The sequence below is a fragment of the Hippopotamus amphibius genome, chromosome X, assembly GCF_030028045.1.
Source record: "Hippopotamus amphibius kiboko isolate mHipAmp2 chromosome X, mHipAmp2.hap2, whole genome shotgun sequence".
Classification (NCBI taxonomy): Eukaryota; Metazoa; Chordata; class Mammalia; order Artiodactyla; family Hippopotamidae; genus Hippopotamus; species Hippopotamus amphibius.
Window position 1 is genome coordinate 28,035,795 of NC_080203.1, and position 72,089 is coordinate 28,107,883.

General features: G+C 37.9%; 1 protein-coding gene and 2 pseudogenes across 6 annotated transcripts; 2 read left to right on the forward strand and 1 right to left on the reverse strand.

Moving 5' to 3' along the window:
• Nucleotides 1-13,224: 13,224 nt before the first annotated feature.
• XIAP (X-linked inhibitor of apoptosis) lies at nucleotides 13,225-49,328 on the reverse strand. 6 transcript variants are annotated; one of them, XM_057717352.1, is made up of 9 exons: nucleotides 49,186-49,328; nucleotides 48,796-48,922; nucleotides 46,845-46,891; nucleotides 29,234-29,317; nucleotides 27,218-27,317; nucleotides 25,612-25,690; nucleotides 24,882-24,924; nucleotides 20,760-20,960; nucleotides 13,225-14,489 (listed from the first exon to the last, which is right to left on the reverse strand). In XM_057717352.1, the coding sequence occupies exons 3-9, from the start codon at nucleotides 46,855-46,857 to the stop codon at nucleotides 14,296-14,298; spliced, it is 714 nt and encodes a 237-aa protein (XP_057573335.1). In that variant the 5' UTR covers nucleotides 46,858-46,891; nucleotides 48,796-48,922; nucleotides 49,186-49,328; the 3' UTR covers nucleotides 13,225-14,295. The 6 variants fall into 6 exon arrangements, with proteins under 6 accessions (XP_057573335.1, XP_057573329.1, XP_057573330.1 ...); XM_057717346.1 differs by having other exon boundaries at nucleotides 28,409-29,317; XM_057717351.1 differs by lacking the exon at nucleotides 13,225-14,489 and adding an exon at nucleotides 19,881-20,311 and having other exon boundaries at nucleotides 28,409-29,317.
• On the forward strand, nucleotides 16,771-16,905 carry LOC130841282 (small EDRK-rich factor 2-like; annotated as a pseudogene).
• On the forward strand, nucleotides 32,274-37,128 carry LOC130842179 (partitioning defective 6 homolog beta-like; annotated as a pseudogene).
• Nucleotides 49,329-72,089: the final 22,761 nt, after the last annotated feature.

Here is a 72,089-nt window from a genome sequence, read left to right on the forward strand (position 1 = left end):
GTTGTTCTAGGTTTCCCCTTACTACCCAGATAGACTCTGTCACAACATCTTGTTCCCATCTCCCCTCTTGTTTTCTGCTTGGCCAATCCCAGCCTCTTTCCTCCCCCTACTCAACAACTGGACATTTGGATTTCAGCATCTCTTTTCTTCTCCTGCTGTGGAGTCATCTAAAGAATTTCACCTGCTGGATGTTTCCAACAGGGGGAGAGGGAAGGAGGGAAAGAAGAAGAATAAGAACAGCAAAGAAGAAATTATCAAGTATTAAGCAAAGCAAAGAGGGACTGCCTGTTTGGTTTCAGTGAAGCCTTTGAGCTGATCTTTTACAGTCTTTTGGGACTGGCGTCAGAGAGGAGATAAGCGAACCAACTGAAGTGGAAAGATTGAGAATAAAGGTAGACAGTGATCTGGAAAACTAAACTCCCCCAAAGAAAAGACTTTAACAATCCTAAAGCCAAAGAATTAGTTGTCCTTACTGCTACTGTGGGTTGCATTCTAAATATTTTAAAGGCAACTGGTATCAGTGGCTAAAAAATGTAGTAGCAACTTGAGAACAAGGAAAACCTACCTGAACTGGGTCATTTTTAATAACTATGAAAGAGTGAGTAGGGGAAGCCAGTCTGAGAGACTCACTGCAGTGTGTAATTATGCACTTTGAAAGCAGTTCATCCATGGATCTCAAAGCACATTACCAACTTTATTTTTTATAACATCTCTGTGAGACCATTATTTCCTACAGACAGATGAAGAAACCGAGATAGGAAGAGTACCAGCCCCTTTCAATCACACCATGAATCACCTGCTGAGTTGCTTGCGTTCCTAACTTGTCGTTTGAATTAATTGACCATTTCCAAATGAGGGAATGCTTGAGCGGGGCTTTGAGGGAATTTTGGCTTCTAATTTTTGTTTGGAAGCAAGGGAGGCTGAATTCCTTTTAAGATGAAATGCTGCTCAAAGAGGCATTATTTAATGGAATGTATATGGAAATATATTAAAATATTATTCAAGACACATGCCAGAACACACACAGAAGCCTATAGCATAACAGCCCAAGTGGGTCCTTTTGTCCTCCATTAACCTTGCATAGAAAACCAAACCAAACCAAACAACAACAACAACAAATATATCACATACAGTCATAGAGTTTTAGTATCTGAACAGCCTTCAACGGTCTCAGATCCTGTAGCTTTGGTTGCACCACTTTGATGAAACCTGCTCCAATTATTGGGCCACACCCTCATTTGTCCCTCTTTGTTCCTGTAATAATGTTAGTCTATACCACACAATCCAGCTCTGTATCACACTGTATTTACACTCTTTTATTCCTTTGATTTGTTTTGAGTTAAAAAACACCATGGTTACCAATGGTCTCTGCCTTACGTTTGGAATGGGGGAATACCTTGTGAATGACGAATGTAAATCTCTTTCTGCTACCGAGACTATAAATTCCAGGAGGACCCAGCCTGGGTCTTATTTTCTTCTATGACTATCTCCCAGAATTTCTGTGTACACTGCAAGCCATTAATACACACTGTTGGTACGATTACATAGGATTGAGACATTGGTGGCGGTCAACGATGAAGTGAAACAAGGTTTCATTAAACGTATTAAACAAGGTGGCTTAATTTGAATATATATTTCAAATAAAAAGAAACTTGCGTGAGCCTTGTATATACCATCCAGCCCCAGCAAAGGCTCAGAAAAGGTGAAGGTTGCCTGGTGAATGAATAGCCTGTCCCTTATCTCCTGCTTCAGAAAATAACTTACAAAACCTGCTTTAGAAAATAACTTAATTGTTTCCTGTGCAGAAATTCAAAACCCACCATACCATCTTGAATTTCTCTAATCTGTAGGGGGAAAGAGAAACCAGACTTATCCTAAATGTGTACCTACTGCACACAAAATGGCCTTAAGGATTCCCAGCAAATGCCTTCAGACTTCTCACTCAAAACCTCCATTTTTAGTCTTCAGACACATCAGACTTTCTTGATTCTGAGCTCTGCACATGCTTCTCTCCTAGGCAGAAATCCCTTCCACCACCTCCTTGACTACTGCAAGGGCCTCCTCCTCCAGAAAACTGTCCCCAACACCCTTACCAAAGTTTGAATTAGATACAGTTCCTATTGCCCTTCAGTGATAGAATGGACACTCTAGCACCTAGCACAGAGCCTGGCACATAGTTGGTGTTTAACGGTGCAGTAAAAAAAAATGAAATTTGTGGAAAGTCAGTATTGATTCCAAATTGTATTATATTTGTCAATGCACAACTTTTAGATGAGGAGGCTTTCCCACTCCGCTCATTTACTAATTTATTTATTCATTCTTTCACTTATACATCTATGTATTGAAAAAATTAACTCTGCTTATTAATGGACTAGATGGCATGCTAGTCATTGGGAACATAGTGATTATGAAGACATGGTTCCTGACCTCCGAAGACATGGTTCCTGACCTCCAAGTTTTGCCTTGGCAACATAGTGAAAAGTTCTCTTCCTCATTTCCAAATTCTTACGATCAGAAACGTAGTTATCAATTTTGTTTTTAGAATTACTTTAATTTTTCAATTCTAGTTGAGTAGACATGCTAAGGACCACATATGCCTTTCTATTACTTCTACTTGGCTTTGTGGTTTGGTATCATATGGCCAGCCAGGTCTTGCTGTACAAAAAAATAGTCTGGATTTGGACATATACACTCAAAGTTCAGACGGTGAGGCAGCCAATTTAGCTAATTCATGCCAAAAATTAGCCAGAAACATTTTCACTGCCTATAAGAACAGCTCGACTGGTGATTCACCATATGATTTAGGTGAGTCACGTAACCTCTATGTCTGGGGTTCTTCAGCTGTAAATTATAGAGATGCTATGACTGTAATGAATAAGAGACACAATGGCATAGTGCAAGAGTACCAGACCGATTATTTTATCCCCCCTGAATTTACCTGTTTTATATAGTCTTATTTTCACATGCTAGAAAACAAAGCTGACCTGACTGCCCAAGTAAATCTATTTAAGGGCCACTTGAATGGCAGGCTATATGAACACAGTTTCCACAACTGTACACAGCAACAATTTCTCCAATTATCTCTGCGCCATTACCCATGCACTTCTGATTTAAACACAGGAGTAACCATGTAGAGGGTGGAAGGCAAAGAGAAAATGTATGTAAAGGATTCTGAGAGCCATGGAAATGGCCAAGAAACTGTATAAACGAATTTCATCACTATACATCCTTGATTAATCAGATACTGGTCCACAACTGTTTCATTTTGTGTGAAACTAACACATAATTAGTCCAGTAAACTCTAATTAGAGGCATGATTCCTTGGGTTTATATAGTTTATATTTTTTGAAGCTTTTTCATGTACATTTACTCATATGGTCCTTGCAACAATCCTCTGAGGTAGGTGGAGCAGGGAGTCTTATCCCCATGCATTAATATTGTTGTTACATTTCATTACATATAAATGACCATATATTGATTTATAACTCATACCAAACATAGGTCTTTTTACTGAATTCTTATAGCTCATACAAGAATATAATGTATCTCAAATATTTACAGTAGAAAATAAGAAGGGCATAAGTACAGTACAGTACATCCTTTTTAGTAGTCAAATAAACAAAGATCTAATTGAAAGAAAAACAAGTTTTTTCAGGTTATTCTCTTAATGATTAACACAGGCCTTTGTTAAATTTCTGCTAGGAAATTCCTGCACAATGTTTATTTAATGAAAAATAAAATAATTTTTAGCAAGTTTTTCTCCACTTCAGATTAATTTAATAGGGGAAATTTGGGGTCTTTGTTTTCAACTTAAGTTCCTCTGAAACATCAGTAATTGTTCATGAAAATACTCGTGTTCTTTTTTCCTTCCTCAATCCAATTGTCAGTAATCTGGCAGAAGGAGAGCCTAATCACTGCCAAACAAAATTGCAATATTTAATGAGAAAATACATTTTTGATGCTTTAGCCAAAAATGCAAAGCCCCTTATTTAAGCTAATGGAATTAAAAAGAAATCCCTAGTACCTAGTAACGGAATTAAGTTAAAGAAACACAACACACAGACCTAAAAACAACTCGAAATAAAATTTTTTGTAACAAATGGACATTTATAATTTTGTATGTAAAAAATATTTTTGGAACATAAAATTCTTTGAAACAAGAGTTAGATTTTGAAGCAAGATCATTGCTTAAACACTATTACCTCAATTAATTATACCCTAGTCTTTTTTTTGAAAATTTAAATTCTTCTGGAAAAATAAAAGGGGGAAATAAAGTTTGGTTTTTCTTGGGTTCTTGTTCCTTATTTGTTTTGAACCAGTATTCTTCTAGTATTTATTTATAAGCCTAAAGTTAACAAGCATAGACCGTGCAAAAGATTTCTTATGCTGTAGTCATTAGTTATGGTGCATATAGGGTCTTGGAAATATCAAATTAAACAGAATAAGATTGGGAAAAAAAACTCTGAACAAATCAAATCTATATAAAGCCAACTGGCTAGGTTATAGAAGTATTTGTTATAAGCAAATTAGTAGTTTGCAGGAGAAGAAAACTAAGTCTGACTTTAATCTAGTCTTTACCTACCTTAAGATTTTTATTTTGGGGCTTCCTAAGTGGCACAGTGGTTAAGAATCTGCCTGCCAATGCGGGGGACACGGGTTCGATCCCGGCTCCAGGAAGATCCCACATGCCGCGAAGCGACTAAGCCCGTGCGCCACAACTATTGAGCCTGTGCTTTAGAGCCCGTGAGCCACAACTATTGAGCCCACGTGCCACAACTACTGAAGCCCACGCTCTTAGAGCCTGTGCTCCGCAGCAAGAGAAGCCACGGCAATGAGGAGCCCGTGCACCACAACGAACAGTAGCCCCCCCCCCACTCGCTGCAACTAGAGAAAGCCTGTGTGCAGCAACAAAGACCCAACACAGCCAATAAATAAATAAATTTATTTTTAAAAAAAGATTTTTATTTTGGTTACAGTTAGAGACCAATATTGACCTTAGTGTGGATTTATGCAACTCTGAAGACCTTTAGAGACCTAAGACCGCTACAAAAATTTTCTTTTGTGCCACAGTTACTTTAAAAATTTCGGACCTAAAAAAAGAATTCGGAACTGCTAGTTATGAATTAGAGAGGCTGACCACTTCCAACTCTAATTCTATCATTTGTAGATTAACTGTTCACATTTCCCTGAAGCTTTTGCTTTCTAGAAGTGCAGGTCTGTTCTGTACAATTTCAACTGATTGCTGTCACACTAGTGCTTATAAGTGACACTTTAAATACTTAACACTTTCACTGTTTGATTGGAGAATAGTTTAATGGCAATGAGCAATGTGAGGCTATTCTAAACTTGGCAGTGTAAGGGCTGAAGAATGATTTTCATTATCAAATTCAAAGACTACTGTATCCAAGGAAATTTTGTGGAAAAGTGGAATCAGAAGGGATTTTCAGGATGTTGCATTTTAAGCCTTTGCATCTTGGTAGCAGGAGAAAATACAGGACTGGATCAGCAATGAGTTATAAGAAGACGAAAGGTAAGGATGACAATCATCTGCAGAGAACTACATCAATTTTTTTTTCTTCTATTAGTTTTCTCTTTTTTTCTTTAAGAACTTTTATTGAGACACAATTGACATAATAAACTGCATATATTTAAAGTGTACAATTTGATATATTTTTTCTTATTAGTAATGTGTATATGGCAATCCCAGTCTCCCAATTCATCCCACTCCAACCTGCCCCCACCACTTTCCCTACTTGGTGTCCATATGTTTGTTCTCTACATCTGTGTCTCTATTTCTGCCTTACAAACCAGTTGATTTGTACCATTTTTCTATTTTCCACATATATGTGTTAATATACGATATTTGTTTTACTCTTTCTGACTCAATTCACTCTGTATGACAGTCTCTAGGTCCATCCATGTCTCTACAAATGTCCCAATTCCGTTCCTTTTTACAGCTGAGTAATATTCCATTGTATATATGTACCACATCTCTTTTATTCTAAGAACTTTTATTGAGATACAGTTAACAGACAATAAACTGCATATATTTAATTTTTTTAAGAATTTTTATTGAGATACAGTTAACATACAATAAACTGCATATATTTAGAGTGTACAATTTGATATCCCAATCTCCCAATTCATTCCCCCCCAATCCTCCCCGCTTTCCCCACTTGGTGTCCATGTGTTTGTTCTCTACATCTGTGTCTCTATTTCTGCCTTGCAAACCAGTTGATTTGTACCATTTTTCTGTAGTCCACATATATGTGTTAATATACCATATTTGTTTTTCTCTTTCTGACTCACTTGACTCTGTATGACAGTCTCCAGGTCCGTCCATGTCTCTACAAATGTCCCAGTTTCATTGCTTTTTACAGCTGAGTAATATTCCATTGTATATATGGACCACATCTTCTTTATCCATTCTTCTGTTGATGGACATTTAGGTTGCTTCCATGTCCTGGCTACTGTAAATAGTGCTGCAATGAACACTGGAGTGCATGTGTCTTTTTGAATTATGGTTTTCTCTGGGTATATGCCCAGCAGTGGGATTGCTGGGTCATATGGTAACTCTATTTTTAGTTTTGCAAGGAACCTTCATACTGTTCTCCATAGTGGCTGTATCAATTTACATTCCCACCAACAGTGCAAGAGGGTTCCCTTTTCTCCACACCCTCTCCAGCATTTACTGTTTGTAGATTTTCTGATGATGCCCATTCTAACTGGTGTGAGGTGATACCTCCTTGTAGTTTTGATTTGCATTTCTTTAATAATTAGTGATGTTGAGCAGCTTTTCATGTGCCTCTTGGCCATCCGTATGTCTTCTTTGGAGAAAAGCCTATTTAGGTCTTCTGCCCATTTTTTTTTATTTTTTGGGGGTACACCAAGTTTAATCATCTGTTTTTATACACATATCCCCATATTCCCTCCCTCCCTCGACTCCCCCCCCACCCTCCCCGTCCCAGCAACTTCCCACTGGCTATTTTACAGTTGGTAGTATATATATGTCTATGCTACTCTCTCACTTCATCTCAGCTTCCCCTTCACCCCCCGCCCTGCCCATTTTTTGCTTGGGTTGCTTGTTTTTTTGATATTGAGCTGAATGAACTGTTTATATATTTTGGAGATTAGTCCTTTGTCTGTTGATTCGTTTGCAAATATTTTCTCCCATTCTGAGGGTTGTCTTTTCCCGTCTTGCTTATAGTTTCCTTTGCTGTGCAGAAGCTTTGAAGTTTCATTAGGTCCCACTTATTTATTTTTGTTTTTATTTCCATTACTCTAGGGGGTGGATCAAAAAAGATTTTGCTGTTATTTACGTCAAAGAGTGTTCCTCCTATGTTTTCCTCTAGGAGTTTTATAGTGACTGGCCTCACATTTAGGTCTTTAATCCATTTGGAGTTTATTTTTGTGTATGGTGTTTAAACTGCATATATTTAGAGTGTACAATTTGGTATCCCAATCTCCCAATTCATTCCCCCCAACCCTCCCCGCTTTCCCCACTTGGTGTCCATATGTTTGTTCTCTACATCTGTGTCTCTATTTCTGCCTTGCAAACCGGTTGATTTGTACCATTTTTCCATAGTCTGCATATATGTATTAATATATGATATTTGTTTTTCTCTTTCTGACTCACTTGACTCTGTATGACAGTCTCCAGGTCCATCCATGTCTCTACAAATGTCCCAGTTTCATTGCTTTTTACAGCTGAGTAATATTCCATTGTATATATGTACCACATCTTCTTTATCTGTTCATCTGTTGATGGACATTTAGGTTGCTTCCATGTCCTGGCTATTGTGAATATTGGAGAGCTACATCAGTTTGATTTACAGGTTTCACCCATTTAGTTATTTCTGGATTCGGATCCCATATCATATTCCAGTGGTTTTCAAACTTTAGCCTGTTTAGCACAATGACCTAGAGGGTTTGTTAAAATACCACTTGCTGGGTTACACCCCAGAGTTTCTGATCCACTAGGTTTAGGCTGGGGCCCAATAATTTGTATTTCTAACAAGTTCCCAGGTGATGCACATGCTGCTTGTCCCCAGACTACACTTTGAGAACCACTAGGTATCCATACACCATGCAGTTAGCCTACCTTTATTTTTTTTAATCTAAAAAATTTAGAATAGAAGTATAGTGGATTTACAATATTTTATTAGTTTCAGGTGTACAACACTGTGATTCAATATTTACTTATAGATTATACTCCACTTACAGTTAGTACAAAACAATGGGTATATCTCCCTCTGCTGTATACTATATCCTTGTTGCTTATTTATTTTATACATAGTAGTTTGTATCTCTTAACCCCATATCCGTATCTTGCCCCTCATCCCCTCCCTCACCCCTAATTTGTTCTCTATATCTGTGAGTCTGTTTTGTTATACATTAGTTTATTTTAAGATTCCACAAACAAGTGATATCATACAGTATTTGTCCTTCTCTTATTTCACTAAGTATAATACTCTCTAGGTCCATCCATGTTGTTGAAAATTAGCCTACCAACTTTTAATAGGCACCACGTTTATTCTACACTCTATAAGCAAACTACAAATGAAATAGTGAGAACATCATTCTAAAAATTTTTTTTCCTGTTCGTTTGGTCACACCACGTGGCTTGCAGGATCTTAGTTCCCTGACCAGGGATTGAACCCAGGCCTCGGCAGTGAAAGTGCCCAACCATTGAAGAGTCCCAACCACTGGAGCGCCAGGGAACTCCCTAGAAGTATTCTTCAAATGATAATATCAGTTTTGAGGGAGTTTATTTACCTTAATCTTTAAATAGAGTAAAAGGGGTAATAAAGTTGACTTTCTTTTTTTCTTTTCTTTTTTTTTTTTACAAGTGGCCCTTATGCCAGCGCCGGGCGTTGTGGTGCTGAAGGCTGCGGCCGGCGAGCAGGGGAGCCCAGCTGCCTCCCAGAGGGGACAACACGCGGTCGGAGGCACCCGCGCACGCCTCACAGCGCTCCCAGGGTGCGCTATCACGGAGTTAGCCACCTGGACCGAAGCCGCGCGGCGCATCGATTTTAATTCTTATTTAGATGTCCATTAAAATTTAGCAGTAATAGTGGCGAGTTAAAAGTTCACAACTTAAAAAATGTTCTAATCTGGTACAGGTACATAACAAGGTAATTACAGAAGAAATAACAATGTCTAGTATTTACTCTGGAATATATCAGCAATAATAAAATAAAATTTAAAAATTAAATAAATATATAAAGGGAGGGAGAGCCCTAGATGAAACAAGACTGGGAAAATATTGATATTTGTTGAAGCTGAATGATTACCATGGGGTTCATTATATTTCTGCTTCTACCTTTATGTAAGTTTGAAAATTTCTGTAAGAGAAAGCTTTGAAAATTCACATCTTCATCAATATTCACTGAAAGTGTAGTTGACATGTAAGAAATGTGGACTGCATTTAAAACAAAGTCTTATGGTATATCTCAGATAACAGTGATAACATAGTCAAGGATTCGATAATCAGTCACTACAGGGACTAAGCCTGAACAACAACTTTCAATTTAGGCACCTCCCTTGTGGGCAGGAAGGAGTAGGGGAAATAGCCCCCTTCTAAATTTCTCTCTCCCTTTAAGGATCCTTTATTCCCCCACTTTTTATCCCACCAGATTTGCCTGTAGCTTCTGAAACTCTGGGGAGCTGCCTCCACAGACTCACAAAAGTCCTTCTCTGTTGCCTGCCTCAAAGGGGCAGTGGCTTTTTAGGTCTCTTGCTTATTCAAGCCTTGTTATGGTGACTATACTATCTCTTGAGTCAATCAGGCCAATCTTTGTGGGGGGGGGTGTTCATATTTTTACACGTTAAAAACTAACTTTTCATGCACTTATAGAATTGTATAAATTAATGTGAAAGCAGATGTCTTTTTTTTTTTTTCAATATGACATGACTTGATGTGTACCTTAATGCCTGGCCCAATGGCATAGGATATATTTAGGAGGTTACATTTTAGTATTTTTAAGAGGGCTATTTTACTTTTTTCTGAGGAAATGAAACAAAGATAAATAAGATATCATTTTAAAGAATAGTGTTTTATTGAATAAGTTTTATTCACAGAAAAATAAGCTTTAATCTATGATGACTGCCAGATTATACAGTAGAAAGCAATTTTCTTAGTTTTCCATATTGATGGAAAGGTTTCTACTAAATGAAAACAGCCATAAAATTATATTCACAAGTATAGTACTCTATCGCACACATTTCATATGATTATTCACAACAGGAATACAATGACGTAAGAATCAGTCATTCTGTCAGGTTAGATAAACTATAACAGTAATGGGAAAAAAAGCAAACAAAAATTACATTAGAGCCTTTGTTACATCAAATAAAAAATGCAAATTTGTTGCTAAGTACAGACAGAATGACAAAACATATAGTAGTTTTAAATGTTATATTAATGATACACAAGAATGTAGTAAATGCCAAAAGATCCATATGCATTTCTTCAAATTTTAGACTTCAAAATAGAATCTTACCACCCAAACATTAACGTAGTATTGTACAATTTGAAGCTATATGTATTTAAGATTGTCCTACTGTATTAGTTATAAAGTGTCATTTAATATGTAGTGAAGGTTATGGTATAGAAGAAAAAATAGTCGAAAAAATACACATTTGAGACCTCCCTAGAGAGGTAGCTTGAAGTTTTTCACCATCAAACTCTGTCCCACTCTGGGCTATGACTAATTAGCTATACAGCTTTGAACAAATCATTTCACCATTGAGCCTCAGTTGCCTCATCTGTAAAACAAGGGGGATGAATTAGATACTCTCTAAGGTCACTTCTAGCTCTGACACCCAATAATTCTATTATGATGCAAATGAAATTCACATTGTGCTAAGTGTGTAAGAGTCAAACTGAAACTGATTATGAAAGTGGGAATAAGCCAATTGTTTCTATTACGGAAGCTCAACTAAATTTGGTAAGAATATTTTTTCAAGTTTTTAAAACAGGAATTTAAATATTTTAAAGAACTTGACCTGTTTATTGTAATGTGCATCCTAACTATGACAAACAACAAAAAAAGATGAGTAAGAGTCACTGAAAGAGTTATCTCTTTCAAATTTCCAGAGTCAAGGCAAATCTATGGAAGGTAAAAGAGTGTTAGGAAGGGAATTAACATTTATAACAGGTATTTTACACATATGGTCTCTTTGAACTCTTATAACTTTGTAAGACAGGTACTATCCTCATTTCACAGATGAAGAAATGGTTACCTCTTTTTTATTTTTTAAAGCAGATTTGGCTAAAAATAACCATATTTGTCAAATATTCCCTTCTGTTTTCTTATTTCTCTAATGGAAATGATACACAATCTACCCTATTTCTCCCACCCCTCCACCCTTTTTCCCCATATTCAACAACTGGGTAATCAGGAAATAAAACAATCATTTTGGTCTAAAGGGTACAATACATGGAACTAATGCTGTGGTGGTAGTCTCCATTCAGAGTTCAAAATACCAATCTTATCCACTAAAATGAAAATAGGAAAAAAACCCAACATTTAAATAAGAACAAAAGATCATAACATACAGTGCCAAATCGCATCATATACATTCACTACACCCATCCTACTGCATCTTAGCCCCTAACCAAAGGGAAAAAAGAATAAAAACCAACAAAAAATCTAGCAGGAAAGGCAATACAAAGCCATTAATTAATAAACTGGAATTTACTTTATAAACACTAAACCGATTTCTGAAAAATTAAGACAAGGCTTTTGATCATCACACCAGATTATTATGAATAAAGATAATTATTTATTACAAAACAACTTGACTCTTCACATGACTAAAATGTAGTAAAATAGGTGGTGCTTTTGAAATCTTAGAGTGAACTTCATACAAAAAAGGAACGTCTACATGTAGATACTGAGAACTATCTTGGGAACGGGAAGGCAGAGATTTGGATCTGGTTATATTTTTGACCTTGCAAGTGATCATTCTTTGCACAATTAGATTGGAAGGATCCAGCGCTTTTTATAGTGCAAACACAGACAAACATTGGTAAGTCTTTAAAATTTTGATTAGAAGTTGGAGTGCTGAGTGACTTAAGAACCTGAAGCAACAGCATTTCTAAACAATTCTTAAAATAAACTTGTTAGCCACATCAGCTTCATGCATTAAATTTCACAACTCATGGGGAGAAAAAAGGTCTTGCTTAACTCTAAACATACAAGTTTTAAGGAACTGAGGCTTCCAGAACTAGAAAGGCCTTATGTTAAAACAATTCAATCCTTGGCCAACAACTGGATTGAACTAACTACCTGACTTGGAGCTGACGTGTCCTGGAAAACACATTTTTAAAACTTTAACACTTTTCTCCCCTTGTAATTTAAGCTTAAATTTAAAGCTTAGACAATACATGTAAAATTTAACTTAATGAATATATAACTAAACCTAAGTAGAAGAAAGTGCAAAGGTAAAAAAACTGAGGATTTACACAGTATAACAAAAACAGGGCAGTCATTATTTGATTTTAAAAATTCTCATTTAAATTTGCAGTGCTTTAAATGAATATCAAAGTAGTAATCAACAGAGGTCAAGAGAACATAATACTCTCTCTCTTAGAAAATACAACAAAAATATAACTATTAACAGTTTCACTCTCAAACTTTACAGTAAAATGCCTCACTCACCTCTACAACAGGTTGTTGTGAGAATCCTGGCCTGGGTGCTCTATGAAGCATTCTTAAACTTTCATTTTTTTTTAATCTATATTGATTCTTATTCAAGTTTTATCTGCCTTTAATATTCAAGCAACTATTCTTCTTTTCTTGTCAATATTTTATAATTTCCAAGAGGTTTTTAAGGATCTTGAGAGAACATTTATTTCAGAAGTATCTACTACTATTACTAGACAAGAAAACAAAAAACTTAGGTAAAGACTTGACATTTTGTCCTATATACATCTTAATCATCCTAAAGGTAAAAACTCACGTGAAACTTTAAGATACAAGATGATATGAGAATCTCAACATGGAAAGCTGTCACTATAACTACGAGCAGTGTACAAACATGCTTCTACTTTTACCTACATAAGCTGACAGATGTTTAAAATACTGGGTTAACAAAGACCTTTTAGTAAAGTGACTTAGGCAGGCTTAAACTAGCAAGGATTAAGGATGAATCCTTACTAATTAATTGGAAGATCTGAGACATATTTTATATTTCATTTTACAAAATCAGGAATATTTATTTTGAAACAAGAGAAGACATGGTCTACCTGTCAAAAAACTACCACTCAGAAATATTTTTCATCCACAAAGCAGGAAAAACATATAAACATTTAAATTTCACATTGGCACCAAAAAGGTTAACTGCCCTGCCTTCTTGGATTAGAAAAACTAAAGCTGAGCAATAAGTAGTTTTGCAGGCTTTTGAACATGCCTAAGCCTTTAAATCAGTAAAATATTTTCTAAAAATTCTGATTACAAAAGTAATACATACTTATAAAAAATTCAAACAGAACAAAATGAAAAAAGTAGAACGTGAAAGGCCCCTCCCTGTAAAGCCCCTCTGGGACCCATCCCCCCCCCCCCACCCTCCTCAAAAGAAACCACATTTAACAGTTTGGTGCCTATCTTTCCAAATCTTCTGTTCTATATGTATATAAAACACACACATCTTCATTTGGCTCATTCTATACATAGTGTTTTGCCACTTGAATTTTACACTGAATATACCTTTGACATCTTTCCATGTCAGTACATGTAGGCTAGATGGTATTCAATCATTAAATACTCTTTTAACAATGGCAAAATCATTTAAAAAATCATCCATCCAAGTACATGTGTATAATTTTAAAAGAAAATGGACAAAATCCTAAAACACAAAGACAAACATCTAAAAATAATCTCTATCTTTCCACCAGTGTGGAACAGTTCATTCCTTTTTCACACAAAACAAATTATGTGATTGGGGAGATTAATCTCTACGTTTACAGAGAATGGTCCATTTGTTAAGCCTATCTAAAGAGAATAAAAAATTCAGTCGATTAGTTCACTTACATTTAGAAATCTAAGTCAGTGTACTACAAATACACACTGTGATCAGTTAAATAACAGTGAAAAAATATGACAGAATAGCTAAAATCCTGAAAAATACAGAATTTCAAATTTTAGACTGTCAACTATAACATCATAGTTTACATTTTTTTCTCTACTTGGTAGCAAATGCTAATGGAATTCAATGCTGATTTCTTAAAGTTGGTTCACATCACACATTCAATCAGGGTAATAAGAACATAACACGCCTACTGTAGTTAGATTAAGACATAAAAATTTTTTGCTTGAAAGTAATGACTGTGTAGCACATGGGACATTTGTCAACTGCTTCAGCACACTGTTTACAAGTGACCAGATGTCCACAAGGAATAAAAACTACAGCAATATTTCTATCCATACAGATTTTGCAAAGCTTTTCCTCTTGCAGGAGCCTTAGCTGCTCTTCAGTACTAATCTCTGTACAAAGAGAAAAAAAAAATGTGTTAATTTTAGACTTTCTTAGTTATTTAAATTCAGTGAAATAATGTGAACCCCTACTACGTGCGAGACACTAATCAAATGCTGGGAAATAGGATGACTCACATACGGCATCTGCTAGTGGGAGAGAAAGACGTGAGCTGAGGCTATGGAGGTAAGTACAAAGTACAAAGCGATAAGTGCTATAATAAAGTTACATACAAAGTGCTCTGGGACAAGATGACAGAACAAGTTCTTCTGTTCAGACTAGCTGGGGAAGGCTTCATGGGTTGGTGGCTGTTGGGCAGGGGGAGGGGGAAAATGGAAGAGTGACATTTAAAAATAGGAATTTGCTAAGCAGAGAAGCAAGGCTTAGGTAAAAGAAGTAGCATATAGAAAGGGCATGGCTTATTCCAGAAATGGAGAGATGGATTTGAGGGCCACTTCTAAAGCGGGACAAGTAGGATTTGGTGATTGGATGTGAGGGATGAGGAAGGAGGAGGAAATAAAGTTGATTTCAAGATTTCTAGCATGGCTGACAAGGGGATGGTGATGCCAACAGGAAATATAAAAGAAGGTACAGGTTTGGGATTTTCAAGATATTTCTGAGGTGTTTGCAGGGCATCCATATAAAAATGTCCAATAGGCAACTGGAGAGTCAAATCTTGAGGTCAGAAGTTGTCAGGGATAAAGATAGAGATTTGGGTGTCATCAATATACAGGTGGCACTGAAGTTCTTGCTTAATTCAGCCTTTGTCAAACTAAGTTTTGTGAAATGTTAACAAATATGCCACAAAAATGTGTTTCACGGTCAAATACAACTATATGGACAACAACATCAAAAACAGCAGCAATTAACAGTAATATAGCACTTCTACTATGTGCTAGGCACTATTCCAAATGTATTACATATTTGAACAATCTTTGTAATCACTGTACAGCAGTGGTTTCCAAATTTAGCCTCACATGAGAATCACTTGGGGCATTTTTTAAACAATAGATTCCTGGGCCCCATTCACTGAATCTAAAATTTCTGGGGTTGAGCACACTGGCATTTGGGAACCATGACTATCAAGTTCAGGGCAGTATAATAAAGCACATATGCCCTCAAAGAAATTAAAAATGCATTTCCCTATTTAACTACAGAGCTCCTTTTTCATGGCATCTCTTTTAACATTCTGGGGAACACTACTTTGAAAACAAGTTTGGGAAACAGTGGTCTAATTTTATTCAACAAATACTTACTGAACACTTAGCTAGGTTCTAGGTATTAGAGATAGAACAATTAACAAATATATAGACCCTGGGCTCCCAATCATTCATAAAGTAAGGAAAACAAGTAGACAGGAAATTATAATACAGTGTGATGATAAAAAATAATTATAATGGGTTACGAAGAACACAGGAAGGGTGTGTGTCCCTGCACACACACATAAAGGGAAGGCCTCCCAGAAAATATTATACCTAAACTGGGTCCTAAAGGATGAGTAGGAGTAAACTAGGAGGGGGAGACAGCCTTGGCAGACAGGAGCAGTGGGAGAAGAGGGTTCTGGGCAGAGGAAATGACATAAGCAGGCTCCAAGGGGAGAGACAGAACCAGGCCTGCAGGTGCACAGTAAGGCTTGGGAAGAGAATTTGAGGGGGAAATAGCATGAAATGAGGTTATAGAAGGATAGCAGGAGCCTGACCATGAAGGATTTGGCAACCCATGTAAAGGAGTCTGGACTTGACACCAAGGGCCCTGGGAGCCAGTGAAGGGTTTTAACCTGGAAAAAGATATCAGAATTGTTTCAGAAAGGTTTTCTTGGATTCTTTAATTCTATTTTTTCTTAAGAGGCAACCTCATGGGCATAATCAAAACTCAAACACAAACATAGAGATAAGAAGATAAAGTGCCTGCCCTCAAGAAGCTTGTCTAATGGGTAGGAGAGAAAAGAAAACAGTTTCAAAACAATGTTACAAATGCTTTAACAGCAAAGAAGAGTAGAGAAGAGGGAGCTGCAAACTCTGCTATTGGGGAGAACTTCAAAGAAGTGACCTCCGAGCTGAGGCTTGAAGGACGAGTTCAAGAAATGGATTTATGGAACTAGGGGTGGAGCGGGGAGTGAGATGAGGTATACAAACAGGAAAAAGGCATTCGGGGCATACGAAACAACAGAAGTAAAGGGATAGCATTGTATATTGATTTATATTATATGGAAACACCTGACCAAAAAAGTCAGAATAAAGGTTATATTCATGCCATCACTAACACTGTGGCAAGCTAGCCTGCCAGAGGAATATGCAAAAGCAGAATGACTTGGTTAAGGGAAAGCACTGAGATAACAGGCTTTCTGCTGCCGTCCACAAGCAGAGGGACTTGGAGATCATGCAGCAGAAGCAGAAAAAGGCAAACGAAAAGGAGGAACCCAAGTAACTTCATGTTCAATCCTCTTGTGCTTCGCCTGTGTGCCTGGAGCCAGTCCCACCACGCTAGAGTTTCCTCCTGTAGTGCTCACAGGTCCCAGCACCGATGGCATTCCCTTTGCCCTGAGTCTACAGCAGGTCTCTTTTGTGCTTCTTTCCCCTCATGTAGTCTCTCTCCGCCTGGGCCAGTCCTGGGAGTGAGGGGACTACCCCTTCCCAATGTTTTTTAAAAGTAGCTTTTTAATTCCAAGGAAAATCAAAAAGAGGAAAACAATTAAGTAATTTGCACATTACTTTTGGGTGTGTTGCCACAATGAATAGAAAAGGACACTGGATCAGATACCTACAGTAGTCATATTTACAGAGACAGGAAGCAGAATGGTGGTTGCCAGAGGAGGGGGAAATTGGAGTTGTTTAATAGGTAAAGAGTTTCAGTTTTGTAGATGAAAAGAATTCTGGAGATTGACTGCACAACAATGTGAATGTACTTAAAACTATGGAAGTGTACACTTAAAAATGGTTCAGAAGGGGGCTTCCCTGGTGGTGCAGTGGTTAAGAATCCATCTGCTAATGCAGAGGACATGGGTTCAATCCCTGCTCTGGAAAGATCCCACATGCCACGGAGCAACTAAGCCTGTGTGCCACAACTACTGAGCCTGTGCTCTAGAGCCCGCAAGCCACAACTATTGAGCCCGCATGCCACAACTATTGAAGCTCGCATGCCTAGAGCCCGTGCTCCACAATGAAGAGTAGCCCCTGCTCACTACAACTAAAGAAAGCCTGTGTACAGCAACAAAGACCCAACGCAGCCAAAAAAAAAAAGAAAAAAAAAAGTTCAGAAGATAAATCTTATGTGTATTTACAATTTTTTTTTTTTGGGGCCGTGCCATGTGGCTTGCTGGATCTTAGTTCCCCAACTAGGGATTGAACCCAGGCCCTTGGCAGTGAAAGCGTGGAGTCATAACTACTGGACCACCAGGGAATTCCCCACAGTGTTTTTAAAAATTAAAAAAAAAAAAAAAGGAACATTGGACCAGAAGTCAGGAAACCTGAATTTTACTCCCAACTATCTGAGTGATCTTAAGTAACAGCACATCTGCACTTCAGTTTTCTCTGAAGTGATGAAAATTATTACATGATCTTTAAGCTTCCTTTCATTCTGATTATTTGTGATTCCATGTTACAGACCATGATGGATGAAATGTCATGCCTACCAAACACGGATACCATTAGCTCCACTTTTCCTACCTTATTTCACACTTGCATATAGACACTTACTTGAGATGGTGATGGTCTGCGCATTTTTTCCAGACTAATAGTTTACCTCTGGAAATTACTTTGCTCTAGCCTTTAGAGTAACTATTGGGTTCTAACATCCTTTCCTGAGGCACCTTTCCCCTTCTACTTCCTACAAGGTCCCCTTCTAGGTCCGGCGGTTCCTGGCACATAGCAATAAAAGCATTAGCTAGATAATTTTTGATGTTATTTGCTAATATTTTTACTACATTATTTTAAACCACTTCTAGAATAAACTGATGTTATTAATGTTCCCATCAGAGCAGATCCATGTGGAAAGACAGACTAAGATATGTGCATGGGTTATTTGATTTTTGCATCATATTCTGTAATATACACATAAGAATTAAAGTAAGTGCCTTAACATACATGAAGTATGTGGTTTTTAAAAAGAAAGAAAAAAAGATACTAATTTGGTACTATCTTTAGAAGACTGGGGTATTCTCTGTCAGAGACAATGGGATAAAAGCTAGAATCGAATCTAGGATTTCTCAATGAATAACAACAACATTGTACTTTTTTTCTAATAACTTCCATCTGCTTTACTTCAATTAGGCCCATCCTCTATTTTGCATAGAATTAAGAGATTATTAGTGTCAGTCTTTCCTCATCAGCTTTTGGGAAGACAGACAGCAGTCCTCGCATGAGAGGATAGTCTATATCAATTACTTGCCTCTCAATTTTGTGAGATTAAGGAGAGGTCAACTGATGAATTCTAACCTGTGCCCCTGAGAGCTGGCATCTGCTTAGGCCCTCCTTCCCACACCACCCTGGCTTGTAGTCTCAGTAATAAGAACCCCCTACCAACTCCTGTTGGATAGAGAACAGACATGCCCCAATGCACTCTGTCCCTTGTTCTCTTCCTACTGCAACCCACTAAATTTTTCTGTTGTAAACACCTTCAGGTATAAAAACTAACACCTTATTGTCAAACTTAGTTAAGCTTGAGTTGTGGTTAAGGTGCAGGTGAAAATGACACAATCACTTGTATCACAAAGTAAATGGTTTGTTTCACCATCACCAAGACACGTGGAGCTATTATAGGTTTTAAATAAACGCATCTTTAAGGAAAAGATGCTTTCTGCTGAATCATTTACATCAACTAATGTAATTTAAAATATCATTAATGTTATACTGTTTTATGACTTATGTAATTATCTGAATAATGCTTCAAAAGCATCTGAAATAACTTAAAGATCAAAAGGGTCTTTAATGTAAAAAAAAAAAAAAAAGTGAACTTTTAGGTTCATTACCGCTTGGAGAACTCTCATCTTTTGATACAGGTGGTCAAAAGCTTAGAGAACGATTATAATAAAGTACCCCAAAATGTATTCAGTTTGAAACCTTTTCTTTAACCTCCAATGTTGCTGGCAAACTCTAGAGTAGCTATCATCCTTAAAGAAGGAACTTGTATTTTTTATCTCTTTTTCCCTAAAAGGAGGTTATATACTTCTCTTCTACATTATGTAATACACTTTCTATACATGATTCACAGTAGTAAGATGCCATTAATTCAAGCTTTATTTAGTAATATGACCCCTTCATATATTTACATCATATGAAAAGTTGCAGAACACTCGAAATCCAGTTTCAACTTACAAAACTTAGAGTGTACACACAATGATAAAAGTTAGTCTTTGTTCTTTATCTAAAATAGAGCATAAACTCACGCTTTTAAAATGAATGGATCAGTGAATCTTACTTGGATCCTGAGTAGAACAAATGAATCGTAAAAACATTTTAAGACAATGAGGAAAATTGAAACCAACTGAATTTCAGATGATATTATGGAATTACTATTAATTTTTGTTAAGTGTGATAACAGTACGTTATGAGCCACATGTCTGTCTCTCCAAAATTCATATGTTGAAGCCCTAACCTACTATGTGATGGTACTTAGAGGTGAGGCCTTTGGGAGGTAATTAGGTTTAGACGAGGTCATGAGGATGGGACTCCATGATGAGATCAATGTCCTTATAAGGAGAGGAATAGAAAGCAGAGTGCTCTCTCTCTTGGCCATGTGAGGACATAGAGACGGCAGCCATCTGCAAGCCTGGAAGAATCTTCACCAGAAACCAAATCTGCCTGCACCTTGGTTTTGTACTTCCCAGCCTCCAGAACTATGAGAAACAAATGTCTGTTGTTTAAGCCACCCAGTTTATGGTATTGTTATAACAGTCTGAGCAGATTAACACACAGTATTAAGGTCATGTTAAAAAAAATCCCTATCTGTTAGATATTTACTGAAGTATTTATAGGCAAATGATATATAGGATGTCTGGGATTTACTCTGAAATACTACAGCAAAAAAAAAAAGTTGGGGGAAGAAATGAAACAAGACTGGAAAAGTGCTGATAATTACTGAAGCGGGTTGATGGGTATGTGAGGGTTCATTATACTGTCCTCTCCACTTTTGAGTATGTCTGACATTTTTCACAATAAAAAGTTTTAAAAACCATTTATCCTAAGGGGACTATGAGAGGAGGGAAATGAATGGGCCACAATAAGATACTATCCATAATGAAGGGATGTTAGGTGTGTCTTGCTTTGTAAAACAGGCATGCATACCTTTCTGTAATGAAGTCTGACTTGATTCATCTTGTGTATTGTCTTTCTGAGCACTCACTAGGTCTGCAACCAGAACCTCAAGTGATTTATAGTTGCTCCCAGATGTCTGAATTTTTTCCTTCACCGTTTTCTTAATGTCCTTGAAACTGAATCCCATTCGTATAGCTTCCTGTACCATAGGATTTTGGAATATGGTATCATCTGAAATGAAAATTGGTGAGGAAAAAGATCATGGAGTTTAATTATTTTCATTAACACAACTCAACAAAAAAGTATAGTTAAAAAGAAAATTTTAAGCAACAAGCAAAAAATCAAAACCAGGGACTTTGCTTGCTGGTCCAGTGGCTAAGACTCTGCGCTCCCAATGCAGGGGGCCTGGGTTCGATCCCTGGTGAGGGGAGTTCACATGCCACAACTAAAGATTCCATGTGCCGCAACTTAAAAAAAAAACAGGATCCCACATACCGCAACGGAAGATTCTGCATGCCGCAACCAAGACCCAAATAAATAAACAAACAACAACAAAAAATCAAAACCAAACCACCACATCAAAGCTGCTTTGGGAAGAGGATTTACAAATACTTCGGCATTGAAGACTCACTTTCAGAATCTTAGAAGAGTTGAAAATGCTATGGTTATATATTTTGTAGCATTATGAATTGAGATTAGGTGCTTTAAAGACTATGATGAATAGTACAAGATAAGGTAAAGCAGGTAAGAAAAGGGTTAAGTGTTTCAAAAATCTAAAAACTGTGGATGTCTTTACTGAATCACCAGCAATTATTTTGAAAAAATCATAGGAAACAGAGGAAGTCCCAGTCTGTGACCTTGAATGTATCAGTTTCCTATCTTTCAGACTTAGTTTCTGTAGCTGAGTGGGGTGGACTAGATAAGGCAAGAAAGCAAATAGCAACTCACTTTAATGACATTCAAAATAGGAATACAGACCGTGCAGTGACGTGCTAAAAGGAGAGTTCTATCCTCTGACTCATCAATTCCACTCTTGGATATTTTTTTTTTCTTTTTTTCTTTTCCACGCTGTGCAGTTTTGCAGGATCTTAGTTCTCCAACCAGGGACTGAACCTGGGCCCCAGGCAGTGAAAGTACCGAGTCCCAACCAATGGATCGCCAGGGACTTCCTCACTCTTAGGTATTAAAAATGAGTACATATGGGACTTCCCTGGTGGCGCAGTGGTTAAGAATCCGCCTGCCAATGTATGGGACACGAGTTCGATCCCTGGGCTGGGAAGATCCCACGTGCCATGGAGCAACTAAGCCCGTGTGCCACAACTACTGAGCCTGAGTGCTGCAACTACTGAAGCCCATGTGCCTAGAGCCCATGCTCTGCAATAAAAGAAGCCACTGCAATAAGAAGCCCCCGCACTGCAATGAAGAGTAGCCCCCACTCCCCACAATTACAGAAAGCCCGTGCGCAGCAATGAAGACCCAATGCAGCCAGTAAATTAAAAAATAAAATAAAATAAATTAATTAAAAAAAAGATCCAACGGGATAAAAAAGAAAAAAAGAAAGAAAAAAAAATGAGTACATATATCCACCAAAGACATACACAAGAATATTCACAGCAGTGTTATTTATAACAGCCCCAAACTGGAAACAACTCAAATGTCCATCAACAGGTGAATGGATAAGTAAATTCTGGTATATTCAAATACTGCACAGCAAGAAAGAAGCATGAACTACTGCCACAGACAGCATGGATCAATCACATAGATATGATAAGCAAAACATCATCACAATGATGAACCAGAGACAAAAGAGTAAATACTGTATAATTACATTTTTAAGGTGTTCAAATTTAATCTATGGTAAAAGAAGTCAGAATATAACTTGGGGGTGGATACTGATTGGGAAGGGGCCTGAAGGAGCTTTCCAGGGTAGTGGAAATGTTCTACATCTTGATCTGGGTGATGGTTAGATGGACCCCTACCTCATACCATATACAAAAATTAACTCAAAATGGATCAAAGACCTGAATGTAAGAGCTAAAACCATAAAACTCTTAGAAGAAAACACAGATGACCTTGATTAGGCAATGATTTCTTAGATATGACACCAAAAGTATAAACAACAAAAAACATATTGGACTTCATCAATTTTAAAAAGTAATATGCTTCAAAGGACAAAAAGAAAGTGAAAAGACAACCTGCAGAATGGGAGAAAATATCTGCAAATCATATACTTGACAAGGGACTTATATGTATAAAGAACCAAAATATATAAACAACTATTACAACTCTATATTAAAAAAAAAGTAACCTAACTAAAAAAAGGACAAAGGAGATGAACAGACACTTCTCCAAAGAAGACATACAAATGGCCCATAAGCACATGAAAAAATGGCCAACATCATTAGCTATCAGGGAAATGGAAATCAAAACCACAATGAGATACAGCTTCACACCTACTAGGATAGATGTAATAAGGAGACAGACAACAAGTGTTAACAAGGATGTGGGAAAACAAACTGAAACCCTCATACACTGCTGGTGGGAATGTAAAATGTTGCAGCCACTTTAAAAAGTTTAAACAGAGTTACCACATGACCCAGCAATCCTATCCCTAAATATATACTCAGGAGAATTAAAAACATGTGCCTACATAAAAACTTGAAAACAAATGTTCATAGCAGCATCAGCATCATAATAGCCAAATGTCCAATGACTGATGAAAACAAAATGTGGTATTATCCATACAAAGGAATATTTTTCCACCACAAAACATAATGAAGTATTCAAAAATGATAAGGGTTGAACTTATATGAGTGGATGAACCTTGAGGCCATATATTATGATTCCATTTATATGATATGTCCAGAATAGGTAAATCCATAGAAACAGAAGTAGACTAGTGGTTGTTCAGGCTTGGGGGTTGAGTGGCTGCAATGGTGAATGACTGCTAATGGGTATGGGGTTTCTTTCTGGGGTTTTGATAATGTTTTGTAATTAAATAGTAGTGATGGTTGTACAACCATATGAATATATCAAAAACCACTAAAGTGTATACTTTATAAGGGTGAAATTTTTGGTATATGAATTATATCTTCATTTAAAAACACTAATCCTAAACTAAAGCAAGAGTCTCACTAGTCATAAAAGGACCAGTATGCAGTGTAAGGATGATTATTATCAAGAAATGTTACAGAATCTTTGTTTCTGGATAATTTCAAAAACACAGGCTGGAATAAATGATTTCTTAAACTGTATCATTTATGTACATTACAAAACCCTTATCAAATAATATCAAAGTGGCTCTCCTTCTCTAGCATATGTATGAATATACGTAGCATTCTCTTGCCTTCTAATCCTTAAGATACTAAATAGATGATGTTATGAGTATAGGGAGTGGGGAATCACCAGACATATTCTAAATTAAACTTTACTATTCTTGAAACATGATGCCTAGGTTGAGAATGAGATCTGTAGTGTGATGTGGGATTCAGAAGACCTTATTTACAGTCCTAGTTACACTAATGCTTTGTAATGTAACCATGGTCATGTCACTTAACCTCTTTGTTTCTTCATCTGAAAAGTGGGATAACAATATCTTCTTTGTCTAACATAATATCTTTTTCTGCGCACTTTAGTTTTTAAAGATGTCTATGATGAGTAAATAATCTTTGTGATAAAAATCCTCTACCTCTCTAAAAGGTAACAGGAGGTTAACAAACCAAACCATACCCTTTTGTGAAGAAGCTGGGGAAGGCAAAAAGATGGCATGGAGTAAGGAAGCAGGTAGGTTAGGGCTGATCGTGGTGGTGGCATATTAGTAAAGCACTGGATTCACGATCCTGGCTAACTAAAGAAGCCCCATGGACAAAAATAACTTAACCCTTCTTTTTGTGATTTTAACAGAAATGACAATGGACAGCCTACCGCTGTTCCTCTCGAACTTGGAAAAACTGTCCAAGCTCTGAAAAAATGTTCCCGATACATAAATATCCAACTTAAATTTATAGGCACTTCATTAATTCTTAAATCTACAGCAATCTCATCCCAAAGAAATATACCTTGAAAGAATCAGTTTACCTTTCCACCTTATAAACAACAACTGTAATAAACTGGCAATGAAATTAAAATATTTATTTTAGTAAGTATATTTACCAATTCTTTTAGCTAATGATGGTGTTTTTTCAGCAGTTCTTGCCTAAAACAGAAATATGAATTATAAGTTAGAATTCTTTTTGGTAGAAGACAATTACCTCAATTTGAAAAGTTATGTTAATCACGAATTTATAAATGAGCTTTATTCCAATTCAACATATGAATATTCACAAGAGGTACAGCGTGATGAAGCTAGAAGTTAAAAGATCACCTAACCTGATCCATTCACTTTACAGACAAGAAGCTGAGGCTCAGGGAGATTAAACAATGTGACTGAGGCAATACAGTTCATGGCAGGGCCACAATGGCAACTCTTGTGTCTCATTCTAGTCCAGGGCTCTTTCCACAAAGTACTGATGCCTTGGACATCCCAGGCCACACTATCAATTTAGATACATTTTTGAGATTTTAAATATTGCCTGTGAAAAGTTAAAAACTGTTTATGAGTACGAAACACATTATACAAGTCTAATTTCAGAAGACTAATGGATTTGTGTTTTAGTTCTTCAAGCCCATTTTTGCCTACAGTGATACTTAAATCAGTTCATCTTGATCCCCTTTTCACAAATTTGCTTCAGCTTAAGAACATAAGCACTCTTCAAGATCTCCCATTTAAGCTAACCATACATTATTAATTTAAAATACTATACTGTGAATTTTGCACCAAGAAATCATTGCAAAACAAATTCTGTAATATTGGGAAATATATATTCTACAATATGTGACTTACCAGAGATTCTTCAATTGAATGGGTTAAATGAATATTGTTTATATATTCTTGTCCCTTCTCTTCTAATAAATATTTACACCTAAACAAATAAAAGAAGGTTAAACTTTAGTAGCTCATAAATTAGTAAAGTGTAAGTAAAGACATAACCTCCATCATCTTAATTCCATTAACTTCCTTTTTGATATTTCTAAGGAGCCGCAAAATAAAATGTTACTCAATTCCCTATTCAACTATCATCTTAAGGTTAAAAAAAATGTTCCCTTTGTTATCCTAATATGCTAATGTTAGTAGAGCAAAAATATCAACTTGAGAACTTTCAGCTTTTAAACAAGTTATTAAATTAGCACCTTGACATTTAAAAACAAGTTTTAAATAGTTAATGAGTTTTATTTAGAGATTAACCTATTGTACATTTTAAAGGAATTCTTTAGACTTTCAGCCTTTCCTTTTAAGGCTGTTTAAGGTTAAGATTTATTTTCAAATGATCATTCTGAAGTTTTAAGTTGTACTATTTTGTAGGCCAAAAATTCACATCACTGTATTCTGTACATTCTATGTACTTTTTAAAAATAATTAATTAATTATTTTATTTATTGGCTGAGTTGGGTCTTTGTTGCTGCTTTCTCTAGTTGTGGTGAGCGGGGACTACTCTTCATTGCAGTGCGCGGGCTTCTCAGTGGTTTCTCTTTTTCCAGGGCACGGGCTCTAGGTGCACAGGCTTCAGTAGTTGTGGCACTTGGGCTCAGTAGTTGTGGCACTTGGGCTCAGTAGTTGTGGCTCATGGGCTCTAGAGTGCAGGCTCAGTAGCTGTGGCGCAGGGGCTTAGTTGCTCCGCGGCATGTGGGTTCTTCCCGGACCAGGGACTGAACCCGTGTCCCCTGTATTGGCAGGCGGATTCTTAACCACTGTGCCACCAGGGAAGCCCCTGTATGTACTTTATTTTAAAGAGGCAAGATGGCAAAGAGACATTTAGAATATGTCACCATTCTAAGATGCCACTGACTGTAAGCAGCGTGATTATATTATGTACTACCACTGCCAATCAAATTATGACCCACCACCAGATGTGTCCTGATTTCAGAGATCTGAAGATGTGAACAACTGTGTGTCTTAGAATCAGTGAGATTCAGTAACATTTGCTAGGGGGTGTGATGGGTTCTTAAGGAATCTCCTTGGCAACATGGGCTCTCATGTCCATCATTAAAGAGTCTACTTCCAACAACAACAAAAGCATACATTCCTAATTTGGTGTTTAGAAACAGAATCCTCTGAATGTCAAAGATATGATACATAAGTAATGAATGTTTTGGTCACTGCAGAAGGCTTAGATGTCTTTTTTTTTTTTAAAGGGATCTTCCCGGACCAGGGCTCAAACCCATGTCCCCTGTATTGGCAGGCAGATTCTTAACCACCGCACCACCAGGGAAGTCCGTTAGATGTCTTTTTAATGTATATAAAGTAGGTGATCCCATTTTTATAAACCTGGTGTGAATTTCAAGGCACTGGTGAAGGCAAAAATAATTGAGGTGAAAAGTTATTCAAGTCTTCCCACTGTGTATGTACTGTCCAACTTGCCTGTCACTGAATGAACATTTAAATACCTTACCCTGGATACCACTTAGCATGCTGTTCCCAAGGGTCTTCACTGGGCTTCCAATCAGTTAGCCCTCCTCCACAGTGAAAGCACTTTACTTTATCACCTTCACCTAAGAAACACACAAGTAAAAATACATGTATCTGTGCAATTACAAGCTTACCCCAAAATATCCTTTTAAATACTATAAAATTAAGCATTTCTAAATTACATGAAAGTCTCATAGCTTAAAAGAAGATATCTGAGTTCACCTCTAAATAACAGATAAGATCATTTGAGGAGGAAATACACACTAAATTCACTGATTCAATTTGACGTATTTTACAGAAGACAAAAATAAAATTTCCCAATTTTTATGTGAAAAATTACAATTGTTTTAACATGTCATTCGGGGCCATCAATACTACATTTACTTTTTCAAACTGTGAAACTTTAATAATAAAGTTCAGCATAGTGAAATTACAGGATAAGTTTCTTTAAGGTTATAGCTATAGGACACTAAACAAACTTTTAAGATTACTATATGATACTAAGTAAATAAAATACTGAAATAACCGATATTTTGTATTTTGGCACTACTCAATCTTAAATAGGTCAGATATATAATGGTATAATTTTTCTGAATATTCCTGGAAGCCATCACACTAATGGCCCTTCGTTCCCTACTGACATGTCTACAGCAGTCCATTTGAAAAGTGCTCATTTTAAGCAATAAGGCATCTTTCAAATATATAGGTCAGCTTTCAAATATATAGTCTATGTACAAAAGGCAGGTATCAATTTTAACATCAGTCAAAGTAAACTCTCTAATGTTAACTCTTCTTATAGGGTTGTTGTGAGGCACAGAGAAAATGCATGTAATATATGTATTGAGCACATATAGTAGGTGTGTAATAAATTATAGTTAGTATTACCATCAGACCTATTCTTCTCTCAGGGATATCTATCATCTTTTGCATGTCATTCTTCTCCAAAAGGACATACAGATAAATATGACTCATAATATGTTAGTGTTTTCCATATAAATTCAGTGGTTATATTACAGATTCAACATAAGGGTTCATAGAATAATACTAATATAAATAATCATGCCAGCCTACACCTAAATATTTATCACGTCAGCAAACGGCATCTATTTACTTTTTAGGGGCCCTGGGATAGTTGGAAAGTTATTTATTAGCCTAGTTTTATAATAAAGTTTACCTAAAGCATAAAATCCAGCTCTTGCAAGCTGCTCCTTGTTAACTGAGTATATCCACGTCCCAAATGTAATGATCCGTGCTTCGTAATCTGCCATGGCTGGATTTCTTGGAGGATTTGTTGAATTTGGGAAATTCCTATCAGAACTCACGATATCCGATTCACTTTGAGTATCAAAATTCCGGCCCAAAACAAAGAAGCAATTAGGAAAGTGTCTCCTGTGTTCTGACCATGCACGATCACAAGGTTCCCAATTTTTCAGCTTCCCACCACAACAAAAGCACTGTACTTGATCATCAATACCTGTGTAGTAGAGTCCAGCACTCGCTAACTCTCTTGGGGTTAAGTGGGCATAGTCTGGCCAGTTCTGAAATGACCTTAATCTAGCTTCTTCACTACACATGGCAGTGTTCCTTGGGTATATGGTGTCTGATAAATCTACAACCTGTCCAGTTCTCAAAAGATAGTCTGCATGAGTCTCAGATGGTCTTTCTAAAAGAAAATGATTTCTGTTTCCCAGATAGTTTTCAGCTTTGTACTGACCATTTTGGACACCAGGATTTGTAGGCTGAGCAGCATTATTTTCAAAGTAAAAGCCATTGATAAATCTGCAATTTGGGGATACTTTCCTGTGTCTTCCAACTGCTGAGTCTCCATATTGCCATCTATCTACTGCTGCATGACAACTAAAGCACCGCACGGTGTCTCCTTCACCAGTATATAGAAAACCAGCTCGTGCTAGCGTTGATGCCGAAACAGGACTACTACTTGGAAAATTAGCAAAAGTTTTTAATCTATTAAACTCTTCTACAAATTCTTCATCCTTACTGATGTCTGCAGGTACACAAGTTTTAGATCCTTCAAAACTGTTAAAAGTCATCTTCTCTTGAAAATAGGACTTGTCCACCTTTTCTAAAAAGAGAACATTACATTAGGAAATCCAAAAATGTGAAACACAGGCAATATACTTTTGATATTAGGAGCTAACAAATTACCTACTGATGACACAATCTCCAAGAAACATTCTAATTCTAAATACTAGGATTCTACATTACCACATGATTCAGGTCATAAAGTAAAAACTAGCATTTTTGTTTTCTCTTTTAGAGGAAAGTAATATTTAACCAGGTAGATCAGAACTATTCTTTTTTAAGTGCTTATTTTACATAAATATGAAAACTATGTGATGCAGAATACATTAAAATTATTAACCATGTAAAATCGTTAATTAGGAAAAACACGAAAGAAGCATACAATATGCAGATTCTTAAAGTCTATGCATAATTGTTATAATGGATCATTGTATATTCAAGGCGTCAAAGTTCAGTTTTCACAATTAAAAAAAAAGAATGTTCAGAATGTTAACGAATCAATTTTTAACATTTCTTTATTGATTAGCAAAAGATAAGTTTTATCCACAATGCTGGTTCCAATGTGTTCTTTAAGAACATCAAACGTTTATGATTTTCCCGTATAAAGAGAGTCCATTTTTGTTGGAATTGGATCATTTCAAATGTATATAATACTGCCCTCTAGAGGGTGGCTCAGGAAAAATACTAAGTACATGTAGACCTTAATTGCAGTTACCTTTCCTATCAACTGCCCACAGTCAAGGAACAATCTGTTCAAGTGGAAAAGACATACTATTGCATCCTCGTTAGAACTGCCAAATTACAGCTGTGTAATATTTAACCAAGACAAAATACTAAAGGGAACTGGCTGGGTTATGAGAAGAGTGGCCAAAATAATTTATCCTCTAAACCTGAACTCTTTTGAAAGTGAAAAATGATGCCACTAATAATTACATTGGGACAAGAGGCACAAATCAGGGTTGCCCCAGGCAAACCTGGTTCTCCAGAATCTCACACTGTTCCTGACACTTTGCTCGGTATATGCCTGTCAAATGCAAAAATAAAAGAATGGTCATGTGACTCTGTCTCTACGTCATATATATACTAACTGATTTCTTGGGGAGAATTAGCAGCTCTTTCAGCACTATGTTGGCACAGTATGCCTTGGAACATCACTTCTCTTGGAGTTAATGTTCAACACAAGGCTTCTGTCTTCCAGGATGGCAATGGACCTCAGTCTTTCCTGGACTTAATTCATAATGGTATTACTTCATATACACCTCAAGAGCTGAGTTATATCTGCATACAACAATTTTTGGGAGACAGTCTCCATGACTTTTGGTTATTGTTTCCCAGATGTCTGAAAACATTCCAACACTAGTTTCAAGACTCTTCGGTGAATCAGCATAAGCTAGATGACAAAAACCAAGATTCAAAGAATCTATGGCTGGCTGATAGGCTAATGAGATAAAATAGGGATATGTGTAAAGTCTTACATTCTGACTTTAAAAATCTGTTGTACAACTAAAGGAAGATAGAATCTTGGTTTGGAAAGAAGTCATATGAAGGGAAACCTCCAGATTAAAATCTTGGGATTTTAGTTAATTACAAATTCATCATGAGCCAATATTACATGGCAGCTAAAAAACTTGAAGCAACTTCAGTCTGCATTAATGTCCAGATGTGCAACATCCAGATTCAATTCAGCTACATACTGAGTATTATTTTTAGTTCTGAACACATTTTAGAAGGGCCATTAACAAAGTATAATGTCCAGAGAGAACAATGAGTATGATGAAAATGGTATCCTATGAGGATAAGTTGGAAGAGTGAAGTATTTATCTCAAAGAGAAAAGAAAATTGTAGGGAGAGGGGTGTAGAGGCTAGAATAACTATCTAAAAGGCAGTCATGTAGAAAAGGGATCCAAATTCTGCTTAACTTGAGGGCAGAATTAAAGTCAATGAATATAATTACAGCCAACAGATTTTAACCCAATACAAGGATGAATAGTTACAACAATCAATATCAGTATAAAATGGATTCGGTTGTCTTGTAGATTATGAATTCCTCTCATCACTGGAAGGGCCTTGGGCATGAACTAGGAGACAGGATTAAATATTTCTAAGTCTATAGTTACCCTGAAGAATAAATGCTGAATATAATCTAAAACATGAGAGAGTTACCTTCTCTGGGGTGGTACGTTTTGTTTCTCAGGTCAATCAAAATAGAGAGACGTGTAAAATCAATGATCTATTCTCATTTCATAATAGTGAATATTTTGTGTGGTTCAAGTAGTCATCCCATTTCAGATAATATTAGATAAAGCTCCATCATTCAACACCAGCAGGAGAATCTCCATTTGAAGCTTTCAAGTGGACACCTCATCTCCCCAGGGGTTATTTCCATGTTAATAGTTTAGATTTCACTGTTTTGAAAAGCAGATATTTATTCAGAAGCACTCAACTAAACACTACATATACATTATCAGAGTGTGAGCTTTTGGAGAAGGGTGAGAAATCAGATTTACCAGAGAGGTGAAGAGTAAAAGGAAGAAAATTGATTGACAAAAGACAGAAACCCTGGGATTGGAGGAAAGTGCCAAAAGAAAGGGATGGGAGGTGATTAAACAAACAAACAAACAGTATTTAAGTGAAATGCAGGTGGGGAAGATGATATTTAAAAAATAAGTATACGTTGAGCATAGGAACTGTGAATACAGAAGAAAATGAAATATGAATATTGGAGAACGTTTTGGATATGAAAAGGTCTAAGTGCAATAAAGTATGCTGAGATAACTTAAAGCTTCTTTAAGGAAGGCATATTCAGGCTTTGTATTGGGTGAGCAGAAAGGTAAGAAGGCACACAGAGAGAAAGATGTCCAAGAAAGCTCTGACACAAAGGGGCGAGGCAGTCAGGAATCTTGAGGGAACAGTGGTTGGGAAAAATGGCACTCTGAAAGCCAACTCTGGCATGAAAAGAATCAGCAAGCAGTGTGGTACATGTTTATATGAGGGGTATGGAAGATTTCAAGATGGTGAGATGCTGTGTTTAAAATATACATATATCTGTATATATATATATATTTATTTATTTGGCCTAGTCAACTGGGTAAAGATAGCCATGGGCATATGCCAAGGAGAGGAGATGATTTCTACTCTAGCAATAATGTGGGAATATGGGGAGTTGGAAGGGAGAGAGACACACACAAAAAAAACCCACCTGGTATTTGCACACAATACAAAAGTTTCTATTTCCCTCAGGTTTTTATTATTAAAGTTGTCAAATATATAGAACAAAGGTTATTTTAAATGGGAAAAGGATATAAAGTAGGCTGTACATCAGACTGCCACTGTGTGAAAATATATACTCATGGACAAGACCTGGAGATAATTTTTAATATATCGGTAAAATATGTTAAGGTGGCAGGATTATAGGTAATCTTTTTCTCCAAAATGTCTTTGATAATATTTTCACTTAAAGTCTCTCCGGTTGGCACCACTGGCCTGGGTCAGGAGTCTGGTCATGGGCTAGTAGCTCCCTCATCCTCCTCCACCAGGACTCTGCAGCCACCAAAGCAGAGGGAGATAGGATGGAGTTGTTTCTCCACTTGCCACAAGGACAGGCTGCCCCAGCCACCCTGTGGAGCTCAGCACTGAGACCCAAGCCACCTCTGCAAGTGCATTTGGTGAGTTCCAGGCTCCTGGGCTGCAGTCCCTGCACTCAGCATGACTGAGGCTGCCAGAGCATCCTGGAGAAGAGCAGGTTTGGCACTGAATGTCGTCAGTTTTTGATAGAGCAAAACTTGGACACTTTCAGTTTTATGGATTACTGCAACATGTTCATAAGATACCTAATGTTGACATTTTATTAGGCCATACAGACATCCAGGGAGACTTACTATCTATAAATAAAGATAATTATCACAAAGCTATTTCAACAACCAACCTGCTGCTTAGAATTTTTATACAGAAAAAAAGGAAGACGCAAACAGTGCTTTTGGTACAGACATGCTAATGAAGAAGGAAAACGTTTTAACCAAAGTTCTGTTAACCACAGAAAAAAGCCAGATCCAGTCATTGGTACACACCAAGACTTTAGACGTGTGTCTTCTGTTACAGATATGGATATTCCCCCAGAAACACATCATAGGATTAGTTCATCTTTACAAACACAACACTGAACATTCCCTAGGGACTCTATAGCTGGGATGGTTTCAGTCTTTGGGAGATGGCTTAGAGAAGGTCCCAGGGATCTTTTTTTTTCCCTTTTTAATTTTTTGGCCATGCTGTGAAGCATGTGGGATCATAGTTCTCCAACCAGGGATTGAACCCGCACCCCCTGCATTGGAAGCTCAGAGTCTTAACCGTTGGACCACCAGGGAAGTCCCCCCTACAGGGCTCTTTATATCCTGGCTTGTTCCAGGAGGTCTGGCTCACAGAACAGGACGATCGGCTGTTAATGATGAAGTTTTAGAAGTTAATGGTATAGAAGTCCCAGGGAAGAATTTTGTTTTTGTTTTTAATTTATTTATTTATATTTACTTATTGACTGTGTTGGGTGTTCATTGCTGCTCGCAGGCTTTCTCTAGTTGTGGAGATCAGGGGCTACTCTTCATTGTGGTGTGTGGGCTTCTCAGTGCGGTGGCTTCTCTTGTTGTGGAGCATGGGCTCTAGGTGCGCCAGCTTCAGTAGCTGTGACACGTGGACTCTACAGTTGTGACTCGTGGGTGTAGTTGCTCCACGGCATCTGAGATCTTTCTGGAGCAGGGCTTGAACCTGTGTCCCCTACCTTGGCAGGCAGGTTCTTAACCACTGCGCCACCAGGGAAGTCCCAGGAAAGAGTTTTGATCAAGTAATAGGATGACTGTAAACAGCCACAACCTCATCATAAGAGCAAGACAAGTAAACATGAGAATAACTTTAGGAACAGTAGGACTTCTGGCAGCCCCAGCCAATCTACTGATGATAGCTTTCTTGGCTATCCACAGCAGACTGAACCAAACATTGAGCCAAAGGTTAAAGACAACGTTATTACTGAAGGTAGTGGTATGCCACACTAGATTCCTAAAGCTGTTACTATTATCGAAAGCCTGGATATGGTTAACCCAAATAGAACAAACTCAGTTTTGAGTCTGGACAGAATGGTTTTATTGCTTCTAATTAAATGAGTTTAGCACGCCTAGCAAGCAGTGCAAACACAATTTGAAACATGTTCCAGATCAAGAACTCTTAGAAGATGGAACAATCATAACATCATGAAACCATCATTTGAATGTTTTCTGAGTGAGGATGTCACAGGACTTGTAAATTTGGCTAGTTTAAGAACTTTTAAACCTCTGAGCCAACAGACCTGGAATAGGCATGAGAACAATAGGTTGTAAGTTTAAAATGTTGTTAAAATAAATAGAAACAAAGTAGATTAGTGGTTGCTTACTGCTGGGAGAGGAGGGGAACAGGGAATAACTGCAAATGGTTACTGGGTTTCTATTTGGAGTAATGAAAATATTCTAAGTTAGATTGTAACCATGGTTGTACAACTGTGAGTATACTAAAATCACTGAACTGTACACTTTAAAATTAAATGAATGGTATGTGAAATATATCTCAATAAAGCTGTTTAAATGTTAAATAGTAGTTTGGTAATTGTTAATACAAACTTTGGTGGATCAGAGGTGTCGTAAGTCTAAAACAAGGGAGCTCTGCTAATGAAATTATGTGCTTTTGATATGGAAAACTAGATGCTACAGTACACTTTCAAAACTATGTGAGAGGACTGACTAAATTATTTCTGTTTGAAGTGGTTAAATATTTAACCTTACAGATTCCAGTTAGTTTTTCCTTTAACTACATTCTTTAAATTCTAACGTGATGTCTGATTCTCTTTTGGTACTCTGAGGACCTCAGTTCTTGCATACCCAGTATTTTATTTCTTAATGGTCTTCTGTTGTTTTGTTGTTGTTGTGTTTTTTTGAAATAAGACACTTTATCTTTTTTTGACATACAATAAACTGCATATATTTAAAGTGTACAATTTGATTTTTTTTCTTATTAGTAATGTATATATGGCGATCCAATCTCCCAATGCATCCCCACCCCCGCTTTCCCCACTTGGTGTCCAAATGTTTATTCTCTACATCTGTGTCTCTATTTCCGCCTTGCAAACCAGTTGATCTGTACCATTTTTCTATATTCCGCATATATGCGTTAATATATATTTGTTTTTCTCTTTCTGACTCACTTTACTGTGTATGACAGTCTCTAGCTCCATCCATGTCTCTACAAATGTCCCAATTTATTTCCTTTTTATGGCTGAGTAATATTCCATTGTATATATGTACCATAATTTTTTATCCATTCATCTGTTGATGGACATTTAGGTTGCTTCCATGTCCTGGCTATTATAAACTGTGCTGCAATGAACATTGGGGTGCATGTGCCTTTTTGAATTATGGTTTTCTCTGGGTATATGCCCAGCAGTGGGATTGCTGGATCACATGGTAATTCTATTTTTAGTTTTTTAAGGAACCTCCATACTGTTCTCCATAGTGGCCGTATCAATTTACATTCCCACCAACAATGCAAGAGCATTCCCTTTTCTCCACACCCTCTCCAGCATTTACTGTTTGTAGATTTTCTGATGATGCCCATTCTGACTGGTGTGAGGTGATACCTCATTGTAGTTTTGATTTGCATTTCTCTAATAATTAGTGATGTTGAGCAGCTTTTCATGTACCTCTTGGCCATCCGTATGTCTTCTTTGGAGAAATGCCTATTTAGGTCTTCTGCCCATTTTTTGATTGGGTTGTTTGTTTTTTTGATATTGAGCTGCATTAAGTATTTTGGAGATTAATCCTTTGTCTGTTGATTCATTTGCAAATATTTTCTCCCATTCTGAGGGCTGTCTTTTCGTCTTGCTTATAGTTTCCTTTGCTGTGCAAAAGCTTTTAAGTTTCATTAGGTGCCACTATTTATTTATTTATTTATTTATTTATTGGCTCTGTTGGGTCTTTGTTGCTGCACATGGGCTCTCTCTAGCTGTGGTGAGCAGGGGCTACTCTTCTTTGCAGTGAGCAGGCTCCTCAATACCGTGGCTTCTCTTGTTGCAGAGCATGGGCTCTAGGTGCATGGGCTTCAATAGTTGTGGTGCATGGGCTCAAGAGTTGTGGCTCACGGACTTAGTTGCTCCGTGGCATGTGGGATCTTCCTGGAGCAGGGCTCGAACCCGTGTCCCCTGCATTGGCAGGCAGATTCTTAACCACTGCACCACCTAGGAAGCCCTAGGTCCCACTTATTTTTTTATTTCCATTACTCTAGAAGGTGGGTCAATGAAATGCATTATTTTCTAACTTCTAAGAAATCAAACCAATCAGCTGTTCTTAGGAGTTTCTTTCCACATTATGAAGCACTGAAGCTATGTTCCTAAATTATGAAATTCTGTGACAGTTTTTCACATCGATGTTTGTTCATCCTATAGATTATATATTTATAAAATAATTCCAAATAGGTATAACATGTTTTAAAATGCAGCTAATTTCATTGACTCTGGTAATATAGGAGATGCTCTGCTTTAATTCTTATCCGCATTCCCAATCTCATTGGAAAGCATTCCTTTTGTTTTGGGTGTGTGTATCTATATATATGTTGGTAGGCTTCTGAACTTTTTAAATGTAGATGGTCCCCAACTTACAATGGTTTCACTTACGATTTTTTCCACTTTCTAATGTTGTGAAAGTGATACGCATTCAGTAGAAACCTTACTTCGAATTTTTCTCTTTTCCTGGGCTAGCACAGTTTGATACTCTAGTGATGCTGGGCAGCATGGCGAGCTGCAGCTCCCAGTCAGCCCAGGAGATCACGAGCGTCAATAACTGATATACTCATAACTTTTCTGTACCTTACAACCATTGCCATTTTTCATTATCAGTACAGTATTTGATAAATTACATGAGATATTCCACACTTTATTATAAAATAGGCTTTGCGTTAGATGATTTTGCGCAACTGTAAGCTAATGTAAGTGTTCTGAGCACATTTAAGGTAGGGGCTAAGTTATGATATTCAGTAGGTTATGTGTATTAAATGTATCTTCAGCTTATGATACTTTCAACTTAGGATGGTTTTATTGGGATGTAACATTATAAGCTGAGGAAAATCTGTATTCAAGTAGTGCAAATTGTTTTGGATATAAAATGCACTTAGATTAAAAGATTTTTACACACAGGACAAACCTGTGCATTTTTTAGTGCAAAGATTTTAGATTTTCTTCAGTGGGATTATTCTAGGAACACTGCTTACACTTTAAGAGAAAGCTGCGGGGACTTCCCTGGTGGCACAGTGGTTAATAATCTGCCTGCCAATGCAAGGGACATGGGTTTGATCCCTGGTCCGGGAAGATCCCACATGCCGCGGAGCAAATAAGCCTATGTGCCACAACTACTGAGCCTGTGCTCTAGAGCCCACAAGCCACGACTACTGAGCCCACACACCACAACTACTAAGCCCGCATGCTGCAACTACTGAAACCGGCGCGCCTAGAGCCCGTGTTCCGCAACAAGAGAAGCCATTGCACTGAGAAGCCCACACACTGCAACGAGAGTAACCCCTGCTCACCGCAAGTAGAGAAAGCCCATGCACAGCAATGAAGACCCAACACAGCCAGAGAGAGAGAAAGAGAAAGAGAGAGAAAGCTGTGGTATTTACCACTGACAAGTAAAGTTTATATTATTTTCATTAGGCTATTTGTTTCCCACACATTCACTTAGAACAAGTAAGTGTGAGGCTGCCAACTTTCATTCTTTGCCTGATTTCCTTGGTGTTTATCATTGTACAATGTGCATAAACACTACAGTATGCATGTACATAGAAATTAAGAATATTATGATTGTACAGAAGAAACCAACACAACATTGTAAAGCAGTTATACTCCAATAAAGACGTATTTTAAAAAAAGAATGTTATGAAGTTCCCTGTGGTTTATGGATAATTCCCCCCGAAGCTATTTATTAATTCATCTTAGGATAGGGCTAGTATGGATGTCTTTACAACAGTTGTGTGCTATTAAAACAATGAAGGATCAAATGATTCCCCTTTAAAGAATAGCTTCTCTAAATGGTTAAGAAAATGAAGAAATAAATTCTTGATTAATTGGGGAAAAAAAACAAACCTCTTTTAAAGCAATAGACAAAAAAATCCCATGCAGGGAAATATTTTTTGTGAGATTTAATATCAGAACACTACTCAGAAATGTAGTTAAGTGTTAAGCTTTCTAATAAAAATCTGCCTTACTTGAAGAGTAACAGTAATTTCTTAAATTGACTACTATTTGGTAGTCAATTACTATGGTGTAAGTAATTAAAAAAAATAATCTATCCCATAATGAGTTTCAGTTATCACAGCATCTTAGAACAAAATAAGCAAGCAGTTTCATATTGTACGAGACTACTCAAGAAAGTAATTTTTTGAAGATTAACATAAATTGAATTATTTAAGATGGTATACTAGGGAACTATCTCTGATGACTGAAAATTAACTATTACAAATACCTATTAAATCTTTTTAAGTCAAAGTAGCACCTGAGTAACAAATCACTGTTCTTAACAAATAAGCAGTGAAACCTTTAGTCTTTTTGTATCGAGCTCATAGATCTCTACAACCTGTCTGTGTTTCACCCTTCTCATCTCTGGAAGAAATTCATTCAGTCACTACAGGCTCATTTAATGAACTAAAAATACTTATCATTCCTGCAGCCAAGGGCTTTGCTAGCCTCTCATCATGAAAAAGCATTTCTTAAGTAACTATATTGATGTGACACAGTAAAAGGGAATTAAGTGACTGTTATGGGTTGACTTGTGCCCCCTCAAAAATATGCTGAAGTCCTAATCACTGGTTAGGAATGTGACCTTATTGGGATATAGGGTCCTTGCAGATATAATCAAGTTAAGACAAGGTCATTAGGATGCCCTCATCCAATATGACTGATATTCTTGTAGGAAAAGGAGAAGAAACACAGGGAAGAAGGCCATGTGAAGACAGAGGCAGAGACTGAAGTGATGATGTTATCAACAAGCCAAGGAACACCAAGGATCAGTGGCAACACCAGAAGCTAAGAGAAGGGCATGGAACGGGTTCTCCCCAGAGGCTTCAGAGGGAGCATGGCCCTGCCAACACCTCCATTTCGGACTTCTAGCTACCAGAACTGTGAGAAAATTAACTTTTTTCTTTTCTTTTTTTTTTTTTTTTGGCCGTGCCATGCGGCATGTGGGATCTTAGTTCCCTAACAAGGGATCAAACCTGGGCCCCCTGCAGTGGAAGCTCAGTCTTAACAACTGGACCGCCAGGGAAGTCACTAAATTTGTTGTTTTGAGTCACTCAGTTTCTGGAATTTTATTACAGCAGCCCTAAGAAACTAATATTGATACAATGATGTTAAAAATATGACAAAAATTAAGCAAGCAATATAACCCTATTAGCTCTCACTGCAAAACTACCATGCTAACTGAAACACATTATGCAATTCAATAAGGGCATCTGTTGAAAACTCCGAAAACATGTTTTTAGAATCTCATCTATGACATCTTTGCTGATTCCTCCACTCAAAACCCTAGTAGATACAAAGAGTCTTATTCTTCTACCCACACTGATACTAGGGAGAAACACTTTTCCAAACCCAGAAAGGCTTCACCAACACATTGGAATGATCAGCTAGACTGGAGAGGTCCACTGGGCTGGGCAAAACTCTAATTACAGAATATTTAAAAATACATACCACTACTTCCAAATATGCACCAAATGTTATGTATCACTGTGAATAAACCATCTCAAAACACTGTGGCTGAAAAAAAAAAAACCTAGTAGAAGGACTACTCTTTGTGCCCTCACTATATCCTCTAAATAATTTGCTGAGAGGACTTCCCTGGTGGTCCAGTGGTTAAGACTCCAAGCTTCCACTGCTGGGGGCAAGGGTTTGACCCCTGGCCAGGGAACTAAAATCCCGCATGCTGCGTAGTACGGCCAAAAAAATATATAAACAAACTGCTGAGGACCCAAGTTGTACTAGAAAAAGACTGAATAATTTCTGCTTGTGTGTATGTTTGTAGGTGTACCTATATTGTTAGAATGAAGGTGCTTTATGGCAAGGGCTCTGTCTTATCACGTTTGTATTCCCAATGCCTAAACCAATGTGTGACACACAGTAGTGCCTGCTTAATCAATGCTGGGCAAAAGAATGAATGTTGAACCATTTTTATTAGGTCGCTGCTGTCACTATCCCACACCCCACCCACCACCTCCACTAGACTCTTGAGATCACTGTGAGCACTAAAAATTGTTAATATGCCATTGTGCCCAGGAAATGCGACTGAAATAGGAAATATATGCATACCAAGGAAACAGTACAATTCAGTGATTAAAAACCTATACTAAAATCACATTTCAAAAATATAAGGTTTGTCGGGACTTCCCTGGTGGCGCAGTGGTTAAGAATCTGCCTGCTACTGCAGGAGACACGGGTTCAAGCCCTGGTCCAGGAAGATCTCATATGCTGTGGAGCAACTAAGCCCATGTGCCACAACTACTGAGCTCACGCACCAGAACTACTGAAGCCCATGCACCTGGAGCCTATGCTCTGCAACAAGAGAAGCCACCGCACTGAGAAGCCCACGCACCGCAACGAAGAGTAGCCCCTACTCGCTACAACTAGAGAATGCCCGGGCGCAGCAACAAAGATCCAAAACAGCCAAAAAAATAAAATTATAAGATTTGTAAAACTTTAAATAGTAACATAATAAAAATCTTATATGTGCTAACCCAAAACACCATCATAATTTAAAATTTATCTTCAGATTCTCTCTTTGCTCATTATGTGTAGAAATATTATAAGATTTTTCTCATCAGTTGCTTTTATCCCCTATAGAGGATCCAGCATAGAGATCTTGTCAAACAAGCAACAGTCTCCCTGACCCAGTGGAGGTAAATCCCTCTTTTAATGATCTTAAAGTATTAGTTCCTTGTTTAGAAATAGCATTTTGATTTACAAAGTTGTAGTATCTGAGAAATGTATCTATGTAAATGTAACACAGTATAAAAAAGCTGAATTTTAAAAATGACATGTCCTGAACAAAAAGGGTGTATATATATACACACACGTGTATATATATATATATATATATATATGATTTTAAAAATTCATCTTTTATACTATGATACATTTACATAAAAATTCAACTTTTAGTTGAATCGTTCATTTATACTACTAGGTTCTTCAAAAGCATGAAGCATATTTTCATTTAACTTTATGTTAAATGCTCATTAAAACATTTTTGAGGTTAATTACATTCAATCAAATCAAAAGTTCTCTCCCTAAAATTAAGCACTACAGCCATTCAAATAACTGAATGGCATTAATGAGCACTTAGTCCATAAGCTCAGTCAATAACATCAACTTATTAATACTGCTGCCTACAATATATGCTTGATCATGAAGTCTACTTCTGTAAACACCTGAAAGGCCATACTGAGAATCAACAAAGGGAGTATCAATTATATGTTCTATACTTAATTTAGAAAGCCATGGTAATACTTAAATTTGAGCCCAGACCTCCAATCTTTGTCAAGTTGTTTATAATAATTAACTCCATAGGTACAGTTCTCTCAGAATGGACCCATAGTAAGGCATTCCCTTATCTTTTTCTTTTCTTTTTTTCCCCCTCATCTTTTTCAACAAATTGTGGGACTGTGTTCCCCAAAAGAATGTTTTGCATGAAAAATACATAGGTTTTGGGCTCAAGAATTCACTCAAGGTCATAAAAAGGCTCAAGATCACTAGTATCCCCTTATCCATTTTACTGAAAACTGTTCAGAACTTAAGACAATTTACCGTGCTCATCAATCAAGTCTTTGATTCAAAAACAAACCATCTAAAGCCCAAACTGCATATCCATAATATGGATTAATACTATTTAGGCCTATTCAGAGTCTAGATTAAAACCTTTGCTAAAATCAGAACAGGCAGAAAAACAAAATCTCATGATGGATATCAACCCAATATTTAATACAAACAACTGCTTTCCTTTTTAAAAGAGACAGGAAAAAATAATTGTACTATCCAGGCTGTGAACACTTCAATATGTTTATCCTTTAAGAACCTTTTCTGTGTGCATGTAACACATGCATGTTATATTTCTAAAAGGGATTTATTGTATATGGTATTTTTATAATTTGCTTTTTTCTATTTAATAACATATCATAAGCATCTCTCCACATCAATTTTTATCTAGATTGGAACATTATTTTAAATGGATGACTAGTACCTGACTGTATGAATGTATTTAACATAACCTCCCCAATTCCATATTGAACATTAATTTTAGATGTATATTTTTAAAAAGAGAAAATAAACACATGATCAAATAATTCAAGAGGTACAAAAGTCGCATCCATTCCACCCCCTGTACCTTAAACCTCTGTTTCCCCTCCTACAAGCACTCTTACCAGTTTCTTCTGCATTCTTCCAGAGATGGGTTTTAAACACAAATGTCAACATATTCTATATATATATACAGTTATGCACCTTCATTGCTGGACATTTATAAAGCTAACAATTTTTCACTATTACAAAAAATGTTGGAGTGAATGTCCTTCTGTTTATTTGCTTTTAACATCAATATTAAGTGGTCTCAGACAGGAGTGTGTCTATCAACACCTATGTTTAATCTATCTTGTTTTTGACTAAGAATAGTCTCAAGAAAAAGCTTGAAAGCACTTATTAATCTACGAGAAAAAGATGAACACCTCAATAAAAAACAGACAAATTTACAAATGGCAAATACTAATGGCCAAATAACATTAGGCAAAATGTTAAACATTATTAGTAATCAAAGAAATGAACATTTTAAAAGATACCATTTTTGTCCTGTTTGGCAGAGACTGCCATCACTACCAACAATAAAAATCCAGCAGTGAAGGGATGGGACAACAGGCACTCTTGCTGGTGGAACTAAAAACTAGTACACCTTTTCTAGAAAGCAATCTCATAATATATTCTAAAAGTCTTAAATATATGATTAGCTTCTGAACCAGCCATTCTAGTACTAAGCATTAACGCTAAGGAAATGATCAGGGATGTTTTTTAAAAATTTATGTATAAGGATGTTCAATACAGTGCTATTTATAAAAACAAAAAAACTGAATTCTAACAAAAGAGGACAACACTTTGGTAATGTGGATACTAGGCAACCTTTAAAAACTCAGGTTGTAGAAGAATACTAAAGGACACAGATATGTGTTCATGATATTTTATGAAGTGAAAAAAGCTGGTTATGAAACAGTATTGTTCAGTATGATCCCAATTATAAAAAATGCCGATATATAAAGACTTAGGCTAAATTACACATCAAAATTCTACTGCGGTTATTATTATCTCTATGCATTGGGCTTATTGATTTTTATTTTCTTTGTGGTTTTCTTAATTTTCTAAATTTTATCCAACAAATATATTTGATTCTAATCAAAAGAAAAAAGCAGGTGGACTCTTGATTAGTAAGGCCACTTATACAATTCTGCCCAGCAGGCTGGGGGGTGTTATTTGGCTATTTGCCATGTGACAATGCTTCCTTCATCTGTGAATAAACTGGCCCAGTAAGCTATCAATAGTGGGGCCTGCTATTGCAAGGTTTTGGCTCTTCCTTCACAGAAGATACTTTTTATAACATAACAAGGAGAGCAAAGAATATATTTTTATGTCCTTATCTTTTTGCCTATCCTGAGAATTTCTGCCAACTTGCTACTTTGTAATATTACTGTCAATCATCAGGTGAAAAAAAAAAAAGAGGATACAGGTCAACTTCCAAAGATAAAAGCAGTAACCAGGTCATGTCCACAGTAGCTGGCCATGAACACGTCTTTTGGTCCACTGCCTGGGTGGTAGTAAATCATTAGCAGAGAGGGCTGAGAAACACAAGTAATAATAATATCTGACTGCTACTTATTGTAAACTTGAGTTGAAAATAAAAGATTTCATTGAAAAATGTTCTGAGTGATGTCTATCACTGGAGTTCTAAACTTGTTCACTCAATGCCTTAAAAAAATAATAAATTAATTTTGGGGACTCATGAGAAAGGTGTCTCCCATGATCCTTGGCCAAAAAAAATTTCCCTAAAATAATTTTTACAAAAGGGCAGCTCAGAATCAAGTACACTGAGAAGTAAAATCATTATATTTTGTAGACATCCACAAGCAAAATTTGTTCAACATAATTTACTTATATTTGTGCTGAACAGGATAACAGAAATCACTTTCATTTTAAGATAAGGAAACTAAAGCATAAGGAAGTTAAATGATTTGAATAAGCCCATAGAATCTGGAACTTATTTTATTTGATATTCATCCAGATAATTTATCCTGACAGAGTGATTAGGATGCAGTACTGAAAAAATCAGATGGTTCCACAAGTGCCATTCTAAGGTTCTCTGGATGGATGACTTGGTGAATGGGTACTACCTACCCTAGATCTTTCTCAGAATGAAGTATTCTCTTCCATGATCATGTTGGGATCTCAAGCAAGTGCTGAAACAAATGCTTGATAAAAGCCAACATCTTTTCTTTTTCCCCAGTAAAAATATTTTGTCCGACCTAAAAGCCACTCTGTTGTCTATAAGCAAACATTTAGTAGGTTTGTCTTCATTGAGTTTGAGTTAAAAAAATGACACAAAGGAAGCTTTGCCACAATAAGTGAGTATAAGCCAAATTAAAACAGTAAAATATATTTAATGAATGCTCATGTGTTCTAAACACTATCTATAAACTAATTTTCATTTCCTTCTACCCCATCATTTTAGCTACATGGAAGTATTTTTGGTAATCTACTAAAACATGTTGAATTGAAACTAAAAGTTTCTAATCTTATTGGTTTCAACATGAGGTCAAAATTTAAGCATGAGCTTGTGTGATTCCACAGCCCATCCTCTTTTACCATGTTACCTCTGATAATAACTAAAATATGTCATGTGTTTCACAATTTAGAATTTTTTCATACGTGGTAGCTAATTTAATCTACACAACACATCATACCCCCATTTGAAATATGGGGAAACTGTGGTTTTCTGACTCGTTGTTACTCATCAAAGATCATGTGGTCAGTAAATGACAGTAAAAAAAGCAAACCCAGTGATTATGACCAATATAGGTATAAGGAAATTACTATAAGGATTACTGGCAGACAGGGTAGCCCAGTGAGGTAGAAAATGTCAGGCCCCGTGCCCTTTGTAAGGCTTGAAAAATTAGGTGGAGCCATATGAAGGTACATCACATAGCAATATATGCTGAGAAGCCTATGTTTTGAGGTCAACAAATTATTATAGGAATAAGTATAAAAGTTCAAACCATCTATAAGTATTTATAGACATACCATGGAATACACAGTGGCACCAGCTTTGCCCAGTTTAGGAAATCAGCCTTAACTCACTCAGTTCAACTTCCGTCTGACCAACTGAGTTCTAGCGATTCCCAGTCTATGCAGGTAAACCTCACTTTTCACCACAACCCATATCCTTGAAAATACATTATAGTAGCGGATCATAATAGTGAATCACATATATCCATAACAAACACTGGGTACCAATCACACCAAATCAAATCCCAAAATGTATCAAATAGCAGAGGTACAACTATACCATAATTAAAAATAATAAAAGTCCAGGCCAACTCCTACAAAATGAACATAAATATGCTTTTATCACACAAAGGACAACCTATTAAGAATACACAGAGCAGATAAAACATATAACTCAAGTTTGGCCTCAAATTCTTATGGTAGATACATTTCTTTTATAATACATAATATTCCAAAAGCTCTTTTCATGTTTGAATTAAGTAGAATAAATATACTTAAAAATTTATGAAAAAGAAAAAAGAAACACGGAGGGAACGAGGTTGAGTGATTTGCTCACAATCCCACAGCTAATCCGAAACAAAGCCAACACAAGATCTCAGGCTTTCAATCTAGAGCTCTTTCCACGTACCACATGACCTCTAAGATGTGAAAATAATATTTGTTCAATTCAATGTCAATTTATTTTACCGCTACTGTTTTTATCTCCTTAAATCTACTCACACAATGACCTTAAACAGTACTACAGATTACATTCTGTAATACTATTACCAGATTAGACCACAAGACAAAGCTTGAGAATTGACAGCTCATGATAATCTCCCATCCTCAAAAGAACAAGGGCATCTATTTTGCCATATTCATCTTTTGAATTCTACCACATAATACAATACCTGGCACATACAGTAGATGCTCAGTAAGTTGTTTTTTATTTTTTTTAAATAAACCATAGCACTTTTCTTTCTCCTGTAAGCACCAGCTACCAGACTTAAATATGAGACCAAACAAAAACAGTGAAATATCATTATTTCATTATTTGGAGTCTCTAAGCATTTATAATATAAACAAACGACTTATTAAACAAGTTAGTTTACAACCAGATATAAGGGGAACATTCACATTACCAACATACTTCAAGCACTATACAAGTTAACTGAGACACTAGTAACAATAATTCTTATCTATTGAAATGGGCCTGACTAACCTTTAGTCAGCATTACTTTATTCCCCTCGTTGGAGTCATCAAATGCACTAGAAAGCAATAAAATTACAGGTGTAGTACAAGGGGCACTGGACTAGGACCTAGACTCTAGTCCAAGCTCTGTTAATAATCAGATATATAACCTTGAGCAATTCACTTTTTCTTCTTTGTGTCTTAACCTGTTCATAAAAGCAAAAGAGCTGAACTACTGATCACCAGGGACCTTTCCAGTCTTAAATTTTTTTTAATGATTCTTACCCACAAAGATTCTACATTCAGAATTTTTTCATTGGGTCAAATTTGATATCCTGCATGTTATAATTTGCTACATTATTCAATAATTAAAAGCTTAGCACATTTTCTAAAATATATAAAGACTAATAACATATAACATTGTTACCTTCTTACATTCAGAGCAATAGGAGAAAACCAGAGACAAAATATGAGCATCGAATAATCAGGCCTGCTTTTTGCCAGTTGGGCTGATATGAACCACTCTGGATTTTACAAATCACAGGAACATAAATACATACATGTATACAAATATATACACACATACCATTGATATTTGTTTATACTGATATACATATGTGTGTGCAAACTTTAAAACTTGTTTTTAGTTATAAAATCAATACTTGCCTATGGTAAGAAATTCAAACAGTACATTAGGTCACATGTGATGTGCAAAGTAAAAAGCTTCCCAACCCGCTCCATGCTCCACAAGTAACTACTGTTAACATTTTTCTTGTGCATCCTTCAAGAACTTATCTAAGCATATACAAGCAGTTGTGTGCACATATAAATCTTTTTAAGCTAAACTACTGCCACTTCTTGAATGATGGGGAAAAATACCTCAAACACTGGCTTCATAAGCATGTTAAGTACATTGAAAGTAGGCAGCACAGTTGTATGGCACAAAGTGGTACATGTTTCAGAAATGTGCACTGAATACATTTAATTTTCTTGCTTGGAGGCTATGTGGAGCAGTTGCGCAGAAAAGAGCAGTGAGCAAGGAGGCAGACAACCCGGGTTCTAATCTAAGTAATCGAGTAGCCTCAGGCAAGCCATGAAATCTTCCTGTGCCTTAGTTTCTGCTTCATGGTTGGACTAAGATCCCTTCCAACTCTAAAATGTTATAATTCTAAGATGGCCGTCTATAACGGTGTCCTCTTGAACTGGATGTAACAAATGTTAAGTAAAAAAAGAGAAGAAAGAAACACTATAGCAACCTCCAATGTTACAAGAGTAAATTTCTGTGTGCCATTAACTATCAAGGTAGTACACCTGTGACATAAGTAGTGACGTAATTCTATCTGAAAGCAAAGTAGTAGATTATTAAAATCTGATAGGTTTTTTACAAGGCTTTGATTTTTTTCTTTTTTTGGAGGTGGAGAGGGCTGTTGCTTAGTGTTAGCAATAACCACTCTCCCTCCTCCCCATTAGAAAACAAGTGTATTATGGAGTTAAACTAATGAAACTGAAAGTTAGACTGAAATTTGTTTTACTCACAGAATATGCTGGGGAGGTGACAAGGGCAGCAAAGGTTGGAAAGAATTACTAGCTAATTTCCTCTTCCGGAAGGTCTTTGGCTCCTATTCTTTCTGTTCACACGCCCTCCCCAGACACACTCCACCCAGAGCCATACCTGCCACAGGCATCAGATGGGGTGGGGGGAGGGTCCCCTTTGATCATTAAAAAAAAAAAAAGTTCTTTGATTCGATTTACCTTAGGGGTCACGGGGTTTAAGGAGGCACCCGGGCGGCCTGAAGCCACCCACGCACCCACGCCTTCCTTCCGCAGCCCCGGGAACCTGGACACAGAGTCCTGGCCGGCCACCTGCGCAGGGTAGGGGCTGCCTTCCAGCCCTCCCCCGCCGCGCGGGGCCCGAGGGGAGGGAGGGGAGAGAAGAGAAGGAAAGGGGAGGGAGGAGGAAGCCCGTACCGGCAATACCCACCACGCCACGAGAGCCGGCCTGGATCGCCCGCAGCGGCCCGCGCGGTGCTGAGGGGAGGGTCCTAGAGGAGGAGCGGCCCGAGCCCCAGTCTGGAAATGCCAACTCCTCTCGGCGGCCAGGGCCCAGCCTAGAAGGAAACGGAAGTCCCTTCGTCTCCCTCACTCGCACCCACCAGCCTCCCCACCCCCCGGAGGAACCCCGAGTTGGGGAATCCAGAGTGCGTCCACGCCAAAGCCCCAAAGAGAGGGCAAGCGGCGCGGCCCGTGCGTGTCCGGCCCCCGCCGCGCCGCTGGGCCCCCCACAGCCTCCTGGCCTCTGCCCACGCCGCGAAGCCAGCCTCCTGCCCAGTAAAGCCCCTCCTTCTTTCCCCTCCGCCATTTTCGAACTTACCCCTCCAGCCCTCGATTAGCGCTGAGCCCGCCTGGGGCTCTGCCGGGGTCCCGCCACTTCCCGAGGCCGGAAGGGGGTAACCGGGACAAGCGAAGCCCTGTTTGCCCCCACCCCCCCAGCTGGAAACTAGAACCTGACGGAGCGGGTGCTGCGCGTGCGCAGTGGGCACCTCGCAGTCCCCGCCCCCAGCTCAAGCATTTCCTCCTTTAGCCTCGAGGTAATTTTTCCCACGGTTTCTACCTGCTGATCCCTGGCGTGGAGGAGTCGCGGAACAGAGGAAAAGATAGAGAAGAGAACGAACAAGTTGAGTTCTTGCTAGAGACCAGGCACTGTGGTCGGCGTGGGACGTGTTCTTTGTTGTAATGTTGTCAACCCTCTAAGGTAGGCACTCTCATATTATAAACCCATTTTAACAGGGGAAATTGAGGCCCAGAGAGGCTAACTGCCTCAATAGCACTCAGCTAATAAACGAGGGAAGTGATATTAGAATATGACCTGTGTCCAAGGAGGAAGGGTGAAAGGAAAAAGGAGGACACCCAGTGGGAGCGGGAAAGGGTTTGGGAGATGAAGGGAAAATGAATGGGGACACAAGAAAGCAGAAGGAAGGGAAACAAAGGAAATCTGTGTACATAAGATGCTGATCATACCCTGTATTTATTTCAATATGCTGTAGGAACCGACAGATGAATCAGACCGACAGATGAATTATGTTTCAGAAACTTGTTTCAGAAACTCTCTTACAGGCTACTGTAGTAAGTTGAGAGGTTCTGAATGAAAATGTTTCATGTCGAAGGGACGCTCATTAAGTATCACCTGCATCCTCAAATGACGCTGCCCTTCATGAAATGATTATCCTAAGTCAGATCACTGTCATTGCTCTGCTCAAATTCCTCCAATGGTTCCCCATTTCACTCAAAGTAAAAGCCACAGACTTATAATGGCCTACAAAGGCTGTGGTAGCCAGCCACCAAGATGATTCCAAGATGATTTACCTCTTGCTCTTCACACCCTTGGGTACTTCTCTTCTACAATGAACCAGGGCTGATCTGTGTAACCAATAGAATACGATGGGAGTGACAGTGTGTCACAAAGGCTAGGTCATAAAAGGCATTGTGGTTTCTGCCTTGCTGTCTCTTGGATTGGTTGCTCTGGAGGAATCCAGCTGCCATGTCAGAAGGATACTTAAACAGCATTTGGAGAGGCCCACGTGGCTAAAGACTGAGTCCTCCCATTCTTCTCATCTCCTCTTCCCCCAACCAAAATAAGCACCAACTTACCAACCATGTGAGTGAGCCACCTCAGAAGAGGATTCTTCAGGACAAGACTTCAAAGCCACAACCTCCCAGGCAAGCCACTCTTGAATTCCTGTATATTGTTTTTAAAAGCTAAATTTTAGGGCAATTTGTTACCAGGCAATAGATAACAAATACAAAGGCCCTACACAATCAGGATCCTTCTTACCTTTATGTCCTCATATCCTACTACTCTATTCCCTTGTCTCTTTAGCTTTCCTGCCTCAGGGTCTTTGTACTTGCTCTTTATTCTGCCTGAAACACTTCCCCCAGATATCTCCATAGCTGTCCTTCACCCCCTTCAAGTCTTTGTTTAGTTGTCACTTTCTCAGTAAGACCTACCATAACCACCACATTTAAAATTACAATTTCTTGACTAACAGGCACCTGAAAAGATGCTCAGCATTGCTAATTATTAGAGAAATGCAAATCAAAATGACAATGAGTTATTACCTCACACTGGTCAGAATGATTATGATCAAAAAGTCTACAAATAACAAATGTTGGTGAGGATGTAGAGAAAAAGGAACCCTCGTACACTGTTGTTGGGAATGTATATTGGTGCAGCCTCTATGGAAAATAGTATGGAGTCTCCTTAAAAAACTAAAAATAAGGAACTCCCTGGCAGTCCAGTGGTTTGGACTCAGTGCTTTAACTGTGGTGGCCCAGGTTCAATTCCTGGTCAGGGAACTAAGATCCTGCAAGCCGCACGACATGACAAAAAAAAAAAAAACCCACTAAAAATACAATTGTCATATAATCCAGCAATCCCACTCCTGGAGATATATCCAGAAAAAAACAAAAACACTAATTTGAAAAGATACATGCACCCCTATGTTTATAGCAGCATTATTTACAATAGCCAAGACATGGAAGCAACCCAAGTGCCCATCAGCAGATGATTGGATTAAGAAGATGTAGTATACATACCATGGAATATTACTCAGCCATAAAAAAGAATGAAATAATGCCATTTGCAGTGACATGGATGGAGCTAGAGATTGTCATACTGAGTGAAGTAAGTTAGACAGAAAGACAAATATGATATCACTTATATGTAGAATCTAAAAAATGGTACAAATGAACTTATTTATAATAAAGTCACAGATGTAGAAAACAAGCTTATGGTTACCCGGGGGTAAGGGGATGGAGGGATAAATTGGGAGATTGGAATTGACATATACCACAACTATATGTATAAAGTAGGTAACTAATAAGAATCTACTGTATAGCACAGGGAACTTTACTCAATACCGTAATGGCCAATATGGGAAAAGAATCTAAAAAATAGTGGATATATGTATATGTATTACTGATTTACTTTGCTGCCCACGCACCCTGGAGTCAGTGCGCCACAACTAGAGAGAAGCCCATGTGCTGCAACAAAGAGCCCGTGCACCACAACGAAAGATCCCGTGTGCTGCAACTAAGACCCGACACAGCCAAAAATTAAAAATTAAAATTAAAAAAAATATTAAAAAAAAAACCAATGAAATATTGCCATTTGCAGCAACATGGATGGACCTAGAAAATATTCTTCTCAGTGAAATAAGTCAGAGAAAGACAAATACTGTGTGGTAGGACATATGTGCAATCTAAAAAATAATACAAATGAATCTATATACAAAACAGAAACAGACTGACAAACTTATGGTTACCAAAAGGGAGAGGGAGGGGAGGAGGGACAGATTAGGGGTATGGGATTAACAGATACAAACTAATATACATAAAATAGATAAGCAACAAGGATATACTATATAGCACAGGGAATTTTTGACCCAGTATCTTATAATAACCCATAATGGAATATAATTTGCAAAAAAACAAAACAATGAATCACTATGCTGTACACCTGAAACTAACACAATATTGTAAATCAACTATACTTAAATAAATTAAATTACAGCTTCTCCTCTTAGCACCCCGTCTCCCTTCCCTGCTCTACTTTGTCTTTTTCCCATGGTATCTTTCACTTTCAAACATACTATATGGTTATGTTATTTATTATGTTTATTGCATATCTCCTTCTTCCCATCCCTGCTAGAATATAGGCTCCAAGAGGACAGAGATCTTTGTTTTGGTCACTGATATTCCAAATGCTTAAAACAGTGTCTGGCACAGTGTAGGTACACAGAAGATATTTGTTGAATGAGTGAACAAAAATTTCATGTACATGCCAGACCTTTGGTAAATACTTGCTGTGGGAACTGTCAGTTGGGAGATGTGAACACCAAAGGCAGATATATCTGGGGTATGGTGTCTAGGTTTTATATTTAGGGACACATAGAGGTCTGAGGTTAGAAAAAACACAGTCTATGGAGAGGTTACTCTAATCTGTCCAAGGGTTTTTTTTGTAATGTTTTTAACACTGTAAGTCAACTACAATTTATTTTTTATTGTTTTTTATTTTTTTGGCTGTGTTGGGTCTTCATTGCTGCGTGCAGGCTTTCTCTAGTTGTGCTGAACAGGGGGCTACTCTTTGTTGTGGTGCTCGGGCTTCTCATTGTGGTGGCTCCTCTTGTTGTGGAGCACAGACTCTAGGCGCACAGGCTTCAGTAGTTGCGGCACGTGGGCTCAGGAGTTGTGGCTCCCGGGCTTAGTTGCTCCATGGCATGTGGGATCTTCCCGGACCAGGGCTCGAACCCAGGTCCCCTGCATTGGCAGGATTCTTAACCACTGTGCCACCAGGAAAGTCCCCATAATTGTTTTTGGTTGAGGAGAGGGAAAATTTAGAGAGGGAAAGAACAAAGCTATATTAGTCTGAACCCTATGAAATTGCCAATGTTCCATCATTGCTAAATGTCCCAAACAGCAATTTAATATGGTTCAACCTAGTAGGAGAAAGGAAATTTGATGGCATAAAGACTCAGAGGAAATGAGAAAGAGATAGGATCAAGCATGAGTAGTGGCATTAGCCTTGAGCAGGAAAAAGGACACATACTCAGAGGTTCAAGGGCATGAGATGTAGATAAGGAGAGAGGAATGTTGAGAGTGGTTACCACACCTCAGTGGTAGCCCGCTTCTATGGAAAGTAAAATATGCACTTATCTGCTGAGGGAAACAGCAAAGGTTTAGCACTGTAACACTTTTTGCAAAAGAAGTTATGTGCAAGTCCAAATAAATAAAATAAATACGGAAGAGAATTGCCCTGAGTGAAGGGAGGTGGGGCGAGCCCTGACTTCCAGGTCTTGCCCTTGGAGCCATCAGTTTTAGGTAATGAACACCTGCATGGGGTTACTAGTGACTCATCCTCAGAAAACAGCTTTTGTGAAGGTCATTCATGTTGAACAGTGCCTATTGGCAGCACCTGCCCCTCGGTCTCCTAACTGTTGCTCGGGTGTCTTGATTGCTAACCTCTCCTTCCCTCCTTGTTTCCACTAAGCCCTCGACTGTAATTTCCTCTCTTTGAGCAGTCATAAAAATGACTGCGCTTATCTTGTGCCAGCAAAACTAGCATCTCCAGCCAGCCCTCCCTTTCCCTTCTCTGCCTTTCTCTGCCAGGGACCCAGTCATACAGAAGAGACTTGTTGCTTGTTTGGGGTGGGGACAGAAGAGCACAGTCTTGTCTCAAGCTAATGGAAAATTGCACCTGTGCTTTCTATATATGAATCAATTCTTATGTTTGTCTCTCCAGTCTGCAAAAATCCAACAATCCAACAACAAAGTCAAGGTCAGGATATTGTCACAGTGTGTCTGGAGTAGGGTAGAGGTGAAAGCTACTGGAGTTGAGATCCAGGAGAGAGGCTAGCATGTTGGAGGGGTCATCACCTAGGGCAGTTGTGGGATTTGTGTTTAGCGTGGAAGACTGAGCAAGAGGCCAAAGACGTCAGTGGGTGTGAGGTAGTGTACTGAATATAGATAGATAATAATAGCATTTGCTGAGTGTTTGCCATATGCCAGGCACTGTCTTAAGTGCTTGGCACGCTTTATCTCTCATAATCCTCTCAGTAACCCTATGAGCTAAGTGTTCTTTTTATTTTCGTTTTGACTCAGAACCTAGAATGGTGCCTGGCATATAGAGGGTACTTAAGCCAGATCAGTTGGGTGTTCCACCTAAAACCCTGTAATGGCTTCTCACTTGGTAGAGGCAAGCACAGGGTGCTATGGGATCCCAGAGTGGGGCTCCAGACTGGGCAAAGAGCTGGCTGCACCAGGAATTCAGTCTCGAAGGACAACCAAGAGATAGCTAGGTGAAGCAGTGAGAGAAAGGCATTCTAAGCAGGTATGTCAGCATGTGCTAAGTCATGGAAGTGAAACCAGACAGCATGCATATAGAGAAAGGCAGTTAATGCCTTTCGGCTGGAGTGTAGCCACTAACATTTATTTGATGTTTTATATGTTCACCCTGTGTTAAATGCATTACATAGATGATCATTTCACAGATAAGAGAACTGGGTACAGAGAGGTTAGGTTGCCCAAGGTCTCAAAACTAGTAAGTGGTGGAGGTGTGGTGGGTAATGATGGGGGGATGGCTGGAGCCTGACAGAGAACTGAGGCTCTAGAAAAGTAGCCAGGGCCTGGATTCAGTCCTTGTACATTTGTCTGCTTGGGCTGCCATAACAAAGTACCACAGACTGGGTGGCTTACACACTAGAAATGCATTTTCTCACAGTTCTGGAGGCTGGAAGTCTGAGATCAAGGTGTTGGCAGGTTCAGTTTCTTCTGAGGTCTCACCCCTTGGCTTGCAGATGGCCGTCTTCACCCTCTATCTCTACTGGTCTTCCCTCTTGGTGTGTCTGAATCCTAATCTCTTACAAAGACATCAGTCATATTTTGATTAGGGCCCACCCCGTCCACCTCATCTTAACTTAATTACCTCTTCAAAGGCCCTGTCTCCAAATAGAGTCACATTCTGAGGTACTGGGGGTTAGGACTTCAACATATGAATTTTGGAGGAACACAATTCAGTCCATAACATCTTGCATGGCACATTAAATAATTTGGCTACTACCGTAGAAGTCAGTGGTTCCCAAATGCGGTGATGAATTGGAAACATCTGAAGAACTTTTTGAAACTGCTGATTTGGGGACACTCCCTCCTCCTGTGATTCATAGTCAGTGAGTGTGGGCTATGTTTGGGGAAGGTGTAAAACTTCCCCATGCTTTCCAGTTGGTTTTGGTACTTTCCAAACAGGCAGGTTTGAGAACCACTTCTGGAAGCAATAGAACCATCAAAAAAGTTTTAAGTAGTGTAGTAAAATGATGAGAGTTGGGTTTTAGAAAAATCACCCTGGTACAGTAATGTAGAGACTGGATCGGAGGGAAGTGGTGGTGAGATGACTTAGGAGGCAAGTGAGTGCAGTAACAAGGAAATGAGGAAGGTCCCAGCAGAGGCAGTGGCATGTGAATGGAGTGTAAAGGCATGATTTCAAGGGCTGTGAAAAGGGGATATTTGTGAGAGGAAGAGGGGGGAAGCTGAGTATGAGTCACGTCTTCCCATCTAAGACAGGTCCCTTTAAAGACCCTTCCCAGAAGGCTTATGAGCTTGCGTTACACCTCACTGACTATTCCTAGCTGCAAGGGAGGGTGAAAAGTGTATTCTTTTATCTGGGTACATTTCCACCCCAAATAAATCAGAGTTCTGTTACGAAGGAAAGGAGAGTGGATTTGGGGTAGACAACTAGCTGTCTTTGCCATCACAGTGTTCATGGATTGGAAAACTCAGTATCATAAAGATATTTTGCCCAAATGAATCTAAATTTAGATCCTGTGCATTTCTAATAAAAATCCCAACAGACATTTTAATGGAATGTAGCAAACTAATTCTAAAATTCATATGGAAGACCAAACAACCAAGAATAGCCAAGACAATTTTGAGGAAGAGGAACAAGGTGTGGGGACTTGCCCTTCTAGTTATGAAGACTTATTGTAGAGGCTATAGTGATTTAGACAATGTGATGGTCCACACAGAGGCAAAGAGGCTAATAAAATAGAAAGGAAAGCCCGAAATAGACCCACGTGTTTTCGTATGGAAACGATATATGACCAAGGTGGCGTTACAAATCAGTGAGGAAAGAATGGATGGGCCAGTCAAGAAATGATGCTGTGTCGGGGACTTCCCTGTGCCTAAGACTCCGTGCTCCCAATGCAGGGGGCCCAGGTTCAATCTCTGCTCAGGGAACTAGATCCCACATGCCACAACTAAGAGATCAAATGCTGCAACTGAAGATTCCGCATGTCACAACTAAAGATCCCACACGTGGCAATGTAGATCCCGCAAGCTGCAACTAAGACCCTGCACAGCCAAAGAAAGGAAGACGAAAGAGAGAGAGAGAGAGAGAGAGAGAGAGAGAGAGAGAGAGAGAGAGAGAGAGAAAGAAAGAAAGAAAGAAAGAAAGAAAGAAAGAAAGAAAGAAAGAAAGAAAGAAAGAAAGAAAAAGAAAGAAAGAAAAAGAAAGAGAAAGAAAAAGGAAGGAAGGAAGGAATGATGCTGTGCCTATCTGGGCTATATTTTGGGGAAAAATGTATTTCTCTACTTGACATGCTATAAAAAAATCAATTCCAGGTTGACTAGAGATATAAATGTGAGAAGTAAAACTTTTACATTTTTAAAGAAAATTTAAGAGAATATAATTTCATCATAGGGTAGAAAACAATTTCTTAGACTAGTGGTTTTCATGTTTTTGCTCTCATATCTCTAAAAGAATTCTGAAAAATTATGCATCCTTTTTCACATGTTCAATGTGACAAAAAAATTTAAAAAATTTTCATTATAAGTTAAAATAATTACAAAGGATATAAATTCCAATGTATTGTAAACGTTGCCATAAAAACTGAATCCATGGTTATTTTAAATGAAATCAAAATACTATAGTCATTTGATACTCATTGTCACCCATTTGAAAATTAAAGGAATAAGCTCTTCTTTAACAGCCAGAAAATGTATATCTATTTTTTGTCTTTATTTCATTTTTCTATTCCACTTCCCTCATAGAATTTTATCTTAATGTGATACATTTTATGCTTAAAAGCCTTTTATTAATCACCTTATATTTCTTTGCAGCAAAAATATAAATATAAAATAAAATTTTAGTAAATGTCCTGTAAATATAAGTTTTAAGCTATTAAAAATTTCTCTGAGGGACTTCCCTGATGATCCAGTGGTTAAGACTCTGCACTTCCACTGCAGGGGGCACAGGTTCAGTCCTTGGTCATGGAACTAAAATCCCTCAAGCCGCATGGCATAGCCAAAAAAAAAATTTCTCTGGATTGAGTTGTAGCAATTACTATTGGTATAAAGTTGCTCATAATATTTTATACATTTTGATAAATGAATTGAAAACATTAAAAGTCCAATTTTATTGAAAATGCACTTTTTAAATAAATAAATTTGTTTATTGGCTACGTTGGGTCTTTGTTGCTGCGCTCGGGCTTTCTCTAGTTGTGGTGCTCGGGCTTCTCATTGTGGTGGCTTCTCTTGTTGGGGAGCACGGGCTCTAGGCATGTAGACTTCAGTAGTTGCAGCACATGGGCTCAGTAGTTGTGGCACACAAGCTTAGTTGCTCTGTAGCATGTGGGATCTTCCTGGACCAGGGCTTGAACCAGTATCCCCTGCATTGGTAGGAGGATTCTTAAACACTGTGCCACCAGGGAAGCCCCAGAAATGCACTCTTGAATGAGCTGGATTTTTTTTCCTCCTATGTATGTATGGATGAATACCACTTGTTGCTAGAGTGAGAATTTAGTTTCAATTCTATATGTCTTTATTTTTATAAATATATACACTGAGAAACTTGTTCAAACATGTAAGAATATAGGAATATAAATAGTACTGTAATAGCAATGTAATTTAATTATTTGAGCCCTGTCTAGTTGTTTGCCAAAATCTCATAGTGAGGACCTAGAGACTTTCATACAAAGTGAAGTGAGTCAGAAAGAGTAAAACAAATATCGTACATTAACACATATATGTGAAATATAGAAAAATGGTACAAATCAACCGGTTTGCAAGGCAGAAATAGAGACACAGATGCAGAAAACAAACATATGGACACCAAGTGGGGAAGAGGGGGGGAGGAATGAATTGGGAGATTGGGATTGCTAATGAGAAGAAAAGTGTCAAGCTGTACACTTTAAGTATATGCAGTTTGTTGTGTGTCAGTTGCATCTCAATGAAAGTTCTTAAAGAAAAAAAAAAGAAATGTCTTTTTATGGACTTCCCTAGTGGTCCAGTGGTTAGGACTGCACGCTTCCACTGCAGGGAGCATAGGTTGAATCCCTGGTCAGGGAACTAAGATCCCCCATGCCTTGTGGCATGGCCAAAACAAAAAAAAGGCTTTATGTGATCTATTGTCTGATTACCTCATTAGATTTTCCTTCAAATTTGTTGAAAACAAAGGCTTGGAAACCACCTGACTTGCAAAAGGGTTTGTTACTCTTTCACTAGAGCCATTCAATTTCTCAGTTTCTAGGAACTATACCAAAAAGGCTTTTTAGATGACTAGTAACTATACCTATTTACTTTTTCACTTAGAGGTAACTTATTTAACCTCTGTTCAAAAAGGGTTGGAAAAATAAAAATATTGTTAATTTGAGTGAATTTTTGCCAATATATAGTATTTTAAAATAAAATTCCGTTTTATCCTGTGCTTTAGATATATTATCTTCAAAACTTTTGGGAGCTGCTGATTTAAGTTTAGTCAGTTTATGTAAAATGCCCATCATATATTCTAACTGGCAATGTCAGTTATATTTATCAAAAAAAAAAAGTCAAATGAGACTTGTTTTAAAAAGTCTGAGTTTGAAAGTCAAAGAAAAATGTGTTAATGCATCCCTTGTAACAACTATCTCATTTCTGAATTCTAATTCTAAGATACATGTTGCTTAGATGAAATAAGGCATTGCCATCTTCAGTATTTCTTACCCAGGCTCTTATTGCTTTGTTCTCATGGACCTCTCAGGAGCAGAGAAAGACACAAGAATTTGATTAGAGAGGACTTCCTTAGCATCAGTAGTTTTTGCATGTTATTCCTCTCCCCTAACATGTTTTTATGGAAATTTATAAACAAATAGAGAAGTTGATAGAATTGTACACAAATGTCCATATCCTTGACACCTAGATTCTGTAATTAGCATTTTGCTATGTTTACTTTATTACCTGTCTTTCCATCTACCCAGCCTTCTATCCATCCATTAACCTATCTTATGTTTTTAATGCATTTCAAAGTAAGTTTCAGGCATTAGTACACTTCACTCCAAAATACTTCAACATGCATATTATTTGCTCTTGTGTTTTTCTGTTTGTTTGTTTGATGCAGTCAATCCTTATTCCTACCCCAGAAGCAACCACTGTTGTGATTGTTTTCACTGTGAATTCATTTTCCCTGTTCTATAAAGTTTTATATGTGTATATATATATATACACACACACACAGTATGTACACTTTCAACACCAATATTTTGATTTGCCCCTTGTTTGGCTCACCAGAGGTTTTATACTTGGGACAATGAACAATACTAAGATTCAGGCTGGGGAAAAAGGATACAGGCATTTGTGAAAGGAAAGATGGAAAAAGAGACCCAGAATAGGGCCACCACACAGGCATTCTGAAATAATTTCAGTTTTAGGAAAGAATAGCTATGGGAGTTGAGGATCTAGAAATTGATTCCTTCAAAGCCATCCATACTCTTTAATGCCTTAGAAAGTTTTCACATTCCCCTAGGGAATGTGTACCTTAGAGCAAAGATCTCTGTCATAGACAAGATGGATAAAGTACAAAATGTAAAGGAAAAATTATTAAATTTGATTATATTAAAATTTAAAACTTCTGCATAAGAATACATCCCATAAACAAAAATGAAAACACAAGATATTTGCACCATGTAAGAAATACATGATTAGATTCCAAATAAAGAGCTTCTTAAAAAAAAATTAAAGACAAACAGCTCAACAGAAAAATGAACAAAAGATACAAGTAGACAATATATAAAATGAAATATGGTTAATATGAAAATATGTTCAATTTCATTAGTAATCAGAGACATGCAGATTAAACAATAAGAACCCAAGAGAGATGAAAAGATATGTCCACAAAAAGACTTGGCAAGAATGGTCTTAGCAGCCTTATTTATAAAGCCAAAGACAGAAAAGACACAAAGTGCCCATCACCAGAAAAATGGATAAACAAGCGGTGGCATACAATGAAATTCTACTCAGCAATAAAAAGAAACAAACTAGCCATGCATGCAGCAACCTGAATGAATCTCACAAACATTATGCCAAGGGAAGGAGATTTTCCACAAAAGAATACATATTATATCTAGAACAGATAAAAACTTATCTATAATAAAAACAAAAACAGAACAATGTTACCTGGTGGGAGTGGGACCAGGGATTGACTTGGAGGGGAATTAGAGAACTTTTTAGGGGCGATGGTAATATTCTACATTTTGATGGAGGTTTGAGTTACATAGGTGTATATGCATTTGTTAGAACTCAGTGAATATATAATTATGGTTTGAACATTCCATTGTAAATAAATTTTACCTTAAAACTCTGTAAGCAAATGTCAAACTCTCATTAATAATATGCATGCTGAAGTGTTGAGGCGTGAAGTATACGGATGTATTCAATTTACTCTTAAATACATTACAAAATATGATGGATCGAACTGTGGATAGAGGGATAGATAGATATGTGATAAAGCAAATAGGACAAAATGCTCATATAGCCACCACCTGAATTCACCACGTACTTGAAAAAACTTTACTGTGTTTAAATTTTTTTCATAATAAAATGTTGGGGAAAAAGCAGTGATGTGACACACCCATCAGATTGGCATAAATGAGAACTGACAGTGTTGTGTGAAGATGTGGTGAAATGTAATGGAAGTATAAACTGATACAACCACTTCAGAGAGTAATTTAGCAAAATCTAGTAAAGCTACAGATGCTCATACTTGTGACTCAGAAATTCTTCTAAGTATATAACCTAGAGTTTCATGTGCCCAAGAAGATATGTGCAAAAATGTTCTTTGCAACATGATTATCCCCCCAATTTTTTATTTTGAAACATTTAAAATACTAATTTGCAAGAACAGTGCAATGGATATCTGTACATCCCTTATCGGTTGTAAGCATGTTGCCACATTTGCTTTATCTATGTGTAAACATACATTTTTTTTCCTGAGTCATTTGAGAGCAAATTGCACTTAATTCCTAAATACTTCAGCATGTATTTCCTAAAGCAAAGGCATTCTTCTACATAACCACAATACATTGATCACATTCAGGGCATTTTAATATTTGTCGTTATACTATTACCTACTTTACAATCCATATTCAGATGTCTCCAATTATTGTAATAATGTCCTTTAGTGTTGTTTTAAACTCCTTCTAGAATCCACTCAAACGTCATATATTTTGCTGGCATTTCATTTAGTCTCCAATCTAGCAAAGTTCCACTGCCTTTTTTGTGCCTTTCATGACATTGACTTTCTTAAAGAGTCTAGGCAAATTGGGGTTTGTTTGTTTTTAGATTTTAGAGGTTTCATTTATTTGTTTATTTTTATTGAAGTATAGTTGAATTACAATGTTATATTAGTTTCAGATGCACAACATAGTGATTCAATATTTTTATAGATTATACTCCATTTAAAGTTACTATATGAACTTGGTGTACCCCCCAAAAAATAATAAATAAATAAATGAAATTTAAAAAAAAAAGTTACTATAGGACTTCCCTGGTGGTGCAGTGATTAAGAATCTGCCTGCCAATGCAGGGGACACGGGTTCGATCCTTTGGAGGGGAAGATCCCACATGCCGCAGAACAACTAAGCCCTTGTGCCACATCTACTGAAGGCACGCCCTAGAGCCCATGCTCCACAACAAAAGAAGCCCCCCTCACTGAGAAGCCCGGGCACCACAATGAAGAGTAGCCCCCACTCACTGCAACTAGAGAAAGCCCACGCACAGCAATGAAGACCCAACTCAGCCAAAAAAATAAAAATTGCTATAAAATATTGGCTATATTCCCTGTGCTGTACAATATACAAATTGGTTTTTTTTAAGAACTATTATTGAGATACAGTTAACATACAATAAATTGCATATCTTTAGAGTGTAGGCAAATTGTTTTTGCAGAATTTTCCTACCTTTGGATTTGCAACATTTTCAGAGTAAACATTTTATTTTAGAATTGCTTTAGATTTAAAGAAAAATTGCAAACATAATACAGAGAGGTAACGTATACTGGTACACATTCAGTTTCCCCTCTTTTAACTTCTTGTAAGTGGGATGGTGCATTCGTCACAATTAATGAATCAATACTGGTACATTATTATTAACTAAAGTACATATCTCATTCAGATTTCCTTAGTTTTTACTTAGTGTCCTTTTACTATTCCAGGAACCAATCCAGGTTACCACATTACATTTCTTTTTCTTTTTCTTTTAAGAACTTTTATTGAGATATAATTGACATATAATAGACTGCATATATTTAAAGTATACAATTTGATTTTTTTTCTTATTAGTAATGTATATATGGCAATCCCAGTCTCCCAGTTCATCCCACCCCAACCCCATCCCCCTTTCCCCCTTGGCGTCCTTGTCATGTCTTCTTACTCTCTCTTTGGCTGTGATATTTTCCTGAACTTTCCTTACTTTTGAGGAGTACTGGTCACGTGTTTTGTAGAATGTTCCTCAATTGGAATTTGATATTTTTCTCACGCTTAAACTGGGGTTATATGTTTTAGGGAGGAAGGACATACAGGTAAAGTCTCATTCTTATCACACCATTTGAAAGGTACATGTTATCAACATGACTTACTATGTTGATGTTGGTCTTGATCACCTGGCTGAGGTAGTATTTTTCAGATTTATCTACTTAAAGTTACTTGTTTGTGACCCTTTCCATACTGTACTCTTTGGAAGGCTGTCACTATGCCTAGCCCACACTAAGAAGTGGGTAGTCGTGCTCTACCTATGTGAGGGTGGAATATCCACATAAATTATTAGGAATTCTTCTGCATGGGATATTTATCCCTTCTCTTCCATTTATTTACTTATTCAATCATTTATTTATATCAGTGTAGACTAATGGATAAATACTACTTTATTTGGTTGCTCAGATTGATCTAGATTTGGCTAAAGGGAGTTCATTCAGCTGACTCCTGTGTCCCTTTGGTAAACCTCCATCATCACTGTATTAGTTTTTTATTTCTTAGCACTTCCTTACTTTCTGGCAATACAAGATGGTCCAGGTTCATCTTGTATATTTCTTGGCCCATTCCTAGAATTAGCCATTTCTCTAAGGAGCCCTCGTTCCTTTTACTGGTATTAGAAACGAAGATCTAGATGCTAGGTGTGCTCGTTGCTACTGGATTGTCATTGCTAGTAGGCTCTCTCAGCTGACAGAGCAAGGAGATATATGTATGTATACGACCCATGTATATTCACATATTTATAAATGTTTCTATATATAACCATCAGTATCTATATTAAGCTAAAGATAAGTTCATACTGATATCTCCAACTCTAATCCGTCACCACATGGATCATTCTAGCCTCTTCCTCTTGCTTATCTGTAACCTGTCACTCCAGCAGCGAGAAACGTCTCCTACTATCCACTTTCCATTTACTTATTGTTCACTCGCAGTATGAGTGTATAGCAGTTTCAGAATGGTTTTTTTTGAAAAACATTTATTTATTTATTTGGTTGCGCTGGATCTTTTTTAAAGAACTTTTATTGAGATATAATTGACATACAGTAAACTGCATATATTTAAAGTGTACAATTTGATTTTTTTTATTATTAGTAATGGATATATGGCAATCCCAATTCATCCCACCCCAACCCCTCCCCACCCCGCTTTCCCCACTTGGTGTCCATATGTTTCTTCTCTACATCTGTGTCTCTATTTCTACCTTGCAAACCGGTTGATCTGTACCATTTTTTCTAGATTCCACATGTATGTGTTAATATATGATATTTGTTTTTCTCTTTCTGACTCACTTCACTCTGTATGACAGTCTCTAGATCCATCCATGTCTCTACAAATGTCCCAGTTTTGTTCCTTTTTACAGCTGATAATATTCCATGGTTGTGCTGGGTCTTAGTTGTGGCAAGAGGGCTCCTTAGTTGCCTCACTCGAGCTCCTTAGTTGTGGCACGTGAACTCTTAGTTGCAGCATGCATGTTGGATCTAGTTCCCCGACTGGAGATTGAACCCGGGCCCCCTGCATTGGGAGTACAGTCTTAACCACTGTGCCACCAGGGAAGTCCAAGTTTCAGAATTGTTAATCCATATCCCCATGGGAAATAACTTTGCCAACCAGAGTTCAGTGCTTATGAACAGTTCATCTTGCCTTTAGTCTTACAGACTTCACTCATTTCCAAAGGTGCTTAGGTTAACACCTTTCCTTCATCCTCTTTAGTGAGGTTATGTCATACATTTGAAATACAGCTATATTCTTTTGTCATAGTCTGCACCCCATTCTGGGATTCCCCTGACCTCCTAAATAATTTTTTCTTAATTTGCATACATCATTTCACTCTTTGTGCTCTAAGGTTCTGTGGGTTTTGACAAATAATAGCCAAAAACTGGAAGCAGCCAAGATACCCTTCAATAGGTGAATGAAGAAACTACAGTATATGCCTACAATGGAATATTATTTTGCAATAAAAAGGAATATACCATCAATCCACACAATAGTATGGATGAATCTTAAAGGCATATAGTTAAGCAAAAGAAGCCAATCTGAAAAGGCCACGTACTGTGTGATTCCAGCTATATGACAGGAAGGCAAAAGTATGGAGACAATAAAAAAGGTCAGTGGTTTCCAGGAGTTAGGGAGGAGGGAGGGATGAATAGGCAGATGTTGGTTTGAAAATTGGCCCCTGTACATGGAGAGACTAAAGAAAGAGGCAGACCACCCCAGATTGGTAGGTGGCAGTTTTAATAAGTAAGGGAAGGCACATCCCCTCAATGACCTCCAATAGCAGAGAACAAAGGATTTTTAGGGCAGCAAAGTTACTATGTATACTATAGTGGTGGATATATGTCATTATACATTTGTTCAAACCTATACAATGTATAACACCAGGAGTGAACCCTAAGTAAGCTATGGACTTTGGGTGATTATGCTGTGTCAATATAGGTTCATCAGTTGTAACAAATGTACAACTCTGGTGAGAGATGTTGATAATAGGGGAGGCTATGTATCCGTAGGAAAAAGGGTATATGAGAACTCTGTACTTTCTGCTCAATTTTGCTGAGAATCTACAACTGCTCTAAAAAATAAAGTCTATATAAAAGGGAAAAAAATGAATGGAGGCTTACACAGGTATTTTATTATTATTTTATTTTTCTCTATACTTGTTTGTGTATTTGAAGTATTCTATAATAAAATGAAAAGAAGATGCTTGCATACAGGCATTTCTTCAGGATTCAAAACAATGTTGAATTATATGCAAATGTTCATAGCAGTTTTATTAATAAACTATAAACAACTCAACTGTCCATCATCAGGTGAATGGATAAACAAACTGTGGTACATCCATTCAATGGAATACTACTCAGCAATTAAAAAAAAAAAAACCACTGATATATACAACAACCTGTAAGAATCTCAGAAACGTAAAGTTGAGCAAAAGGAACCATTAACAACAGTTCATACATTATGAATCCATTTGTATGAAATATTTATTTATTTATTATTAGATGCTTTTATTATCATTATGCCAATATATGAAGCATTTATAAGTAGAAATCAGAACAGTGGTTGCCCCTTGGGGGATAGTGGTGGTAATTGACTGGAAAAGGACAAGTAGGAGCCTTTTTAAAAATTGAGATATGGTTATCATATAATATTATGTAAGTTTAAGGTATACAATGTGTCATTTGATACGTTTATATAGTTTATCTATTGCAGTATGCTTACCACTGTAGCATTAGCTAAAACCTCTATCATGTCACATTATTATTTCTTTTTTGTTGTGAGAACAATTAAGATCTGGTCTCATAGCAGTTTTGAAGTTTATAATATAATATTGCTGACTATAATCACTATGTTGTGGATTAGATCCTAGGACTTATTTATTTACTAGTTGCAAGTTTAAGTGGGAATTTTTTGAGGTGATAAAAATGTTCTATATCTTGATAGGAGAGGTGCTTATGTGGGTATATATATATTTGTCAAAAACTCATCATTAAGTACATTTAAAATTTACATTTAATTTTATGTAAATTATATCTCAATTCTAAAAAATAGAAAAAAATGCTAGAGATGTTATTGTGTCTCAAAGGCAATCTTAGCTGAGGTGTATAGAAGGGGATCAAATCAGTTTCTAGGCCCCACAGTTAGTGTTTGAAACAGCAAGAGCCTCCAGCCTGTAGGAGGACTCAGACCTCCTCAGTGGAATCAGCTGTGGCCTCAACCCATCATGCTTTGGATACAATCACATCTTGGTTGTTTGGAATGGCTCAAGGCTTGTCAAGCTCATGCGTGAGACAAGGCAAGGCCAAGGCCTGACTGATTTGGCCAGTAAGATACAGTGAGTCACCTCTAGATTTAGATATTTTACAGCTTAAGTAGACAGTAAAAAAGAAGAATAAGCCTACGGTGCCAGCCCCTGTGATCCTTGTCCCCCATTGTAAAAAGGACAACACTGAAACAAGTTGTCCTGAGGAGCTGAGCTGCCACTAGGGGTTTTCCGTTCTGCAGCTCTGTTCTGAAGGAGTAAGACAGAAAGCTCATCAGAACTGGGGAGGGGATGAAAAACTATCTCATGACAGCCTCCCAGGGTGCGTAGATGGAGGGAAATGGCCTCATAGTATCTCCTTACAGGCCTCTCCTCCTCTTGTGTTCCAGGAGGATCAAAAGGCATTCTGCCAAAACTCAGACAGTCCAAGCCTTTTCCTATGTGCAACGTTGCCATGGCAGAGCCCTCTCCCTAATAAGGCTATTTCTCTGTTTACAATGGGCAGAAACAGTAGCAGCAGGGTGAGTGGAAGGGCTCAGGCCTCTTTTGAGTGATCTGGCAATGATCTGGATTGAAAATGATTTGGAGGAAATCCAAGTTCAGATTTTTCAGGTAACTGGATATGTTAGTTCCTAGAATCCTTGTGTTGCCCTAGAAATTGAATCACTTCCCTTTGCCAACACTTTGCTAAGGGAGAGAAGGAATTAGTGGTAGTTCACAAGATTGGCCTTTATATTAATTGCAATATGCTTTACATTTTGTTATCTTGTTCTTTCTTTCTTTTTTACATAGAATGTAGGTTCCCTTTTCTCAATTCATTCTTTAGATTTTTGTTTTGTTTTGTTTTACAAATTCCTGAGCAAAAGTCTCTTTCTGTGTGAAGGAAAGAGCTCTTAACTGGTGGTTGAGCCTGAAAAACAGTTGCAGGCCGGTTTCTGTCCACAGAGAGCACACTAAGTCAACAGTTATACTTCAGGATGGTGTCTGAAGAAGGCCTATTCCTGTTTGGGTATGCCACATGTTACATACAGGACATTAGGAAAAATTAAGACTAACATTCAAAAAGTCAATAAGCCACAGGAAACCTGTGGACTATTTAAAAAATACCGTATTGGAAGCCTGAGAAAATGTATGCCAACGATCAAAAATACTAGGCACTTGGGAAATAAAATATGCAACTTGGTTAACTGGCAATGTCAAAGAGGCTATTGTAAGGGGGAATAAGGCATCTTTCAAAAAATGGAAATATAGTTTCTAATGAGGAGAACAGGGAAGTCTGGAAAATATGGCAGCTCAGATACAAAGTAGAAATTACATGGGCTCAAAAAGAATGATGAGTTCTTTGCCAGGAACTCTAAAGCTCCTCTCTGAAATATATCCGGGAGAAAGCCAGCTAGAGAATCAGTGGGATTACAAGGATTTAAAAGGGATTTGACGTGTGGCAGGAGCCTGGGAGGTGGGGGTTTCAGGTTGCTGGTGGCTTAAATTGAGAGGGCTTTGGCAAAGCTTTGGGTGAGGCCCTGGAGAGGTGACTGAGTAAGAAAAGTTTTATCTTTCCCTCTCTCTCAGTCTCTCCTATCCTCCTCCTATTTCATTCTCTCCCTAGCCTTTTCCTGAATTGGCTTTGCTTTGCCCCTCTTTGCCTTTAATGTCCTTTTTCTCCTTGACCTGATCTTGGTCATTTCCGCATTGTGGTGCCTAGGGAGGCTGCAGAATCCTTCCAACTGGGCTTACCCTGTAGGCACACAAGTTCTCACCTGAAATTGGTACTAAGAAATTTCTACACCTAAGTAGCTTTGATCAGGAATAGGTGAGGAGCAACTGGCTGCGAAATCCTTTGCGCCTTCCTCTCTTGTTGGAGAAGGTAGACCACCAGGGTACCTTTGGCCTGGTAGGGTTTAGCTAGGGGAGGCTGACACCTGGTGGTCACACTCTGGAGATGCAGAAGAGTTCATAATAGCCCCAAGTCTTTACCATTTACTTACCATTTATTGAGCTATTTGCTTTATATGAATTATCTCATTTAAAACTCACAAAAACCCTGTGAAGTGAGTATCATGATTTCAACTTGACACATGAATTATTTATGCTAAGCATTTATGAACTGATTCAAGCAATGGGGTCAGGATGGGTTTTTTTTTCTTCCATTTTTCTTTTCTCAGCTCCTGGGACAGTACCTGGCTCATAGTAGATTCTCAGGAGATATTTATTGAAATAATAATATCTTTTACTTATCAACATCATTAAACATTAATTTAGAGGGCAGTCTCTTTGTAATACAGTTGATTTGAATATTGTGCCACCTGCCAGATAAGCCTAGACTCAGTCTGCTGCAACTCTTGCTTAAATACCTTTCCCCAGAAATCTCACCATATCAGATACTTGGAGACCAAGTCTGCTGCAGAGAAATATTCAAATCTATTGAAACTCTACTCAACTACAGTCATCCTACACTCTCTGTCCTGGACACCACAAGGCTGAGTCTCTGTTCAAATGTAGACATTTCATATTGAGAAACCACCAAGAAACCACAAGGTTTAGTCAGCTGAGGCTGTTCAAATCTGCCTTCTTAGAATCCCCCCCAAACATTAGGTGCCCAAGATAGATGCTTGTTGATAGGAACACTGAAGTTGCCCAGGATGGTGGCCAGTTTGTTAGAGAGGAAGACTGTGAGTCAAGTGACAACATATTCAACCAATGAGAGAGAGAGAGAGAGGGAGAGACTGGCCAGGAGGCTATTAGAGTATCAGAATGAAGAAGAGAAAATGGATGGTATAAACTTTAAGGAAGCAAAATAGAAAGAGTTATGGCTTGGAAGCAGTGATGAGGTAGGAGGAGAATGCCAACTGTAATATGTGCAGAATGAATGAATGAGCAGCCTTCACTGGAGGGAGATGCAGGGGAAGTGGTATCTTGAGGAGAGAACCATGTTTCATTTAAGGTCAGAAAGTGAGAGAGTTTCCATGGAAGAGAGTCTGTCTATCTTTCAGTGGGAATTCCCTAGGGCCAAGTGGAAAGGTCTGGGTGGGAGAGGTGCAGTGGGAATTTGGGTAGGTGAGGAAACACAGAGCAGGATGGAGATGAAAGGAAGAGAGATGATAGATGATCAGGGGTCTTCATCTTGGATGGTGGGCAAATATGATAAGCTGTGAAGAAGGGTGGTATTAACTTTCCTCAAAACTAAGGCAGGTTGAGGTCCTTGGCTATGGTGGGGAACTGGGACATTTGGAGTCATTATTGTGAAACTTATCAGGGAGGGGTCTGGAGCTATCAAGGTAGAAGTGGTGGTTGCAGAGATAAAATCAAAACCACCTGACTGATTAAGTTGGCAAGTAGAAAAGGCAGGGATAGGAAAGTGAGTAGTGCCTTGAAAAGGCTGAAGAGTAGAAAGGTCTACACACTGGCTGACCCTGCATGAAAAAGAAGGGTATTTTCCAAAATCAGTAGGTGCCCCACAAGAAATGCTATGCTCTTAACCCCCCCCCCAAACCTTATTGGGCTCCTTCCTTGTCTTTTAATTTCAGCAGCTCCTTGGATGACAGCTTTCTAAACTTTCTTGGCAGGCTCTTGGTGCTTCCTTTTATTAGACATCTCTTGTTGATCCTCATGGACTCCATTAAGGTCTGTGCCCCTTGAGACCGTGGATTGACCATGTCTATCTCTCAAATGCCCCTCTGTTTCTGTCTGTGCCCATTTGGCATCTTTTCATCATGGAAGTAAAGGAAGGGAAGCAGTTGAAGATCCAGAGAGACTCTGAGGTGAAGAAGAAGGAAATTGGGGAAGCTTATGTTGATGTCCTCATTCTTTTCTGTACAATGGAAGGCATGGTCGTTGGCTGAAGGTGAGGAGGGGAATTCATACCTCATAAGGTTGTTGTGAGCATTAAACAAGATAGTGGATGTGAGGACTTCCTTGGCGGTCCAGTGGTTAAGACTCCATGCTTCCAATGCAGGGGGCATGGGTTCGATCCCTGGTCAGGGAACTAAGCTCCCAAATGCCTTGTGACACGGCCAAAAAAAAAAAATAGTGGATATGAGGCATTTAGCACAGTGTGTAGCTCAATAAACTGGAGTTTTAAAAAGCTCCTTGTGGAGAAGTCAAAGTCCTGGCTGGGCATGGCAGTAGTCAAGGCAACTGATGAGTGCTGGGCAAGGTTTAGTACTCAGCAATGGATTAGTGAACAGACAGGAGCTGGCATCCAAGTAAGGAGAGACCAGCAAGCTACTAAAGCTCAAGGAATAAACGGAGGATTCATCACATTGTACAACCTTAAGCAGTGAGTCTTAAGTGAAGCATAGATCTTGGCAAACCATTTGCTAGCCAGGGGGCCGCCTTAGACCCAAAGGTTACATCTTTCCTGGGTTGGACTTCAAGGGCCATTCATTATGACCCATTAGGGCGTCTTGAGAGCCTGACTTTGTACAGAATCCAGGCAGTATGATTTAGAGAGTTTCTTTAATAACACTTAGTAGGTAGGAAGAGGGAGTAGAGAAATTGGGACAGGGCAAGGGACCTGTAAAGGAGACATGAATGGGGGAATTTAGGATAGTAGAAGGCATATTGTTGGAGTGTTTGATAGTGAGGTGAAGCAAAAAGAGGGAGAGTGTTTTGTAGGCTAGCAAATAACTACAAAAAAGAAGGGAAGGAGATAGAAAAAAAAGTTGTGTATCTGGTTTCTCTCCATCAAATATAGTACCTAGAACCCAAGTAAGTAATTGCTAGAAATTTAATTCTAAATGAGAACACAATAACTCTCTCAAATATGAAATGAATTTATTTATAGAAAATGGATTAAAACTATACTATTAAAATCAATAAGGTGAAAAAACAGAACAAGCAGGATTGATGCAAGACATTTCCCCAGGAATTTAAAAAATTCTTTCCCTCTTATAATAAAAGTTTCTGTGCTTTAAATCAGTGGTAAATTTTAAAATTCACTTGTTATGGGACTTCCCTGGTGGCACAGTGGTTAAGAATCTGCCTGCCAGTGCAGGGGATGCGGGTTCCATCCCTGGTCAAGGAAGATCCCACATGCCACAGAGCAACTAAGCCCGTGTGCCACAACCCCCGAGCCCACATGCTGCAACTACTGAAGCCCACATGCCTAGAGCCTGTGTTCCACAACAAGAGAAGCCCCTGCTCGCCACAACTAGAGAAAGCCCATGGGTGGCATTGAAGATGCAATGCAGC

Coding starts and splice junctions, on each gene's coding strand:
- XIAP (XM_057717346.1), bottom strand. Junction 25,691..27,217: donor CATGCTAAGTGGTATCCAGG/GTAAGGTATTTA, acceptor TTATTTGTTTAG/GTGTAAATATTTATTAGAAG. Junction 14,490..20,759: donor TCAGACTTCATTACAGAAAG/GTATGCATGCCT, acceptor CTCTTTGTACAG/AGATTAGTACTGAAGAGCAG.